Below are 60,948 nucleotides of genomic sequence, written 5' to 3'. Positions count from 1 at the left end.
CTCTAAAACGCCCCGTTGATCCCAGCAGTCTTTTGTTCTTCTGCTACACCAGAACTTAAGCACAGTATTCCTCTCTGTCATCAAGGCTGTAGTGCTGTCCCAAAAACACAGTCACAGAGTGGGCCTTGTGGACATGTTCCTCCATTATCACAAACATGCCCACAAGAGTTTATTTTCCGGCTGCCACTAGAGTACTAAATCTGTATTAGCGCACATATCTGGAAACAGCCTCTGAAAATGAGACTTCTTTCTTGTTTGTGCAAACAGCCGTTTCAGCTGATTACCTAAAACTCAAAATTCAAGAGTTGTTTACTGGACAATTTGAAATAAATAAACACAAGACAGACATCTCATTTATCTCTTTATTACAAAGAGTACAAGAATATAAGAGCCAAAATCAAATCAAATCTCTGCAACCAGGAAAAGTTGTTGGTTTACTGGTGATAGTTTTTTTTTTTCTGCTGCTGGAGACTGATTGTAAGCGTTTACAGCAACTAGCTTGCCAGCAAGAGGTTGAAGGTGTTGCACATCCATGCAAACGCCCACAGATTGGCTAAGGTTAGCAAACAATTGCCATCTAATTTATACACAGAGACAGACGCCTAACAGTCTGTGCTGATGAGTACAAATCACCTGCGGTGCGTCTCTCTGTAATAGGGGACACGACTCAACTGGTTCTATTTGTGGTTCTATTCCTATATGAAAGCAGGGTTGCTGAGCGCTTACGTCATTTTGTGAAAGAATTTCTATTTTTAAGCAACGCAGCTCTGGCTGGACTCTGAATGTAAGTATAATGGATGGGAATTTCCGTTTGTGGAGATGTCAACAGACTTGCAATTTTCTCCGATTTCTCACAGTTCAATTCAACTTAATTTAAATAGCGTCAAATTAAAACAGCTGCATCAAAGTGCTTTATATTGTAAGGTTAAGACCCGACAATAATACAGAGAAACCTGAGAAAACCCCAACAATCACACGACCCCGTTTAAACAACAGTGGAAGGAAAAACTGTGGCAGAGCCACAAAAAGAATGAATTCTTACTTTTATTTAGTGTCACGTTCTGCTTTATGTTAAACACAAGCACGAAGAATTTTCAATTTTGTAAAATGTATAAAAATAAATGTATCACAGTGTTGTAACATTAATACTTACTATATGGACTTTTTCAGGCTGAAAGGTAAGAAGTTAAAAAGCCGTCCTTCGTTCAGCCGTACCTCACTGTTTAGTCAAGCCAAACCATATGTGTTGGAATGTGGGTTTAAACTGCTTGAACTCAAAGCAACATGGAGTTCTCCGAAATGCTAAGAGTTGCATAAATACCCTTCATGTAAACCGTGTGAGGAATTTTCATGTCACAGAACTAAGTTGCTGCAGAGCACACATCACAAGCTTAGCACCAAATCTCTCCTCATCCATTAGCTGCGAGGTAAATGGAATATTATGATGCACCTGAATAATAATAATGATGATTGTAAGAATTCAGAGTTGCGTTAGAAATTAAACTTTACACTTTTTTCCAAATTGGAGCAAAACCTTGAGGCGCTATTAAGAAAACTGAGACTAAGCAGAAAAGTCACTTTGAAAACATAAACGTTTCTACAGCACCAAAATCAATCTTTATTCTTCATCAGGTATTAAATACTTTCCACAATACAACCAGCTCTTTTCTAAAAGGATAGTCTAAGCCCGTTATTATCAAGAAAAAAAACTTCTTGTGATCAAAGTGTTTAAAAAAAAAAAAAAAAGAACAGGAAATTTAAACATGAATGACATCATTTCCTGTAAAGCTCAGAGGATGTCAAACAGCAGGCCCTCCACATATCACTTTAAAATGATAAAAAACTCCCCCAAACAGGACACATCTACACACAGATATTTTGGCTCATTGATGCACATTCTGATATAATCACAGTTCTAACAGCAAGTCTGTGCTGACCGATTCAGCTGAAGGTAAAACAGTGACAGCACATTTCATTTTGTCAAAGGAGGGAACACTAACCTCATTTCACTGGATGGAACTCAAAGCACTGAGGAAAACAACAAAAGACATTAAATAGCTCAATCTGACTGCGCATGCTTTCCTCACGAGGGCATTTATTATTGATTTTAGAAGGAGCCCTACAAACACAGTAAACAGAAGCTCCTGGAGTAAGTGACACGAGATATATACCCCCCACCAGTGTGCACATCACATTATCTGAAACCTCAAAAGTTAGAAGCTGAACTCTGTGTGCTAGTGTTAAATAACATCCCCGCTTTCATTTCAAGGTTAAAGAGTTTCCATGCAGCCAACACAGTTCAAATGCAATCATGCAGAGTTCCTGATGTTTGGCCTGGATGAACGCAGAACTACACACAGGTGAACCCCCCGATTTATGGTGATAGTGTCAGTGTTGGGCTACCACACATGCGGGGGTCCTGCTACATCATGACTGATCGAAGGTTCAGACAATCAGAAATGCTTTCAGAGTTTACTTCACTCCATTTGACCTGGACACCCACACATGTGGCAGTCCAAGATAAATCAAACTACAGACGACAACGTAAAGTGAAGCGAGCTGTGCAAACAAAGGAGTTAGTGACTGAGTAACAGAGCGATTTGACACAAAAGCACAAAAAATAGTTAATCACTTTCCTTCACGGCGCTTGTGAGAGTGAGGACTCCTCATGACTTGACTTGTGTAATTTAGGTTCACTTGTACATCATGTTTCCACTGTTGTGGGTTACAGAGGCACTGCCTTATTAGAACTGTATCACTGTTTAGTGGCCAATTTCTTTTAATGATTCCAGTTACTGCTTCAAGAAACAGTTACAAATGTTCCATCTCCAGAAACAGGAAAATTAACGTGTTTTATAGTATTTAAGTTAGAACTGTCAAAGATCGGAAGCAGTTAATGTTAGGCATATGTTGTTAAATGTGTGAGGTTAAATATGCGTTTCAGTGACACGGTGTTAACAAGTTTGGTAGAGGCACACATGCCCTGCTTCCTTTCAGGCCCACCATAAAGCTACTGGAAAACAAACAGGGCTTTTTACATTGTTAATGCTAAGCAGAAGTACTTCAGCACTGCCTCTAGTAACAGATCTACATATCTGGGAAATGGTGACGATAAGAGGCATCTCCCTGTAATATTTGTGAATTTAACTTAATGTATGATGCTACAGCTGAAGTGACTCTGACACCTTAAGCTGAGCCTTTCTGCTTCCTCTTTCAGTCTCTGTGCCAAGCTAAGCTAACTTCACATGTTCACACAATATGAAGATGACCTTGTGATGTAAATTGAATGTTAGCCAGCTGACGTGTGCTTTTAATCAAAGAAAATCTCCCCGGCATTAATGTTTGTCTGGAATTTTCCGGTTTGGACTGCTGGCGCTCACGGTCTCATATTACGCTGAAACAGGTGGAGAAAAACTTCCGGCTGAGCAAAACCCAATGTTTGTCTTTACTGCAGACTTTCTGCTGCTCCGTGTGGTGTAGAAATCCAAACAGGCACTCCCCGTATCACTCCAGCATTTGAAAAGCCATCTTCTGAGACATGGGCGAGGATGTCTGATACGACCACATCACAGGGAAGCCTTTGAGTTAAGTGCCAGCTATGATGTGATACTTCATATTTTGGGCAGTATGACAAAACTGCTGAGTAAGTCTCTCAGTATAAGGCATAATCCAGGAGCCATGCCAGATCCAAAAATAGTCTGTGGTGAGTAACAATGATTGCTCACCAGACCGCGCCGTGCTATATGTGCACTGCGACTCTTAATTTGGTCTTTTTTGGCAGGAACAGAACAAAAGAAGAGTTTCCTCAACTGAGGTTCAAAGCCTTAAAGAGGAGGTTGGAGGTCAGACCACACAGAAAACTTCATGTCCAGAAAAGACATCCACCACTTCGCCACTTGGGACAGAAAGATTCGATTGGACTCGTGTCACAGACCGGAAGCCTCTGAATGATGGTAGGGTCCGTTCACCTGTTATAGATGAGAATAAAACAAACACCTGGGTTAGCACAGATCGCTTGAGCCAAAGCTGGTAACACTAAAGTGATTATTGCCAACACAAAGAGAATTTGACTTATACTACGGTGGCCCTGAGACGTCAAATGCACTGCAACAAAGAAATAAACAAAGCCTTACAAAACACAACAGAAGTGTTTTGGGGAGACAATAATGTGATGGAGCAGCTGCAGAAAGGACATGCTAACAGGAAGTAAATTATTCATGAATCACAACCCACCCTCGCTTTCATTCAGGTCTATTGTGCTGTTTTCTTGATATAGCAAAGTGTCAGGGAGCTGTATTCCTCGTACCAGGAGGGGCAGGCTGTCCTGTTAGCTGCTGTACGTGTTTTAATAATGCAGAAAAAAATTTGTGGGCAGTAATCTGACTACACCTGTCAGAGCCTTTCACAACTTCAAAGTGTTCTACTGTCAGAAGAGACGGCAGCAGTGTTGGGTGTGGCATGACTGCTTTGTTCTGCTGGTAGAATAATTACACTGATAAGCTAAAGATTATGTCAACACGCTAACATTAAGAAAGATTCAAGTTTTAGTTAAGCAAAAGATCTTCTTACTGAATATACAAGCACAAAAACATGAGTGTGAATCAAGGTGTGAGTGTGCAGCCGAGTTAAGTAAAGGATGCTGGTTTTTCAGAATGTGTCTGCTTTGAAATTTTATATTCGGGCTCCATGTATGACAGTGAAATAGCTGATTGGCTACTGTTTTTAAGTTTTCTATTTTTTTACATTTATGTGTTATTATTAAATGCTGAGCTTGTAAACTTTTCACAAAAACTTTAATTAGAAACATCACATAAAAAGGACAGCACGGTTATTGAACGTTAATGATGATTTAAAAAAAATAATACATTTATTCAGAGTCTAGAATGTCAGACCAAGATGTTGTGTCTACGTGGGGTGTTGTAACAGGGAGAAACATCTGTTTCATTAATTGACCAGAATATTACGCCATGTAGACGTGTTGGTTCATCCCTCGGCTACATGTCGACAGCATATTGAGAAAGAAAATTAAAAGTGGTTTTGAGGCACATTTTGATCCACTTAAAAAAAAAACAAAAAAAACAAAAAAAAAAAAACATGCAGCTTTAGATTTAGGTAGCTCAAGTCCAAGCTCAGAGTAGAGGTCAGCAGATATTCATGTGCAAAAGAAGGTTTTCACAGGACCATGTAGTTCTGTGAAAAACCTTTACTGCTTCCATATGAATTTAGAGGGTAAGCAGCAGCCAGATGGTGCTAATCAGACGCTTGTGATGAGTTGATTTGCAGTAACTGTGAGCACTTTATAAATGAAGACATTCTGGCAGTTTGCTGTTCCGGTGCGTTCAGTTGTGCATCTCAGGAATGAACATCGCAGCATTCGGTCTAAAGTCAAACTGTGCAATGCTCAGAGAAATAACAAAGAGAGCTGCATCTCAGACTCTATAATGTAAAAGTTGGTGATGACGGTACAGTTAGAAAAAGACTAAAAACTACTATAGCTTGTTTGGGGAGATGCTGGGCGACAGCCTCTTCTCTGTAAAAAGACCACGGCAGCACAGCTTAGATTTGCAAAGCTGCATGTAAACAGAGCAAAACACCTGTAGAACAGATGAGACTCAAGTGGAGATGTTTGGCCATAATGGACAGCGAAACATTTGACGAAAACCAAAACCTCTCATACCAACTGTCAAGGATGGTTGTAGACAGGTATCGATTTGGATGATGATTCGGCCCTCAGGACCTGAGCACCTTACAGTCACTGAGTGGATGATGGACTCCTCTGTATATAGAAATATGATAGAGGCCATCTGTCTGACAGCTACAGCGTGGCTGAAAATGGATCATACAACAGGACAATGATCCCAAGTAGAGATGGCACGATACCACTTTTTTATGTCCGATACCGATATCATAAATTTGGATATCTGCCGATACTGATATGAATCCGATATAGTGTTTTTTAATCAACAAAACTGTTTTTTTTAAATATCTTGCTGAATTTTGTATAAGTTCATACTCAAGTTTAAAACAACAACTACACTAAAGCTATTCTGTTATACCTGTATGCAAAAAAAAATGTTTCATAGTTCAGCAATACTGATCAATCTAATAAACTTAAACCTACACCATCCTCCCTATTCTGGTATTTTAAAGAGTACTTAGCGTAAATATTAAGCAACCTAACTAATAGGGTTCCAACTCCCAGCAACAACAAAAATAAATAAATAAAAAATAGGGAACCACCCCTCACGCTCCACCTCATGATGCTTAATCGACGTAATCAACCTTAATTTGATGCAGTGTGAAAAAAATGCACAGAAATCAATTATTTTTCAAGAAATATTAAATAGATTCAACATCTTTCTTCAGCAAAATTGCAGACTGCACAGATAGTACCTTCCCAAAGGAAAAAGTACTATAGCTTACTAGGGTATTGTCAAGGTCTGCGGAGGCAGACCGTGCGGAAAGGTGTGTGGTGGACCCAGGTGCGAACACAAACGAGGCTGCAGGAGTGGATTCCAACCAAAACGAGCCTTTTATTATGGCTGAAAAACTCATGGAAAAGAACAACAAAGTAACTGAGGGAAAACCTGAACATAGACTGGGAAACTATGACTCTAATGAGATTTAGACTGCAAAATACAAACTATGGCTGGGATACTATGACAAGGGGTAGGGGAGATAACACAGACGACGCGAGACAGACTGTATGAAACACAGAGACTAAATACACATGAGGGATGATTAGGGGAAGTGGCCACACATGGGAACACAGCTGACACACATGAACTTAACGACAGGACAGAAGGAGTGAAACTGAATACACTGACCGTGAATACAGACTTTCAAAGTAAAACAGGAAACATGGAGATTAGACAAGACACATGAACCGGGGAGACGTAGTACAGGGGAGATGACATAACCACACGAAGGGCAAGGGAGACTTAATACACGGGTAGTATGTACAAATGGCTGGACTGCCTTAGTGACCCTAAACAAAGAACAAACATCAAAATAGGCTAAAACACAAAACACTGGGTCGCACGACCCAGGACCATGACAATACCCCCCCCTCAAGGGCTGGCTCCCGACAGCCCAAAACCGAGAAACCAAACAAAAACAGAAAAACCCCACCCAGGGCGGGAGGCGGGGGACCAGGACGGAGGGACCAGAACAGGAAACAAAACGAACAACAGAACACACAGGAGCACAAGACCAAAGTCAAAACAAAGTTCAGGGGGCCAACCCAGAGCCCACAGGCACAAGAGTACACGGGTCACATGGTCGGGGGGCCGACCAGGCGGGCGGCACAGGTGACAGAGCCGGTCCGGAGGCCGGCCGCGCAGAAGGCAGTGGCGGCGACGAAGGCGACGGAGCAGTTCAGGAGGCCGGCCGCGCGGAAGGCAGCGGCGGCGACGAAGGCGACGACGGAGCAGTTCAGGGGGCCGACCGCGCGGAAGGCAGCGGCGGCGACGAAGGAGACGGAGCAGTTCAGGGGGCCGGCCGCGCGGAAGGCAGCGGCGGCTCCCAAGTGTCAGGCGTACCGGCCGAGGCTTGGAGGGCACAGGACCAGGCGACGCTGAAGCGGAGGCTGGCCCAGGCGACGCTGAAGCAGAGGCTGGCCCAGGCGACGCTGAAGCAGAGGCTGGACCAGGCGTAGCAGAAGCACCGGCTGGACCAGGCGTAGCAGAAGCACAGGCGGAGGCTGGACCAGGCGTAGCAGAAGCACAGGCGGAGGCTGGACCAGGCGAGGACGAAGACTCGGATGAAGCTGGACCAGACGAAGCACAGGCTGAAGCAGGACCAGGCGACGACGAGGTGGCCGCAGGTGGCGGCTGGACAGGTTCCTCGGGCCCTCCAGCTGACGAGGCATGAGGCTGAACGGGCCCCTCGGACCCTCCAGCGGAGACAGGAGGCTGAACGGGCCCCTCGGGCCCTCCAGCGGAGACAGGAGGCTGAACGGGCCCCTCGGGCCCTCCAGCGGAGACAGGAGGCTGAACGGGCCCCTCGGGCCCTCCAGCGGAGACAGGAGGCTGAACGGGCCCCTCGGCCCTCCAGCGGAGACAGGAGGCTGGATGGGCTCCTCGGGCCCTCCAGCGGAGACAGGAGGCTGAACGGGCCCCTCGGACCCTCCAGCGGAGACGGGAGGCTGAACGGGCCCCTCGGACCCCCCAGCGGAGACGGGTGGCTGAACGGGCCCCTCGGACCCTCCAGCGGAGACGGGTGGCTGGACGGGCCCCTCGGACCCTCCAGCTAACGTGACGTGAAGCGATGGTGTCGCCGCAGGGTGCCGGATAGGCACACCTGGGAGTCCAACAGCAGATGCAGGACAAACGGTTATGTAGGCCCCTGGCTGGACTAGGAGCTGAGGAAACACAGGCTGCTGAGGCACAAACCCAGAGAGAGAGAAAACAGGTAGAAAACAGTCTATAGGGCTTAACATCTTGGCATGAAAAACCGTGAAGTGAACAGTGGTAGGGACCACCAGTTCAGAGCCAGCAATCATTAGGTTCCCAGAGTCTGCATCAGTCCAAGGTGGCTCGCAGGTTACTGGCCCAGTCTCAGTAATCCTAGGAGAGGCCAACATAAGCTGGTTGGACTTAACCGATGGTAGTGTGCGGCTCAGAGGAGCTGGTTCAACCATACGGAAAACAAGAATTGCCACTCGATCCACAAAAACAAGGCTTAGATCATCAGGAGCTAACTCCTGAAAAAACAGTAAACACACAGGTATGGACCTAACCAATGTCACCGTGGTAGCATGACTGTGGTGTGTTGGATGGATGTGTTTGTTGGAACCTGCACCCGCAGTGATCTGTGGCGTCAGAGTGATGACTATATTGAGTGGAGAGACAGATACAGGCAAAACGGTACGTAAACCATTAACTGAAGCAGGTGACACTTCAGGCTGAGAGTGAGTGGTTACAACATTGTTCGAGGCTAAAATCTTATCCAGTGATGAGTTCACAGAGACAGGAGAAAACGGTGTCACATTAACCCTGATCTCAGCCTCCATCTCCTGAGTGGAGGTACTGGTGCTGGAGCAAAACAGTTCAGAATCACCCTGTGTATGACCTTCAGGAAGACAGAATTCATATTGTGACGTTACACAGTCCAGGTTACCATGATCAGCATTTATGTTTTCATCTTGACAGGTTAGAGTGAGTTCATGATCGGCGTTCACCGTTTTCAGTTCATTAAACACAAGAGTAGCAGGGAAAACAGGATCACTAGTCATGTTACACTTTAATCCATGATTTGCCAACTCTGCAATATCCTTGCTTACTGTGGCTTCAGAGGGCCCCGGAGTTGAGAAAACACAGTTCTTGAGGTCAGGCTCAGAAACAGATAGCTCAGACTTGGATGGAACCTCAGACATGGTAAAAGACACAAAAGGAAACACCTTCACCCCACTACTCACACTATTACCCTGAGAATCAGTGGAAGTCTCTTTCAGTCTATGTGTAGATTTTGTGGTCCCTGCAGGATTGAGTGAAGCAGTCATGATCGGCTGAGAAGGACTGTCCCTAGCCTGTGGCTTGGTGAATAGCTCATTGCCAGCCATATCACCGGCTAAGTCTGTAGTTACTTCACATGCCGCCCGCTCAGAGGAAACTTGGCTTGACAGAACAGGTTCACTCACCTCCGAGCATCGGGTGATGCGGTGACGATGCGAACGCCGTTTTTTCTTGGCCGTGGGCCCCGTTAACATGGAAAGTGGAGCCTCCTGCGGTGACGCAGAGGCTGAGGAGGCGAGTGTTGGCGGAGCGTCAGGCGGGAGCTCCTGGCAACTCCGGGGGCCCCCAAAGGCCAGGCGTGTCCCGCGGAAAATCTCACCGTAGTGAGGAGCGAGCCCTGGCTTCCCCCGTTGCTCCTCCTCCAGTTGCGCGCATGCGGCGCTCTGCCGCTCCTCGAGGTCGAAATCCATTACCTCCACAGCCTCCTCGTGTCGTTCAGTGGAGGGCGAGACATGCCGTAGCGATGAGCGACGTGAACGCCGCTTCCGTCTTGAAGTGGACGCGGATGGAACTTGGTTTTCTGTGGTGACTGGCTCCTCGTCCTCCGACCACATCCGCGCCAGAAAGGAAGCGGGAGAAGAGTAGTCCGATCGAGGCAGCGAGGACGGGCGGCCGGTCCGAGGCGGGGCGGCTGGCGGAAGCTCCTCCTCGGAGATAAGCCAGGGCTTCCAGCGTAGCTCATCCTCCCAATACGCTCGCAACACCTGCTGTCGCTCCTCCTCACCGAAGTCAACAGCCTCGGGCATCTCCGTGCAGGCAGGCGGTGGCGAAGATGCGGAAGCTGATGAAGTGTGAGCCAATGGTGTGTCCGTGGTGAGCCTCACCGTTCCGACTCTGACCGCCACTGGCTCATGAGGCGGCGGGGCAACGGCGCGATGGCACGGCTCTGGTGAAGGTGCACGCCCACCGGGCCGCTGCTGCTGCGGACGGAGTCGGAGAGCGGAGACGAGAAGGTCGCTGACGAGGGGGTGCAGCGTCTCCCATAACCAGGGGAACACAGACACGCACACCCCTACCTGGCGGGCGAACTCCTCCCGTTCCTCCTCACTGGAACAGTGCAGCCACTTGTCGCATAGCGACTCCACTGTCTGGACAATCTCCAGTCTTTGTGTCGCTGGGTCCGGCATGGTCGCGTCGTACTGTCAAGGTCTGCGGAGGCAGACCGTGCGGAAAGGTGTGTGGTGGACCCAGGTGCGAACACAAACGAGGATGCAGGAGTGGATTCCAACCAAAACGAGCCTTTTATTATGGCTGAAAAACTCATGGAAAAGAACAACAAAGTAACTGAGGGAAAACCTGAACATAGACTGGGAAACTATGACTCTAATGAGATTTAGACTGCAAAATACAAACTATGGCTGGGATACTATGACAAGGGGTAGGGGAGATAACACAGACGACGCGAGACAGACTGTATGAAACACAGAGACTAAATACACATGAGGGATGATTAGGGGAAGTGGCCACACATGGGAACACAGCTGACACACATGAACTTAACGACAGGACAGAAGGAGTGAAACTGAATACACTGACCGTGAATACAGACTTTCAAAGTAAAACAGGAAACATGGAGATTAGACAAGACACATGAACCGGGGAGACGTAGTACAGGGGAGATGACATAACCACACGAAGGGCAAGGGAGACTTAATACACGGGTAGTATGTACAAATGGCTGGACTGCCTTAGTGACCCTAAACAAAGAATAAACATCAAAATAGGCTAAAACACAAAACACTGGGTCGCACGACCCAGGACCATGACAGGTATATATATTACCGTAGACTTAATAGTTACTATATACAGTAATGGACTTCTATTCCTTTTACATCAAATTAAAACTTTGGGTGTAAGATTCGGATAATTATTTATTAAAAGCTAGACATTTTAAATGAGAATAAAGAAAAGTATGTCTTTGTGCCCCTTTTCCCTGTTCATGCCCTATCGGCCCCCCTGGCTAAACTTTGCTAGATCCGCCCCTGCACAGTTACAGCCGTCAGCTACGTAGAAAAAGATCCTTGAGTAGAAAGTAATATTAAATAAATTCTAACAACAGCTTATCAAGCTTAAACGTGCTGCTGTTGTTCAGCCGCTGGTTTCCTCTTTCTGGTGCAAAGTGGGCCAAAAGCAAACAAGAGAGACGGACTCGCGACAGAAAAGCCGATCAGCTGATCGTTAAGCAGTTTCATGATTGAAGTAGCAGCCGGAGAGCGAGAGGCAGTCGCTCCATATATCGCTTGTTAAGCTTAACGCAGGAATGCTTTACAAACATTCAGAGATGGACTTACACGCTTGCTTTACTTCTCTCGGGGATAACTTTGTCGGAGATGAAATGTCGGGTTGCTAGCGAAGCTCCACATGCTATCCAGACCACCGACAGGTCCCGCATGCCACAGCCGCTCTATCACGTGATGCATACTGCTCCGAGTGCTAACGTTCTGAGGTGAGTTACGGCGTGTTGCAAGTTTTGTGAGGTGCTTTCGTGATATTTAATGGATCGGATTACATTTTTTATTTTTCTCCGATATCCGATCCAGTAATTTAGGTCAGTATCGGACCGATACCGATACGTAATATCGGATCGGTCCATCTCTAATCCCAAGCATATAAAACGAGCACATATCCACATTTGAGCCATTTTTACCAAAGTAGCTGTCTAAGAACTAACAGCACCTCATGACAACAAGAGCCAGAAAACAAATAAAGGCATAAAAAGGCCAAAAATTAATGAAGTTAGATTATGTTTACTCAGAAGGATTTTAGCTGTAGACCAGTGGGGGAAAGACCCCCACCCCACAAATTTCCACACAGATTGTCAAAAAAAGTAATAAAAAATTTTTGAGAGAGAAAAAAAAAAAACAAAACTCCTTTTGGATGTGAAAATACGCCATTTAAACTTGTAATCAAACAAGTTCTGTGCAAGAAGAATATTTACATAATTACATTTACACAACAGCTCATCTATTGTAGGCAGTGTGCCTTGAAAAGGCTTATTAGAGCATTAAAAAGAAATAATAGATTCCACTTTAGTCAAACTCTGACAAGCAAAGCTAAAATAAATGTGGCCAAATGTGAGAAATGTGAAAACAGCCAACAGTACTAAAGACAAGTCGATCCGAGGCCATTTTGAGAGCCAATGGTGAAATGCCAGCAGGTGTTGTGAAATGAAATAAGTCTACCAACAAAGAATGAGGCAAGTTTCACTTTTTTGTTTTCTAATAAAGGAAAATGGACGGCTGGTGAGTGGTTACATGAGCGATACCATCTCAATTTCCCTTTTGAGAAAATCTACAATTATCTAAGCTCAGTGGTAACTGTAGCCAACTTTCTTTCACACGTCATATCATCCTTACCATTCTGGTGTAGGCTCTGGAACACGGCGCACTTTAACCCCCATTAGAAGCTTCAAACCTGCAATACGGGGTTTATTTGACTGCTACGAAAAAAAACTGTGGCATCATCTTATGAGTTTAAGGACACAACCTCTGTAGTTAGTAACAGCGCAAATAGAGTCTTAGTGAAAGCCCTGGTTCCTACTTTTAGGTATAAACGAATGCCAATTCTGTTCTGAGTCTGCTGTGAGAGTTAACGACTGATCAAACTGGCCGAGGATTCCAAAGAGATTCTGTTTAAGAATTTACCTCCTGGTTAGGTTCAATTTCAGCAAACAAACAGAGCAATTACTTCCTGGACTCCATCAGCACTGTAATTAAGCTCAGCAGGACAAGTGTTTCTGGGTAGGTGTCAATATAAACAATGTTCCCCAGGTTGTTGGCTGTGCTGAAAGTGGAAAATACATTGTTGTTCCAAAAAATTGATTCTGTGTCTTGATGCATCAGGACACTGTTGGAGTTACATTCCCTGCAAAATGCTGAATCTGAAACGATGATACTTTATTGTACAGGTAACCTCATGTACAAGTGCATTTTCTCATCTACCAGTAATTATTACAGCTCCGTGACCTCGTGTCTTTATTCATAACTACCCCGAGTAACAAAATATGAAAACAAGCTTGTTACTGCTGCAATCCAACATCAATAAGTGGATATCCACAGTGGTTTACAAACATATCAGCTATTCAAAAAACACAAAGAAAAAGTGAATTATTCTAAAGAAACGGAGGATGCAAGAACGTTTTTTTAAGTTCGAACTGCATCAAACTAACAAACTAGACGTTGTTTTTGATTCTAACTATGCTTCCTCAGGGTTTGACATTTCCTCAGTACTCAAAATAGGGGCAACGCTGACGTTCTACTCTGACAGTCTGTTTTAGCTGATGCCACTAAAGAACATCCAAATGTTTACGTCGTTTCATGGCAACTCAGTGAATGCCAAAAGGAAACACGCTTAAACATGTGCCATCAATCTGTCATGTTTCCCCATATTTTAGCTCCGAGTATAAACAGACACCCACAGTTAATAATAAAAATATTATTAATAACACTTTTTATTTATTACAAGGTAAACAAATAAAAAAACAACTATAAAAGCTAATCAAGGTAAACATCGACAAGACCAAGTCAAAATGAAGGGTATGCAGTTCTGAATAGATGGGTTTTAAAACGCGATTTGAAAGTAGAGAGAGAGATTGTAGTCCCGAAGCAGGATCTGAAATTGACACGTAGGTGAACTGGAAGCCAGTGGAGTTAATAACAGGTGATATACGTTCATTAGATCCAATTCTGGATACAATACAAGCAGCTGGATTTTGAGCTAACTGCAGTTTATGAAGAGATTTATGAGGTAGACCACAGAGAACTGCAGTAATCTAAACGAGATGTGACAAGAGCACTGTATGGCAGTGCTGTTTGGAGTAAGTGAAGGACGAAGGCGGGTAACGTTACCAAGATGAAAACAAGAAGAGCGACTGATATTATTTACTGATATTACACTCTTAACCTGAGGGGAAGGTGTGATGGCAGAGTTATCAGTGGATAATCAAAAACTCCTCACCTGCTTTTCTTCAAACATGCCAGTAAAAAAAATACATCAGCTAACTTTTCTTAAAACGATAAAAATCTTGATTAATCAAAGTTATTGATAATTATTTTGTCCATTTAGTAATCACAAAGCATCCTGGGCATTTTAATTGAGGTTATAGTCAACGGTTTAACAGGTGAAATTAAACCTGGAGATGAAAATAAAAGACAAAGAACAACAGAAATCATTTCCACCATCTCTGGTTTACATCAGGAAGAGGAGAATAGAAAAGGGAAAGTCTAGAGATTTGTCTCGTCTGTTGATCCCTCAAATACAACTGATGAAAAAAAGAACGTGAATAGAAACACACAAAGGTTTGTGTGATTTCAGGTTTATTCGAGACATCAACAGGAACATAGCCTACCTAAATATTTCTACTAAAACACCATCAGCCAGAGAGCTGACGTGAGGCTAAACAGGGTTACGGTCCGTCCTTCGGCATCTGAAAATGCAAAACCGATGCTTACAGGGAGGTGGAGACACACAAACTCTAATTTATCAAAGGAAGTCAGTTACTGGCTCCAAACATCAGCGCTCCAAATGTAGTGACATATTTTCCAAGTTAAGATATATTAACTGGGATAATCTGCTGCAACTTCCAGATGTTTCTGACACATCAAATTATTTTGGCAGGTCGCTTGTAACTTTAAACCACATGCTTCAGCACCTGACCTATATTTTAGTCATCTAGAGAAAGTGGGACCAACTTTCTGGTGTCTACATTAGAATTTCTAGCCACTACTTCAAATGAACCCTAACTCTTACAGAGGAAGGCGGAGGGGTTACCACAGCTGCACCCAACTGACATACTTTGCCTGTCACAGTAAAGTCAGAAAGCTAAAAAAAAAGAAAAACTGGCCCAAATTAGATGTTTTACAAAGTACTTTAGTAATGGTCAGACTATAACCACATATGGCTAAACTATAAAATGTTAAAAAGTTTTTAAAGTGGCAAAAGCTGAACCACTTTCCAGTATTAAAACACTCTGTTCTAATATCACATTAGGTAGGCAGGTAGTAAAAATAAGAATAATTAGGGAAAATAATAACTGAATGTCACTTCTGAACCTCTGCAAATCGTTGAGCTCCTACCGCTGAGTGAATCAGCCTACAACATTATCTGATGTGCTTTCATTTCCTGTCTATTTAATGGTTGACCTTCCGTGCAGTTAGCCACAACAAGGTAGCAGGATGAAAAAACAAAACAAAAAACCTTCAGCATTACTCAGTGGCTGATTTACACCATTCATTTCTACTAGGTTAATGTAGCTCTATCCATCTGCAATAACATACTGTGTGGCAAAGGCAGAACACCTGCTGCTTTATACTTCAGATGCATTGCTGCTGGTGAAGGAGAGCTAATTAGATGAGCAATAATTGGATGGACGTCAGCTTGATTATGTTAAAATAAATAGTTCCAACCTGTGTGGGGTTTTTGGAACAAACGTTTGGGCTAGTTTTGAGAGCTTTATCAAATCCTTTATGTATTTTAGCAGTTACCTTTCCAAAATGATTCAAATCACTTTGAAAGATATCCGTGGATCATGTGCAAACAACATAGGACTGAGTTATGGATCTCTCTGTTATTGTGTTCTTACTCGTGCATCGTACTCCAAGACAAATGGAGGGATATCGAGCTGCTCAGGCTTGATGCAGGTGAAGAGCTGTTGCAGATTGTCGAGGTAGCGGACCTTTTCCTTCATGCCAGATACACTGAAAGTGGTGAAGAACCATGTTGAAACCTTGATTGAGACAAGTGAAGAAAGAGAATGGATGTGTGTAAAGAACCGTTCATCAGTTTTTAAAAACATTCAAGCTTGATTTTACATTGCCAGGACACCAGTCATGCAATAATCAAAGAATAACTGAACACAACAAAAACAGAAAACTGAGCAAGACTGAACTTTAATGAATAAAGAAAAAGCACCCACACAAACACAAGGAGAACACAGAAAGGTGCAGGCAGGGAGAACTGGCAAAAATGACATTATCTTTGAAAGCTTGAAGGGTAAAAACAAAACCTATGATTTTGTTAAACATTTTTCAAGTATTGGATCTTTGTGCAAAACCCAGTTCAAGGGTGTTCCAGTCTCCTGGAGGTGGCTCTGGCCTCCAGAGACCTGTTTGGTGGCTATGAGGAGGACATTAGATCATCAAGAAGACCTAATAAGATCACTTAACAGAGCAGTTACCTAGCACATGAAAAATACATTCAGGTCTGAAATAAACTGTTTAGAATAAAGAAGTGTTTAAAAATTCAAACCTATAAGACTGAGATGTTATTTTTTTCTATGCAAATACATATGTAACATGCATCCTGTTAATCTATCTAATAAACTGATCTGTAGGAGTCTGTAATGGAGCCACATTTTTACTATGTCAGTGACCTACATAGGTTTTACTTATCTCCGGGTCTTCAGACAGTACAAAATATGCACGTGACTCTGAGTTCAACCTCACCGTTTGCAATACACAACTGTCAGACAGACAGCACTGCTGAGCTCGGCCAGCTGTTTTAACAGCACACATTTCAACCTGGCTTACTGAAACACTTACTGAACTCAGGAATCATTATTACAAATAAGCTTTCCCTGCAATGAAAAGTCAAGATGTTTGTCATGAAGCAGGTCTACGGATTAGAGAGTAGAAAACCAGCTGTCGATTCCCATTCCTAATAACGACCTGGAGTAAAGACGGACCTTACAAACTACCTGCACGGCTGCCACCAGTCTGATTCCAGACACACATATCAGACTGTCTCTGATTTACGGCGGCAAACTCAACAAGAAACCCTCATGTAATAACATTATCACCAGATAAAAGCTGGGCGCTTCATTGAATACACGTATGACAGTAGTCCCTTTGTTGACACATGTAACACCATATAAACCCCAGCTCGAGATAAAACCATGTCATGAGCACGACAAAACTCATAAGCCTTAAATAAGTTCGGTGTAACGCAGAAAGTTATTTTTAGTAAGCTGGTCGAGCTGTTTTTGTTTGTAATTGGCTGCTTTTCTTGCTGTTAATTTGTGGCAAATTGGATACTTTTACTTCAGTTTTTAAAAACATTCAAGCTTGATTTTACATTGCCAGGACACCAGTCATGCAATAATCAAAGAATAACTGAACACAACAAAAACAGAAAACTGAGCAAGACTGAACTTTAATGAATAAAGAAAAAGTTATCAAGAAACCAGATAAACCAGAAGTTACCTAAAGAGGAAAATATTTTCTGGATCAGTGTGGTAGGAATGTAAGGACTTAGATTAATAAGAAAAGCAAAACGCTCCTGGTTGTCTGCCTTTTACAGATGTGTGGTTCTGAGGCAGTGACCTCGAGCTTGCACTTTAGTGGTTTGCAGCTGGGATGAAAACTAGCACAAATCTCCAAATCTGAGGCCATGTTTTTTTTGACGGCAAAACGGTGGAGTCCCAACTTTGTGTCAGGATGAGTTGCTGATCCAAGTGGAGGAGTTTAAGCATCTCATGGTGTTGTTTGTGAATGAGGGGTGAGGGGAGCAGGAGACTGACAGGCAGACTGGTGCGTATGTGTCGGTGTGCTGTAGTGAGGAAAGAGCTGAGCATGAAAGCAACGCTATCAATCTACAGGTCAGTCTAGATTCTTACTATCACCTGTGGTCACGAGCTCCGGCTAGTGAACAAAAGAATGAGGCAAGCAGTGGAAATAAGTTTCCACTGAAGGGTGTAAGGCACAGCATTTTAATCTTAAATGTATAAATATGGCTTTTTAAATGTCTTGTGCTCACTCTTTTTCTTACAAAAAAAGGATAAAAACTTGATCAAAATCATCTGAAATACAATAAACAACACAGACAAGGTTTGTTTTCATACATTTATACATTATCAACTGAAATATAAATGTTTTACACAGGCCTGTATATTAAATAAGCTTTGCAGAAACTGTAAATAAAACCATCCCTTACCTTCGAGCGGAATGTTGGATGTACAAAGTAGAAAGCCATCAAATTTTTTTTATACCTGCAAGAAATAAAGCAGAACATTAGTGGAATAATACTTCTCAGCAACCCTATGACTCATTATTCTGGAAATCAAACATAAAATTAAAAAAACCTGTATTATGAAATGAAAATGATTGATGTTCTGAAAGAGGAGACACAATGTTTCTGTGGCTGTTTCCAAAGCCACACATTTACTGTCCCACAAAAACACCACTTTACAATCAGCTCCATCCTGTACATTAGCATGGACACATTTACCACATGGAAGTGCCAAATGTTTTTCCAGTGCTTGGTTATTTATTTGATTGAACAGACAGGTAATTAGACAATTAATCGACAGTGTCAGCTACAGCAGCTGTCATACTACAATGCTGCTTTACGCTGCTTTGATCAGACAACTTTAGCCATAAAACTGTGCCAAACTGTCTACAGAAGGAAGCTAATTTTAGACACTTGTCTCCATCTACTCGTATCTGAAGCTCAGTCAAAGCAGCCAAAACCACAGATGGCTCACCAGTCTGTCAGTCTCACGCAACCAACTCTCCCTGATGGAAGAGGGGCCCGAGAGGCATCTACATTTGGGAGGAACTCAATTTCAATCACCATTATTTAACTACAGACCATGCTCCAATGAAGCAACAGAGCCACATCACTGGCAAAAACATGACATGTAAACTTGAGGTTACCAAACCGGTATAAGCCTGTTATGTCTGCCATTCCTAAGTTGCTGGAGTCAACTCCCGCATCTCTGTTTTCAAGACAGAAGCAAACAAACAGACTGTGAGACTAACAAACAAATCAGGGGTATATCCCAGAGTAAGAGAGCGCCAACTAAAACTGTGGGTCAGTTACTAGTTACATGTGTTTAGAGCCAAATTCCTCGTATTTCTGATATTCACTAATTCAGATGATATTTTAAATTAATGTGCTGCATCTGGAAGTTCTTCTTGATATTGTAGGAATCAACCATCACACACAGATGTTGAGTCTTCAGGGTGAGGTTCAGATTCAGGTTCAGATTTATCCAGAGAGAACACGTTTGTCCACACAGTCCATGCACTTTAACTTTACACTCAACATTTCCACTTTACTCTTAAAATAAAACACATAAATTAAATAATAATAGTAAGCTCTTTCCCTTTAACCCCGGCCCCTCTGGATGCTGCCAAAAAGTTCTTGCATTCTGGAAAACTCTGGAAATAGTGCCGACCTGAACTTCCATCCATACTAAATTTGCTTGTGTTAAGAAAAACCAAAACATTTGTCCATCAGAGGAACACACAGGAACTTTTAGTTATCCAAATAATTCAAACGTACAAAACCGTGACTTGTGGCCTTCTGCACTGGTCCAGAGCCGGACCCGAGGATATTTAAAAATAATCACTCTCGAGTCCATCGGTCTCCTGCTAAATGCAGACAACATATACGCTTCCAAAACTGTGGATATGTTCAATCTGGCGAGAGTCTGTTGGTTAGGTAATTTGAAGCTAACATGCATCTGCAGTCAATCAATAGCCAAATAGCCAGACCAGGGTTCAATATCACGATGCCAAACCAAAAAACCCCAAAACAAAGCAACTGCTTGAGAAATGTTGCAGAGAAAGAAAAATACTCCTAAATGAAAACAGCTAGGACAGAAACTGTAACTGTTTAGAAGTAAAGTGATCCCTGAACGTGATGTGCGTGTGTTCCTCGCCCTGCAGAAGAATGAGGACACAAAGTTCCCTGAAAAAAGGCTTTGATTGTCTCTGTGACTGACAGGCAGCACAGTTCTTGTGCTTTAAACACAGAGCTCTGCCAGACCCACGCCCCTGCTAAATGACAAACTTGTTAGCAGTCATCATTTTCTACTGCAGCCAAAGTACAATATCCAAGTCAGAAAGTGTACAAGCAAACAGATAACCTCAGCGTTTTTTGTTTCACATTAAATGAGCCTTTAGTAGAGGGCAGACTGTTGTCTGGGTTTCGTTAGGTCCAGCTAAAAGTTTGCAGAGGTGGTGGAGCCTAAACATCCTTAACATTTTAAGGCTGCACTGATGAATCAGCAGAACACAAACGTTCGCCCTCGTCACTTATGACTGAATGGGGGTTTCCTGTTCCGATGAAAGGGGAAGCTGAATGAAGGCGTCTTCATTCGCATTTAAAGACTCTGTGAAAGCAAGGTTTGCTTTTTTTTAAATTCCCTTTTCCTGCCTCACTGAAATATATCGCGTAACCTGCATCTGACACCCTTAGGGTAAATTTATCACACAACATAAAGGATAAACATCAGGAATGTGCTACAGTTTCAGTTTTCTTTATGAAGGTTAAGAAAGGTGTTGTGAAACCGACAGAATAGACAGTAAGAAAGCAATGAAACCTGAGAAAGACAAGCGTGGAAAGGTACGTCTTGACTGCATGGAGTTTCCCACTGACACAGGAAGCAAGTTTGGTTTCTAGTAACCAAAACTAAAAAGAGATGACAACTATAAACGCTTCTCCTACCCACCGAGTACCTGAGTTTCTCTAGGTTTTTCCTTTGGTGGCTTCCAGTTAACAAAATTTCAACCCCTTCTTTTTTTCCAGTTACGTTTAGATATTGTGTGGGTTTCATGTGTGTGTTGATGTTTATGGACACTAGAAATTTGTTTAATCTAGTTTCAAGTGCTAGTTTTAAATCAGTAGTAGTAGGATGATTAAGACGTACACTTAAACCTAACTAATAATATCTACTGTATGACCACTCATGTCTGTCTTTATTAATTTTGGACACATAACATTCACAAACAGGGGAGTCTGCGTGGATAGAGGAGTCACTTCAGAACAGTGAAGCTGTAGGTCTACTCTGATCTCTGAATAGAAGTCTAGATCTTTCTGGTTTCCATTTGGAAGATGTGGCTACGATTAAGCACGACGAAAATATTCATAAATGGTGAACTTTTCAGGAGATCTCAAAGAGATCAAACAGCATCTGCCTCCATGTGTATCGAGTTCCAATGTGATGGTACACAATGGACACGTCATTGCTCAACAGAATGACCGATTTAGTATTTAGTATTTATTTATTTATTGTCATTGTCAAGAACAATGAAATTGCGTTTGGGGCTTCCATACAACCCAAAAAAAAAGAAGAAAATAATAAATACCCCTTAAAACCCAAGTGTACATATTTAACCCAGTGTGACTCCAATGCAATAAGACAATCCTTAGCAATAATGTTCGTAGAAATTCAGACAAAGACCTGAGAAACATGACAAAATACAACAATGCAACCCATTCAATATTATTGTACTGTGAGATATGATATCAGATATGATAGTTATCTATTTAAGAAAGAGGGGGGGGGGGGGGGGGGCAGGAGGGGGAAGAGAATAAAGATATGATGCACCAATGCAGACCAGTTCATTGCTATTAAGAAGTTGGATATGGTTATTGTCCGTGAGAGGGGGGCAGAGAGTTCAGGAGCCTCACAGCCTGTGGATACAGGCTGTTGGCCAGTCTGGATGTTCTGGCCTGTATAGACCTGTACCTTCTCCCTGAGGGCAGCAGATGGAAAAGGTGGCGCGCAGGGTGATGTTGGTCCCGCAGGATACTGTGCACCCTCCTCAGACAGCGAGTGGGGAAGATATTACTGATTCAGGTCCAAATCCATTCTGCAACCTCAGTTATCACAAAGTCATGTCTGACAACAACTTTTCAGAGCGCTGTCTTTGAAAGGTTTATCCGGTCTCAGTTTAGAACTCGTTTGAACTCTTTGAGGCCAAGTCAGAGCCAAGTTGCTTGGCCTCAAGTCACCGCGAGACTTCGCGCCAACGCCAACAATGAAACAAATGTGTTTCACAGCTTGTTTGGCTTTTCCAATCATCTAAACACTGTAACCTTGGTGGTATCGTACTGTGGCACGACCAATGTTTCTCAACTTTAATGCAGCTGCAGAGGCTAAGAGCAAGAGCCAACGAACACCAAATAGGTCAAATGAAAGTCAACTCTAAATGTTTGTATGACCTAATATACAAAATGTTAAACACCTTGATTTAGTTCGAAAAGTGGACCCTTTGTCATGTTGATACAAAATGACCGTTAGATTGATTTAAAATCCAGTAAGCACTATGCTGCATGGAAGAAAATATGAAAGCGGCTACTATAATGACTCAATCATAGTATCGTCATGGCCTTTGAGAGAGAAAAGGAGTGAATGAGAGGGGAATTCCCAAAGACCGTCTTTTTTACACAACCTCTCTCTGTCTGATTCTTTTTTAAGTTTTGGTTAGTTAAGACTGGAGAAGTAGTTGGCCAACAATGTCAGCCAAATCTAATTCTACTTTAAACATATATTGTAAACCCAGATGACAACAGTTCTGGATGGAAAGCTGAAGCAGACTGTTCTTACTCAGTGACTCAATGCCAGAGGAATAAGACAAAAACTGGAACTAAGTTAATGCCTTATCTATTCAATGTTCTCTTCCACTTCATATCTGATTTAATGTTGGTTTTCCAATATACTTGACATGTTTTAATTTAAAAGATGGAAGGCAAATACTTAAAAAAATTGCAGTCATGCCTTCAGCTCAAGGTTTAGATTAGCCACAGGCTCAGTGTAATCAGGTGAGTAAAATGTCAGACTGACTTGACGTCAACGATGTCGTAGAGTTTCTTCAGGAAGTCGGTGTCCAGATGGTTATGCTCTCCGGTCAGCGTGTGAAAGTAAACCATAACATACTCCTTCACTGTGATGTGGTCCATTACATGGATGAAGTACAACAGCGCCTACAGCACACGGGCAGAGGAAACAAAGACACAGGATTACTGTGAGTATTTATTTACTTACAGTTCTGTTAAAAACCAGATCACCCACATCTGATACATTTTCTTTTATAGTTGCAGCTTTTCCTATTTAAATCAGAATCAGAATGGGTTTATTGCCAGATGTTGAGGTTTACAACGTTAGGAAATTGCTGCGGTGCTTCAGTGCAGACAATAAGAATTAAAGTGCTATGTAGAAAGAAAGATATGTGCATGAGATATACATGAGAATAAGAATTATGAGTGCTACGTAGAAAGATATATACATGAGTGCAGGTGGTGATCAGTGCCAAACATATATACATGAGAATAAGAATTAAGAGTGCTACGTAGAAAGATATATACATGAGTGCAGGTGGTGATCAGTGCCAGACATGAAATGATGCAGTGACACAGCGTAGGGTCATGTGTTAGTGGCGGGGACAGTCATGTGGTTATTGTTCATGTGTCCAACAGCAGAGGGGAAGAAACTGTTCTTGTGGCGAGAGGTTCTGGTGCGAATGGACCGGAGCCTCCTGCCTGAGGGGAGCAGGTCAAACAGACTGTGTCCAGGGTGAGAAGGGTCAGCTGAGATCCGAGCTGCACGCCCCAGTGTCCTGGAGGTGTACAGGTCCTGCAGAGATGGGAGTCTGCAGCCAATCACCTTCTCAGCAGAGCGCACAACACGCTGCAGTCTCTGTTTGTCCTTGATAGTGGCTCCAGCGTACCACACGGTGATGGAGGAGGTGAGGATGGACTCGATGATTGCAGTGTAGAATTGCATCATCGTCCGTGTTGGCAGGTTGAATTTCTTCAGCTGCCTCAGGAAGTACATCCTCTGCTGGGCTTTCTTGATGACGGAGGTGATGGTGGGCTCCCACTTCAGGTCCTGGGTGATGGTGGTACCCAGGAAGCGGAATGAGTCCACAGAGGTGATGGGGGTGTCAGTCAGGATGATGGGGGGGAGTGGGGCTGTGTGCTTCCTGAAGTCCACAATAATCTCCACTGTCTTCTGGGCATTCAGCACCAGGTTGTTGTGGCTGCACCAAGACACCAGACGTTCAACCTCCCTCCTGTAGGCAGACTCATCCCCGTCAGAGATGAGCCCAATGACGGTGGTGTCATCTGCGAACTTGATTAGCTTGACAGACTGGTGGGTGGAGGTGCAGCAGTTGGTGTACAGGGAGAAGAGCAGAGGAGAAAGAACACAGCCCTGAGGGGAGCCGGTGCTGATGGTCCGGGAGTCCGAGACATTCTTCCCCAGCCTCACGTGCTGCTTCCTGTCCGTCAGGAAGTCAGTGATCCACCGGCAGATGGGATCAGGCACATTCATCTGGGAAAGCTTGCCTCGGAGATGGTCTGGAAGGATGGTGTTGAAGGCAGAGCTGAAGTCCACAAACAGGATCCTGGCGTAGGTTCCTGGGGAGTCCAGATGCTGCAGGATGAAGTGTAGAGCCATGTTGATGGCGTCGTCTACAGACCTGTTGGCTCTATATGCAAACTGCAGGGGGTCCAGGAGGGGGGCCGTGAGGGTCTTGAGATGGGAGAGAACTAGGTGCTCAAATGACTTCATGACCACAGATGTCAGAGCCACGGGTCTGTAGTCATTTAGTCCAGTGATCCTAGGTTTCTTGGGGACAGGGATTATGGTAGAGGACTTGAAGCAGGCAGGCACATGACATGCCTGCAGTGAGGAGTTGAAGATGCCAGAAAACACTGGGGCCAGCTCGTTTGCACAGTGTCTGAGGGTGGCAGGAGACACACCGTCTGGGCCGGGAGCTTTCCGAGCATTCAGACTCCTAAACTGCTTCCTCACATCTGCTTCATGAATATGAAGAGTTGTGGTCGGAGGAGGTGGTGTGAAATCCTCTTTTGTGTGGGGTGAGGAGGGGGGTGTTGCAGGTGAACAGTTTGAAGGTGGTGATGGCTCTATGGAGGGGGGAGAGGTGGGGGAATGAGTGTCCAAAGTGCCTCTATTGTTGGGGTCGTTGGAGGTGTGAAGGCTGCCTGATGGCTCGTCAAAACGGCAGTAAAAGTCGTTGAGGGTGTTGGCCAAGAGCAAGTCGTCAGTGGAGTGGGGGGTTTTAGGCTTGTAGTTTGTAATATTCCTAAAACCTTTCCACACAGAGGCCGAGTCATTCTCTGAGATCTGCTGCTGCATCTTCTCAGAGTGCTGATGTTTAGCAACGTCCACTTCCTTAGTGAACCTGTACTTGGCCTCTCTGTAGCAGCCCCTTTCTCCGCTTCTGAACGCCTTACTCTTTTCCAGCCACAGCTTTTTGAGTTTAGGAGTAAACCAGGGTTTGTCATTGTTATAACTCACCCTGGTGCGTGATGGCACAATGCTGTCCTCACAGAAGTGGATATAGGAGGTGACAGTGTCCGTAAACTCGTCCAAGCTGTTAGAAGCAGCCTTCATTGTGTCCCAGTCTGTGGTCTCCAAACACGTGCGAAGCTCCTCCACAGCCTCGTTGCTCCACAGTTTTTTGGTCCTCACGACAGGTTTGGAGAGCTTCAGCCTCTGTCTGTACGCGGGGATTAGGTGGATCATGACGTGGTCAGAAAGTCCGAGTGAAGCGCGCGGCACCGCGCGATAGGCCCCGCTGATCGTGCTGTAACAGTGGTCTAATGTCCTCTCCTCTCTGGTCGGGCATTTAATATACTGCTTGTATTTCGGAAGCTCATGGCTCAGATTGGCTTTGTTAAAGTCCCCAAGAGCAATGATGAGAGAGTCCAGGTATGTCCGCTCCGTGTGGAGAATCTGCTCTGCGAGTGCGCACTGAGCTGCTTGCGCATCCGCGTCTGGCGGGATGTAAACAGCGGCCAGGATGAATGAAGCAAACTCCCGCGGAGAATAAAACGGTTTGCAGTGAATAAAAAGATATTCCAGAGAGGGAGAGCAGTGCTGAGCAATCACTGTTACATCTGTGCACCAGCCACTATTGATGTAGAAGCAGACACCTCCACCTTTGGTTTTACCGGAGAGAGCGGCCTGCCGGTCCGCGCGCAGCAGATGAAAGCCCTCCAGCTTGAGCGCGCAGTCCGGGATGTCCTCACTGAGCCACGACTCCGTAAAACATAAGACACAGGAGGAGGCAAAGTCTCTGTTCATGCTTCTCATCAGGGCCAGTTCGTCTATCTTATTCCAGAGTGAGCGTACATTAGAAAGGAAGATCCCAGGAAGGGCCGTTCTCAGTCCGCGTTTCCTCAAACGCACGAGTACGCCGGCTCGCTTACCTCTCTTTCGACGTCTCACTTTCCTGATCAGAGTCAGCAGTAAATCTGCCGCAGATGCGACAAATATTGGAAATAAGTCCACAGGCGTTGTAGTCCTGCAGTTAAGGAGCTCTTCTCTGGTGTACGAGTATCCAGAGGAGTTCCCAGACACAGAAGAAATGCACAAAAACAAGACAAAAGTAACGCACTGAAGCACCAGGGCATCCATACGCGGCGCCATCTTGGTTATCAAAAACAGATATATTGCATTTTGCAACAGGTACTGAGGAGTAAAATCAAACGTGCAGTGAACAAGGTTAAAAGCAGATCAATGTGACCTGTGCTTGCTCACACGTATTGCGTTATTACGAGTACACAAAAAAATAAATCTGCACCATCTGTTACGGTGAGGTCCGACATGACTAAGATCACTAAAAGTGCTTCACTTTGACATACTGGCACACGTTACCTTTTCAAGGTCAATGAGGGTCACGGGGATGTTTCGTCCAACCACGACCATCACCGTCCTGCCACATATATCCACGCCTGGACAAATACACAGTAAAGTGTAAAGACACTCAGACCCTGCAATTTTGTATTAATTTAAATATAGTATCACAGTATTGAAACAGAGCTGCAGATGTAGTAAGTGAGAAGTGTGGAGATACAGACTGTGTTTGGCCCTCTGCCTACAGAGGTCATCTGGCCAACACTGAGTAATAGTTTTCCAGCAGTTCAGCCTCTGTGTCTGTGACTATGATCTGGACTTTTCGCTTGTAATCTGCAGTGATTTGGAAAGCTGACTTTTGGATAAAACACTCCAACTGTAATGTGCATTAGTGGCTGTATGACAGCCTTTGTTTCTTACTTGAATGCATACAGACCTTCTACTTGTGTAGCATCACTACAAAATGTAAAATGTTTCTTTTGCATATTTCCCTAAGACAGTCAACAACATAAAGAACATTTTTTTTGGAAAGACTTTTCTTGTGATACAAGTAAAATACATTAAATATATAGTTTTAAATTAAATATTCTTTAATTTAAAACTATATATTTAATGTTAAAGCTTAAATGTACCCACCTCAAAACACGGCCTGAAAGTTCAAATAGGTTCAACCTTTGCCTCACTTGACATCGGCTGAGCTAATTGGTGCTCAACCTCGTCCTGGACTGTGTGCAACAACACTGCCTCCTACTGGTGATGACAGTCAATTGTGCCTTAGAGAGGATGAATTGCCTTCGCTCTTCATGCAGAGGCGAAACAGAAACTCTCAGGCGAGCACCCTTACAATACACATGTCTGAAAACTGTCTTTTGGTTCCTGGTTTTGTTTCAGATCTACATTCAGACGTTGAAAGACTCCTTCAAAGATCTAATATGCACGTCCCATGCTCAAACACCTACCAGTCTGGTACAACGCTTTCAGCGCGGCGATGTCTGACAGGTCCTCTGCTCTCGCTCGACACAGCCAGCGACCGTAGCTGCAGGATTAAAACAGAAAGAGTATCTTAAATATATGGAACAATTAGCGGTTACACACATGCTATAACTACTGCCTCTGTAAATTACTGCCAAAACATCTACTAAAAACCTATAAAAAACCCCCAAAAAAAACTAAAAAGAACTTTAAGTGTGATCATGAAAGCAGCCAAAACGTAGCCGTTCAGAAATGTTTCAGTAAAATTTTAAGTGACAAACACTTACAGTGCAAACTGAAACAGCATTAGATAGAAATACTTCATAAATAGAGTAATTCAAATTGTACTTATTTACAGTTTAGTAACTGAAGAAAATACTGCACTTGATTTTGCACGTGAAAACTTTAATACAGGCAACGTCAATGTTAATACAAGTGGAAAACACTTGAAGTATTATGTTATTACATTTATTTAAAGAAAAACATTTGAAAGCATCATCGAGTTATCTCACAGTTTGCTTGGACTCTTACTTTCTCTGGTGTTGCTTCTGCATGGCTGCCTCAGACATCTGTCCCTGTAAAATCAGTTTCCGCTGTTTGTCTACGTCGCCCTCCATCCGGGCGAAGGCGTGAGTCCCAACCTGACCCAGATCCAACTCCAGGCTGTCCTCTTCACATTCATCTAGACAAGCCAACAGATAAGACATCGTAATGAAATGCTGAACTTGTATCCGATACTACTTACAAAAAATAATTAATCCAGTTAACTCTGGCTTTTTTAAACGATCGTTTCCCCTCAAAACACTATCTGTGTACAAGTTTTAGCAAATTATAAATGCAGCAACATTCTCATGGGTTTGCTTGTTTGTCCGTATTTATTTTATTACACAGATTCCAATTCATCTGCAAGGATGCTGTTACACGTGTGTGAAAGCGCTGCTATGAAGTCATAAACTCAGCTGACAGATTCCAGGCTCGGGTTCAAGTCTGTTTCATTCCTTGTTTCTCCAAGACCACATGCACTGCTGCATGCATGTCTGTGCATTTTATCAACATCCAAACGGACATGTGCATCTGTCAGTGTGTATACATCAGCCTGTTGTTATTGGGTTTCACTCGCAGGCAGCCTGCTTGCTTTGGATCAACACCCCAAAGCCACATGTCGATGCTTTGAAGCATCAGGCCAGCAGGCACCACACTTGAGGTCAATGGAGGCAAGAGGCTCAAAATGGAAACCACAAACACTCACTAACACATGGGCTGGTGTTACTTTCACAGGCCTCTTCACCAAAACCTAACATTTAGGGTGCAAGCAAAGGCTTAGCTGAGGTAAACTAAAGAGGTCATACAAAATCCAGTTTATGTGGAGGGTTTAAAAACTCAAAATTTCTGTTTGTCCTTTGTGTTTTTATTATTTTGCTATTTCTACAGAACTGTTGGGCCTCGATTACTTTCAATAAAGACTACTTGGTCTGCATTTAGCTAGAGGACAAATACAAATGTTGGGAGACTAGAAAAGCTTTGATGTGCTTCAAAACAGTTTCCCTATTTAGAATTCTGAAAGTTTCTCGAATCTTCCTTTGTTTGATAGTCGTGTGCTGATCACATCAAACTCTTTCTTTTAGGAGAACACTTTTGTTCAAGGGCTTTGAGACAATCATTGTGACGAGGCATTATGTTGGTTAAAATCTGTCTGCGATACTTCTCATGTCCTGTCAGTGCTTTACTACAAATAAAACAATCATGTCCTGACACTTCAGGAGCCTGAAGGCAGATGCAGTCTGACTGACTCACAAAAACAACCTGAGCTCTAAGTTAATCATTATCCAGTGTCATCTTCACACTGTATTTAATGATTGAGCTCAGATGTTTTATGGTTCCGTTGGTGAGTGAGTGACAAACAGCATGAATGGCTGACAGCCTAAAAAGCCAAACGGCTGACTGCTCGGTCAGACTATTTCAACTTGACAATTAAGTCTTTCAAGTGAAAAGAAAAGCTTTTATTCTACAAATTCAAACTACAGGGAAGAAATGTTTTGTTTCTTTTTGACTGAAATGAAAGTGAAGCATGTTGTGTGTCCCTTTCCGATTTCAGGAAATTGTTCATCACATTATTGAGAAAAAAAAAAAAGAAGAAGAAGAAGGCTGCACCTTCAATGCTTCCTGGTTTCTCTGTGATGCGGATCCGTCTTTCTGGAACCACTGGTTCACCCTCAGAATTGCCGATGTCAGCTGGGATGAGAGGTAGGCAAGCCTTTTCTTCTCCCTCAGAGCGTGGGTAGTACAGAGGGAGTAACTTCTTGAACACAGACTGAAAGAGCACAAATATGAATATATATCTATTAGTGATTAATATGCACATGGCTAACTTAATACAGCTGGTTTTAAATAAGAGGAACATGCAGGTTCAGTGTTTCCTGTTGGTCTAAACTAAAGACAAGAAGTCACACAAACCTCCTCTGTGTCTGAAACCGCAAACACCACCGTTTCTATGCTGTTTCCATGATTCTCCAAGAACCGCCGCACTGTCCCTGCAAACACATTTGTTTTGGTTTGTTACAAGATAACACAGACAAATAACAGCAAATCTGTAGTTTACAGAGAACTGCAATTATTCTAAGACTAAGAAGAGGATGAAACCAACTGAGATGCGTCCTTTTCTGTGGTGTGGACCTGTAGTCGTGTATTTAAGTGAACAAACCTGAGCAAACATTTTGCAAACAAGCAGAATATTTGCCACATATGGTTCTCTTTGGGTGTTCACTGAACTAATACACTCAACTATGCCCCGTGTATATCCAGTCTTACATTCAGTTCAGGTTTTGTGGTTATTTTACAGCCAGTAGTAGCTTTAACTCCAGAGGTGAGTAAGACTTCTGTTTGAGTGGATCTGAGTGATTTCAGGGTGGCAATCTAACCTCTTAGATTAAATTCCACTGTTTTGAATTTGGGCCGATTACAAGCTTGGGGAGTTCAATTTTCCAAAGGGGTCACATGAGAAATCGGGATTTTGGTGGAGGGCTGCACCAATAAACTTACAAAGAGAGATAAAAAAATAAGAAAATATGACTAAAGTGTCACTCCAATAAAAACCTGTGTGTGTCTGTGTGTCTTACTCAAAGCAATGTGTGTTGCATCCTCCAGAGGATAACCTCTTTTGATTGTGGTCACCACACAGAAGCCAACTGATGCCATTGACTGCTCTCTGTGGTGAAAAATGAAGAAATACAGTCTCACATACTGCACATCACATCTACAGTACACACTGACTATACAATGTCAAATGTGACATACATCATTCCCAATATGTCTACATGTTGTCAATACAAACAATGGTTCAATATAGCACCTTCAGATCCCTCTATTGACCTTGAAGAAAGGTCAGAGGTCAAATGTGACATGATATTTTAAACCTTCATATGGCACTTTCTATATGCTGACAATACACACCAACTTGTAACAATCGTAGTTTTGAAGTTCTCAGGCTTTTCATCAGTTTTTGACTAATAAGTCATTGAGTTGACCTTGAAGATCTTGGTGGAGACAAATTTAAGACAAATTTGAAGGGATTATTATGGACCCCACTCTACACACCTACAAAGTTTTCAGAGTTCATCCAGAACTTACTGAGCTGTTGTGTTTATAAACAGAATGACACTACCAAAAACATAACATCCTTGATGGAGGTAAAAATGTAATTCCATGTAAAGAAAATGCTGGCAGCCGTCAGTGCTTCCCCTCAGTTTTCTAGATTCAAATTTCCCCAAGATTCTTAGTACATACATGTATGGTATTCATTTAAAACTCCTGCCATGTTCTGGATTTATCGCATTCACAAACTCAGGTGTCCATGCTGCCTGCCCACCTGAGGGAGGCGTGACAACAATCTCTGACCAGCCTTTTTACAGCTGAGGGGTAAAAACAAAACACTAAATACCTCCAGTACTACGTCTGTGAAGGTTCTCAGTCATCCAGGTCATTGTAGTCAAAGGAGCTTGCAAAGAAAAGCGTCTGGACTTCTTTAAGTTACTTGAAGATGTTTCACCTCTCTTCCGAGAAGCTTCTTCAGTTCTAAGGTCAAATGGTGGGGAGTCCCAGATATAAACCTAGTGGGAGTTTCCCCCCACAGAGGGACAAAAGGACCCCCTGATGATCCTCTAATCGCCTGAGCCAAGGTGTGAAACTGGGTGTGGGTCCCAATCAGCCAGTTTCACACTTTGCAAGCTCCTTTGACCTCGAGTACTACTATTTAAATTTTGCCAGTCTGACTTTTTCCTTTCTTTTTTATGTCTTAGTGGGTTCAGCCTTCTCCCTTAAATCATCATCACTGCTCTCTCCACTTCATCATATACTGCAAACATCTATATCACCAAGTAGATCAGGACAGAAACGGCACAATCTGGTCTGTGAAATATTGATTAGGAAATTGTGGATTTTAATCTGAAACACTGTTTTTTGGGGGGGTTGATTTTAATTTATCCAATGAGTTCATATTTTACAGATGGATTTAATGTTTTTCCATCAACTTTTAAAACAGATCCAACTTTTCTAAAATCAGTGTTTCTGTAATCTGAAAAGCTGGAAAGCTCAGTCACTTTCATTCAGTGACTGTTTGCTGGTGCTTTCTGACAGAGAATGAAACAGATGAAATTTGTGAAAGTCCGATTACTGCCAAGTTTAGCACGTGGGCTGAATTATAAGTTGCTGATTCTTACGCAGCCAGCTGCATGATGTTTCTGTAGCAGCTGTATAGTGAACTCTCTGCTGCCGTCCTGTATTTGGCTTTGTACTTTGGCCCCACGGTGTGGATGATGAACCGCGCTGCTAGGTTGAAGCCCTTGGTCAGCTTTGCCTCCCCGGTGCGACATCCTGGACACAAACACACAAAAAGATTATTATATTTATTATTACATGTTAAAAATAAACTCATGACTGTTGATCCAGCAAATACACATGTGAATCAGAGAGCTGACAACTGAGTTCATGAAAGGGAAAACTGTTTTCTTTTGACAATTAAATTTGCTGATTAAATTTTCTGGTATGCTAACCACACAGAGGTTTTTATTTTGAGCACCAGCTTCTTCAAATACTGCATCTTAAAGCATCAATATATATATAATAATGTAGATATTTTTAGGTGACGTTTTTTGATGAAAAGACACTTCCAGTGTGTCGGGGTAAAAACCAGTAACTAGACCTTTTTTTGTACTTGGGACGTCTGAAAAGCCAATCTCAAAAACACTGTCACACATCCACAGTGATGCAGATGATTGAATAACAAACCCAGACATCTTTGCAGGGTTCAAGAACATCTGTATTTGTTCCTTGAAATTGGAGCTCAAAGCATATTACTGGAAGCAATTCTGCAGAAAGTAGTTCCAGTGAAAACTGGGCTCCTGCCAGAACAGACGCCAGAAGCCAGAACATACTTATTTGTGTGTTATCAGTACTTTCAGCAGCTGTAGAGACTTGATAAAAGTTACTCTGTATTAAAGTGCCAGCGGTAGTGCCAGCGTGATATCAGGTGACTGGTTATATTTAACACTCCCAGTGATATCTCTGAGAAGACCAAAGTGAAATCAAGCTCATTTCAGCAGTTTAACCTTCCATGTCTACCTTTGAGTTTAAGCAGCTCGTCTCGGAGCTCGGGTCCTGCCAGCTGATGGATGCTGTCAGACGTGGGGTTCTTGTCGTTTAGCGACTCGTTGCTGGTGTTCACGACGGCGGTGCAATTCAGCAGAGCAATGTCACCAACACTGTGGGGAAAGAAAAACAATCTATTAAAACTATACAGAGTAAATACGAATGATATGGCGTATAAAAAAACCGTTGTGATGTCATTTTGCCAAAGATGTTGTAAAGGTTTTTTTTGCCATAAAACAATGTTTTGTATGAGTTTGTTATTCTGTATTTTCTAGGTGTGGAAATGTTTTGGACAAGGACGCAATTTTTGAATAGTTTGATGCTGTATGCAGCTACAGCAGATTTACAATGAAACAATAAAGATGCAATCTAAATGCAAACTTTGAGCTTCAATTCATGCGGCTGAAGAAAACTTTTATAACGTAACGCATTTTCAGTCAAAGTGTTTAATGTGCCCACATTCACTGAAGGGTTTCTTTTATGAATATCGGATAAAAGCACCGTACAGTATGTATGTCCTACACATACACATTAACTGGAGCAGGTATACTGGACTATAGCATGCATTATATTTTTAATCTCATCTCTCTCTAACAATATTTTGTATGGACAATCATGTTTGAGTCATCATACGTTTCCAACATCACCCCTTTTGGGAACACCGTTGTAGCTACATGGTTAAACAGAAGGCTAGTCTATCGTTGTTTTTGGTCTGAATTAGTATAAGTGAAACAAAGATATCCTGGGTATGTTGAAAGTGTTTCACGCTACAGGCTCCAGAGGTGCCAACATCAAAGGATCAGAAAGAGGAAATCTGCTATTTGGTAATGTCTGTGGGTTTGAAACTTTTTACAAAGAACAAAAAGAAAAAACTAATTCACTGGGTTTTTTAAAAAGTATTATTTGGGTAACTCATCCATTTGAGTACTGTGAGAATGATGTTTTTGCACAGTCACTTGGAAATAGAAGCTAAAAATCTGCACTTTATTGTTGCATTTTAAAAACTATTGTGTTGACACAGAGAGTTAAAATTATGAAAACTGTGCCACTGTCCGAACATTTCAACACCCAATTGAACTTCTACTGATGTTCATTATCCAAGTTGCTTTTTGTGACTTTTATTGACAGTCATCACCAGGCCCCAGTCACAGCACAGTGGTAACCAAAGACTTTTTCTTTACCTCTAACAGTAACAGTGACCGACGGATCAAACATACTGCAAACATTTAGACCTTGAAGACATTTGGCGAAACTTTAATGCTTATTTTAATACCTGAAGTCAACTCTTTGTTCAGAAGCCCTTCAGGTTGTGTTAGGAAAAAACAATGAGGAAATGCATGTGTTGACAGTGTTTGATCACAAGACATATTCAGCAACCAGGACCACGGAGGAAGAGTTGTGTATTTTTTTTGTTCAGCTCATTCCTCCTAGCTCAATTACAGATGAGTCACCAAATCAAGTCAAGCAGGATGCCTGCAAACAACAGTGAAACAGATCTCGTGCAAATCCCCTGTTCCTGTTTTGTCAAATGCTAGCTTCTGTATTAAGTCGTAGAGCAGATATATCCCAAACTAATGAAACGTCCTCTCCCCATTTATGAACAAAGTCATTTAACAACATATAGTACCAGGTGTGCGCTATCAGAGTATCCACGAAAAGCACAAGTTCATTTTAAAACAATAAAAATAGCAACACATTGACAGAGTTATATCATGACTATCACATAAATCAACAAACATTACTTACAGGAAGAGTAACATTGCTACAAGATTCTGTGAAGAACTTCAGTGTGATGATGCTTTGAGGTCCAATGACATTGACTCTGACATTTAAAACAACCATAAAGTAAATAAAATAGAATAATTTTTTCTTAATTACTCTATAAATGACTTTCTGTCAAAAGAAATGAGCCAACAGCTCTTTATCTATTTAATGAGACACTATTAAGACTTTCAATACCTTCAGATACCTTGCTTGGACTTTACTTTTTAACCACCATGGGTTTAAAAGTAAGTTTGAAAAAGTAGTGAAAGAATGAAAATCTAAGCTGTAGTCATATGGAACCTCTGATATTAGCTCAAAAATAGACCCCTTTGTAATTCTAGCTGCTGGAAGGTTTAAAAGCACCACTGCTCGAGGGTCAATTGCGCTCAAATCCTGGTCATGCTATTGTGGCAGGAATGTGCGTGCTCTTGATGACTGCTCAGGGGAAGGCTGGCACCACAACAAGGCTCCTAAAGAAAAACTGCTGCCAAGTCGGGCTCCACATAGTCATGCGTTTCTCTACAAAGAAGATTTACGAGGTTATGGACTCTGAACAGGTTTGTATGAGCACATGGACACACAAGCAGCATTTACTACTACTACTATATGATACTGCTAATATCAATACATTAATATTACTGCCCTTTTTTAGGATGTATCTAGGATCACACACTTTGCTTAAATGACAGATGATTGATAGCGATTACCAGAATACACAGATATGCATCCAAAAGTGTGTTTAGATTAAGCAGCCAAGTGCTCAAAGTCAGCCACTGTGAGTTGGGTTCTCTTTGGTTAAGGTGGGCGGGAATACACACTCTGACAGGTAAAAAGTGAAACTTTTGTGGGCATTGATCTGATTTACTGATAGTTTCGGTATGATTGGTCACTTTCACAAAAGCAATGACACACACAGCAGCTGTATCTTACTGCAAAGAGCAGATGTTAAAAAAAGAAGAAATTTAGTATGACATAGTTACAAAAAATACATCATATAGACCACCAAAACCAGTTAAAGCTACAAGTTAAATATACTTTCAAACTTTAGTTATTTCATTGTGACATTTTTGCTTGAATGACTATATGATTCTGTGTCTAAATGTGTAGGAAGAAACCGTGGCTGACGTTGTGACCTCTTATGAAAAAGACAGATTTCTACAGAGCAGCAACAATGTGAAGAAACAGCGTGACTCACAAGAGGATGATCTTGCGGTTGATATCTGGTCTGTAGGGGAAGGGTGAGGGGAAACTCTGGCTGAGCATGCTGTGGCTCCGGACCAGCCGTTTCTCCTCGCCATCATTGTCCAGCTGCTGCTGCCATGTGGGAAGAGTCTGGATATCCACAAACTGGGAGCGAGCACCCAGAGGATCCATCCCCATCTGGCACTACAAGCCTCGAGAGGATCACCAACTAGCTGGGCTGCAAGTACAAGATAAAGTCATTTGCCTATTTCCAGTGTCTCCCTGTGGCTTTGACAGACAAAAAAATAAAATAAAAATCTAGATGATTGTGGAAATGAACAGTGCTCGTTTGCTGTGCTTTTGAGAAGATCTGCATTTTGGTTTATTTTCACAGGTAATCAGTCTATCCTAGCTGTGATCGGGCCACAGGTCACCAGTATGTTGCAAGGCTAACACAGAAAACCTGACAACCCATTTATGTTCACATTTATGGCCACGTTAGGATCACTGATTGGCCTTAACCCCATAAATGACTCGGGGAGGAAGCTGGAGCACCCACACAAACACAAGGAGAACACAGAAAGGTGCAGGCAGGGAGAACTGGCAAAAATGACATTATCTTTGAAAGCTTGAAGGGTAAAAACAAAACCTATGATTTTGTTAAACATTTTTCAAGTATTGGATCTTTGTGCAAAACCCAGTTCAAGGGTGTTCCAGTCTCCTGGAGGTGGCTCTGGCCTCCAGAGACCTGTTTGGTGGCTATGAGGAGGACATTAGATCATCAAGAAGACCTAATAAGATCACTTAACAGAGCAGTTACCTAGCACATGAAAAATACATTCAGGTCTGAAATAAACTGTTTAGAATAAAGAAGTGTTTAAAAATTCAAACCTATAAGACTGAGATGTTATTTTTTTCTATGCAAATACATATGTAACATGCATCCTGTTAATCTATCTAATAAACTGATCTGTAGGAGTCTGTAATGGAGCCACATTTTTACTATGTCAGTGACCTACATAGGTTTTACTTATCTCCGGGTCTTCAGACAGTACAAAATATGCACGTGACTCTGAGTTCAACCTCACCGTTTGCAATACACAACTGTCAGACAGACAGCACTGCTGAGCTCGGCCAGCTGTTTTAACAGCACACATTTCAACCTGGCTTACTGAAACACTTACTGAACTCAGGAATCATTATTACAAATAAGCTTTCCCTGCAATGAAAAGTCAAGATGTTTGTCATGAAGCAGGTCTACGGATTAGAGAGTAGAAAACCAGCTGTCGATTCCCATTCCTAATAACGACCTGGAGTAAAGACGGACCTTACAAACTACCTGCACGGCTGCCACCAGTCTGATTCCAGACACACATATCAGACTGTCTCTGATTTACGGCGCCAAACTCAACAAGAAACCCTCATGTAATAACATTATCACCAGATAAAAGCTGGGCGCTTCATTGAATACACGTGTGACAGTAGTCCCTTTGTTCACACATGTAACACCATATAAACCCCAGCTCGAGATAAAACCATGTCATGAGCACGACAAAACTCGTAAGCCTTAAATAAGTTCGGTGTAACGCAGAAAGTTATTTTTAGTAAGCTGGTCGAGCTGTTTTTGTTTGTAATTGGCTGCTTTTCTTGCTGTTAATTTGTGGCAAATTGGATACTTTTACTTACTTTTTGTAAATTAAATAAGCAGTTTGAAGACATGGCATTTGGCATGTTACTACTCCATTAGCTCTTTAACAGCTGCATTTCATTAAAATAATCAAACACATGTGTGATAAGCATCCGTCACAAGAAATTAATCGTCTGTCTCTTACTAGGTAAACTTCTTTCTCTTCCGAAGCATTTCTATGTCAGGCCAGAAAAGCAATAGTCTCTTTATAAATCGATAAATAGTGCACTTTGGTCAGAGTGTTTCAGAAACCAAACAGACAGTTACCCACCTAGCAATGTATTTCCTTTACAGGGGTGATGTCACGCCAAAATTATAAAAGGAACAATTAATAAATCTTGACACGACACCATATAAAATCAAGACGTGATGTTCATCCTCAGGGTCCTCATACTAACAAGCACAAATACTGCAAATGCAGTCAAAAAGTAAGTTTCAAAGTGCCAATTACAAGGATTTGCACATTTAGCAACCATGCTAAGAGCTGATTGTTGCGGCGTAAAGTCTGGAGTATTAAAAGAAATCAACATCCCGTTAGGCATTTCAAAATAAACTTCTAGAAATGTTTTCATTTAACTACATTTCAAAAACTACATTTCATATAAGCATGACAACTACATTTTCCCATTTTCTTTGACCTAATTCGTTAATTTCTGAACATAAACGTGTCTGCTTGCATGTTTTGATCTCACTTATTACATTTATTTCTCAAGTTTCATTAATAAAGTGCTGTGGATGATTAAAAAACGTTTCTGCTAGGTGCTTGGATTAAACAAATCGAGTGACCTCCTGCATTTAAAAAAACCACCCAAAACATATACATATACCTTTCCTTTAATAGTGTACAAATGCACCTTGTTAAAGAATTTCTTCTGTTTTAGTCCCTCCTTTAGAAAAAGCCAGTTAGGACTCCATTAATTATGTGTTTCATTAATTTTATCATTATCAAGTAGTTAGTGAAAGTCTGTTCTCCCTCTCTCTATAGTGGCGGTCCCATGTATGTGTTACATGTTGGAATTACAAACGAAATACAATGCCATGTGACTATGATTATTCTGACCTTTCAACTATTTTTTAGAGTATGTTTAATGTACTTTTACTCTGTTCTTTATAGTTTTCTGTCATGTCTATACTCTCCTATTAAAATAGCACACGCTTTTGTTTTGTATAGGTTAGACAAACACTTTTCCGGTGCTATTCACGAGATCATTTTATTTTTCCGGTGCTAGTCAGCTGACTTAAAAAAACACTTCCGGTATGGTTGCTTAGGGATCACTGTGGAGTCACTTTATTGATGTAAACCGCAAAAATCATTGGCTCTAAGCCAGACGTCTCTGTCCAAAAATTAAACAAACAAAAACGAGTATCTGTAAAGAGCTAATATATTATTTTATTTTGGACTGTACATTCAAAAATGTATAAAATGTCTTTTTTTGGTATTGCAGTCAAAAGCAATAGAAAGAGCGCAATCGAGAAAACAGAGAAACAGAAAGGTTTCTTTGACTCGCAGTTCACTGCTAAAATCCTATCTAAATATTTTTAAAAAATATATATTTCCAATAGACTGTATCTGTGTGCATAGTTTTATAGGCAAACTAGCACTGCATGGTATTGTTTTAGTAACGATTTGTGATAGATTGGTTGGGTCTGAAACAGCAGCCGAAGTCAGGCACTTCAAGGTAGTTGCTAGTTGTCACACTTCAAAGGTAAGAGGACCAACATAGACGCTTTACATTGACGAAACAAACGCAAATGTTGTATATAACGTTTAGAGATATACATTTATGTCATGGTTACTTTTATTAAGTACAATTATCCAAGAATTGTTTTACCACGTGGGTCTAGTAACTGAGTATCATGCTTAGGCACACTCGATTTGGGTCAAATTTGTCTCCGGGCGGGCGGAGGTTGACGTTGTCGTGTTGAGTCAAATGCCAGAAGCGTAAACCGGCAACTCTGCCTGCAGTTTTGTGTACTAAAACGAACGTACCCGTATCTGCGAGGACTGATGTGCTATACCTTGCTACACGTTTACTAAGTAGTACGTATTTTTGGTGTATTATTTTAAAGCAGGATTTGCAAATTATGAGGAAAGGACATAAAACGAAGGAATAGACCAACAACACTGAATCGACACTGCAGAAATAAAGGCCGTAGTTCGACACATTATAAACAATACGAAAATACTTTACACCTCATTAATACGGAATAGCATACTAAGATCAGACATGTATTAAGTATGTAGTGTCTTATGCTGGTATAAAACAGAAAACCTTATTTTTGAAAACTGTGATATATTTAATACGCATACGTGGTAGATTATATATTCTAGATAGCAGGGACAAATTACAGCACAAATTAAACTATGCTATATAGATAAAGATTCGTCATTTTATTTCTGTAAATATCTATTAATATGTGGACTCTTGGGTACATTTGATATACAATGTATTTCGTCTTTGTTGTCATGATGGAAAGCATGCATTGTCAACGATGTTTCCATTTTTGTGGCAACATTTGCCAACAGTTGCACAAACAGAAAGCCAGGTCCTTAAAAAAGAGAGGGGTGCCCTGATTGTGCAAATGTGGTTTAGTACCAAAGTTTAAAATGGTTCATGTTTACAGCAGTGTTTATGTGTTTATGCCTCCTGTTGTATCTGGAAACTGGTTTTTCATATAAAAACTATTCACGATCTTCCCCACACTATATTGGAACATTTAGCACAGGAGGCGTCAAAGCCACTTTAGGATGACATGATAACTAATAACATGTGGGTGTAATGTTCAACTTTTCAAACAGTGTTATAAAGATAATAAAACAGTTTTCTGTATTATCTTCATGAAAATGTAGACTTCAATATCTAGCAGAACATGCTGAACTCTGAACTTGTCTTAAATTTATTCAGACATTATGTAGAATCAGGTGGAGCCAATCAAGCACTGAGTCTCTGTTTTTCTTCCGTAAAAGGTGTGCACAGTAAATTTTTCTCCTGTGCTCTGGTGTGAAACAGGATTCAGCATCACCTTAGCTGCTGGTCATGGGTTTGACCAAGCAGTACCTGCGCTATGTTGCCAGCGCCGTTTTTGGGGTCATTGGCAGCCAAAAAGCCAACATCACGTATGTGACCCTTCGAGGAGGGGAGAAGGGGCGCTATGTGGCTGTGGCTGCATGTGAACATGTTTTCATCTGGGATGTTCGAAAAGGAGAGAAGGTGAGGTTCAAGTGTGATTATAGCAATGCGACAACTCATATCCAGGTACACTTCCCTTCAGATTTTATCTGTTCTTATCTTTATTCTTGTCATCTCTGTGTGTGTAGGTCCTGATCCTGCAGGGTCAGAAACATGAGGTGACCTTTCTCTGCCCTTCACCTGATGGAGTTCATATTGCCGTGGGTTACGAAGATGGTGCAGTAAGAATCTTCAGCCTGCTGAACGGTGAGAGCAACGTCTCCTTCAACGGCCACAAGTCTGCAGTCAGCGTCATACACTATGATGCACTCGGGGCGAGACTTGTTACTGGCTCAAAGGTGAGTGTGGCAGGTTGTTCCTTGGTTTTGTTAAGTGTTGACGTGTTTCTAAACTCAACATCAAAGTGACAACAGTTACACGAAAATAAAGGTGTTAATATAAATGGAAGATAAATTGGAGGTTTGTTTGTTGAGTGGTTTACTTTGCCTTTAAAAATGCTTTTTTATTTTACAAGACGGACTGTGAGTTGCAAGGAATCACCTCAGTTAACTGTTTACTCCTCTCTTAGGACACAGATGTGATCGTGTGGGACATCATCAATGAGTGTGGGCTGTACAGGCTGAGAGGCCATAAAGATGTCATCACGCAGGCCCTGTTCCTGAGAGACAAGAACCTCCTCGTCACATGGTAGGACACCGTGATGTTTACATTGTGTCTCGTCTACTGGATTGTATATTTGAAATGGAGGTTTGAAAAGCTAATTGTGTGCTCTGCCCACCGTATAGCTCCAAAGACAGTTTTGTCAAGTGGTGGGACTTGGACACACAGCACTGCTTTAAGACTATGGTGGGCCATCGCAGTGAGGTGAGGTGCTTCTTTCTCTGCATTTAGTCCAAGTCCGTTTGTGGAATTTCTTCCCTTCTACATATTCCACACATGTATGACTAGGGCTGGGCCAGATATTGTTCACAATAAAACCCCAACAATCAGACAACCTCCTCTGAACTTGCCAAGAATGGAAAGAAAAAAACTCCCTTTTAATAGGAAGAAGGTTGCAGCAGAATCATATTCTAGCCTTCTGCCACGATTAAGATTTTGTAAAAGGGAGCTACTTCAGCAACCTCTAACAAAGTGTGATGCTTTACAAAATGTGCAAGAAAACGCTTCCTGGTGACGATGGAAACAACAAACTTGAGGCAAAAACACACCATCAAGTACAACCAGGCTATGAAGGAGGAGATGCTAACAGCTGATGATGTGCAACCCAACATTAAACAAATGACTCACCTGAGCAACACTGGAGCACTTGCTACTTACACTCCATATAACAAGAAGCACAAACAGTGGATGGAAATTACTGATGCAATCTCCTGGTGCTAAAGGAGGAATTTAAGTAACTGGTTAAAAAGGTCGACCACATAGTACCAGAGAAAATACTAGCTGGCCTGCTTTTGTGCTTACATTGGACTTATGCTGCGTCACTGCATGTAATGCTGTGTCACTGCTATTGGGCTATAATGTGGCTGCTGCTGGCAGTAGATTCACATTTTGAATTGGGTAGTCTATCTCTAATGACAGTAACTCATCACAAGAACAGCATGTTTAATACCTTTTCTTTTGTTTGCACTAATAAACACTGCTGGCTGCAAGCTGCACTCATTGATACAGCATTTATTGAGTATTTTTTGTTCTTTAGTGTCAGAAATATCATTATTGCACATTTCCTTGACATCTTGTGATAGCATTTTGAGGTAATATCACCCACACTGAAGCTGCAGCGCACAGTGTGGTTCCAAACCTGCTCTGGCATTAACCTCAGGACAAAAACTGTGAACTGGGAGCTTCATGGCAGGATTTTCCATGGCCAAGCAGTTCCTGTAGGTGTACTGTGCAGTACTTTGGTCCATATAGTGGAGCTCTTGTGACTAGCTGCTTTCACTGGAAGGAAATGGGGATTATAAGAGACTTTCCACTGGAATTTTAATGTTTTTCCTAGATTATTAAGATGACTCGATGTTTTTGTTTTAAATGTGTGTGTGTATGTTAGGTTTGGGGTATGGTGTTGCTGAGCCAGGAGAGTAGGCTGTTGACGGGCTCTGCAGACAGTGAGCTTCGAGCCTGGGACATCAACTACCTGGAGGAGGTGAGAAAGGACTCAGCTGAGCACTTTTTTCTCTTCCTCCCCCAACTGCCCTTTACTGAAAAAAGACAATCAGAGAGAAAGCAAACAGTTTTTCTTGAGATCCTGGAGTCTCTCCCCTAATGTGCGATGCTTTACTTTCTATGAAGATGTCATGTTTTGCTTTTAGTAGTCTTTCATTTCCCTTTTGTATTATTTTGCCTGTAATTTTACACAACACGGGCACTTTTTTTTTCAATTACATTAAATTTGTTATTGAAGTTAATCAGATCCTTATTAACTGTAGGTTTTGGCTCTAAAAACGATATTAATGGAGTTGTTGTAAGGTCGTAAAACTCTGTCTGGTCGCGTCCTGCGCAGGCAAAAGCTGAGGGTGAGCCTACGGTGAAGAAGGGAAAAACTCTGTTGGTTGATGATGATGAAGAAGACAATAAAGAAGACGTGGATGAAAGCCTTGAAGAGGTAAAGTAGCATTCATTACAGTGAGGGTAAAATGATTCAAATGCTCTGCATGCATCTACTTTGTAGTGGAACGTCATTCTTTATTAAGCAGTGTAGGTCTCAGAAGGATAAAGTCAGTGCACTGCCACATTTTTGTGCTGTTGATTCTTTTTTTTCTAATGTTTCACAGTTGTTAATAGTTCCAATTATTCAACACCATCTTCAACTAGAGTATTTTTGTAAATTAAACCAAATTCTCTCTTTAACATTTATTCTTTCTTTTTCTTTTTGGGCAGCGCATCCTATCTTGTGAAAAGGCCGGCTCCATCCTGAGAGAAGCTAGAGATCGCGTCGTCTCACTGACAGCAGACCGCCACGCCAGAGTCATCGCCTGCCACGTTAGTACTGAAGCATCTTACAGCTCCTTGTGACTCTGCATGATGTCTGGAATACACAGTATTTATATGTGGGTTGAATGTAATGCTTGCTCGGTGCAGTTTGAGCCCACTGAGACCTGCTGTAGTCATGCTGTAGTATGTGTTTCTTCTTTCACTGGTAGCTTTTAGGCACTCATCAGTAGTAAGGTCGTCTTGTGGCTTTTAGTCAGTGTCGCTAATGTAATGTGAAAGAGATCATTCTGACATCACTAATGTATGTCAGTTCACAACCTGCTGTAATTGTCTGTATATTCATTTGTTTTCTGATCACATGACCTGATGGTTAAATGCGATTAAGAATAGTTTCAATGGTTTTGTTTTGTTGGTCAGACTGATTGCTGAGTTATTTCCTCCTATACAGTCACACTGCCCGTCAGCATTTGCCTGACAATCAGCTGTAATTTAAACATTGCACATACTAGTTTAAATGCCTTTGTGTTTGTAAACTAATTTTCTAGCTAAAAGCGATTGATGACACACATTATGCCGTCTATGTCTTTCAGGGCAACGACTCAGTCCTGGAGCTCTTCACTGTGCTGTCAGAGGAAGAAGTGCAGAAAAAAATGACAAAGAAGCTGAAGAAAGCCAAAAAGAAGGCCACCAAGTAAGCGCACATGTATTCTGTTCTTTGGAATATTTGCACATTGACTGTTACTGTTACCACCGCACAACCAGCGCTAGTTTTATCAGCCAGACATTCAGATACTGAGGTGGACAAATTTACCAAAGACAATTAAACGCGTGTATTTCTGCTCTCTTCTGAGAAAGCTTCATATGAATGTCGCTAATATAACTCCAGTACTGACACCACCTATCTTGACTACTTCTAACACACTGATGTCAGTGGAGGTGGAAGGACAAGTGCTAGTGCTGCTGCCTAAATGATTAGTTTCAGCTTTTTTGTTATTGTTGATCTCCCTTTGAACTGATGATTATTATCCCTGCTCTCTGCAGAGCTCAGGAAGCTTCAGGTGAGGAGACAGAGGAGCCCGTGGTGAAGAGGATGCTGAAGGACGAGATCATCAGACTAACAAACATCAAGGCATCTTCCAAGATCAGGTCAGTGCAGCGAATTATGCTCTCTCTAAGATTTTGAAACTTAGGTCCAGATAGCATCCGAATAAATGTTAAAATGAATTTTCTTGTTTCAAATCTAACTTTTCAAACATTTTGAATTCACTTTGCTGCCGCTGTTTGTCTCTTTATCTGTGTTGATCCAGTGACCCTATTTCTAAACATTAAGCCACAGTTACCTGTAGGAGATCATGAATTTCCTCTGATCATGGTTGTTGTGTGCATTGCCACCACCTGCTGGACATTGAAGTAAAAGCGGAGCATGCAGGAATGAAGTATTATAAACTGCTCTAATCGGCCTTACATTGCAGTACAATTCCAGACAACTAACAGTATTTAGTTCCTTGAATAATTTCATAGGATGAAATAAGGCTAATTCATGTAGAAAAATAACAAAATGAAGATTCATGTCATTTAAAAGCACAAGTTCTTACCACCTGACAATAGTGGTGCTGCACAAGATTTACAAATAGAAATAAATATAAAATATAAATTTTGCAAAGTGGAAAAAAAAACATTTAGACTTCTTATTCAAGTAAGTACAGATCAGGACACAATTATTAACCCTCCTATGAAAACAGCAAGTTTTTAAGTTAAACAGGGCAAAGAGTATTTAAGATAGCTTTTTCAAACATCAACATAATTTTGTCCTTATATGTAAATAGCTCAAATTGTGTACAAGTTGTTGATCTAAATATATCTGAAGTACCTGAATTATGTAGGATGGCACTTTCCAGAATTAGAAAGGTTGTGTCTGGCTCCTCTCTTATTTACACAAGGGGGCGCCACAATAAATGGAACCACATATTTGACCTGATGCATCCCTCCCAGGTACTTGTGTCACAAGTCAGGGATCTTCGCTAGCCACGCTCTTCGGAATCAGGGGTCTGTTCACATGTACACACCATCCATGTCCTCTGTCCCCTCTCAGGTGGGTGGACTGCCTGTCATGTGCAGGTGGTGAGCTGAAGGTGGCTCTGCTGCTCCAGAATAACACAGTTGAGACCTACAGCCTGAAGACCTCACACAAGACCCCCGTAGCCGATAAAACGGCTCGCCTCACACTCGGGGGACACCGCACAGATGTGCGCACACTGGCCTTCAGCTCAGACAACCTGGCTGTCCTCTCCGCCTCCGGAGACACCGTCAAAGTTTGGAACAGGTAACACCAGTTTAGATGCAGCACGTCCTGAAAGGGTCTTATAATTAGATTCATTTTGCTGCATTCAGTGAAAAAGCTCTTGCTTCATTGGTCATTGTCTTCTAACTGTCCTGCCCACTGTGACAGATCCACTCTGCAGGTGATTCGCACCATGGCCTGCGAATACGCCCTCTGCTCCCTCTTTGTGCCTGGAGACCGACAGATAATCCTGGGAACGAAGGTATGTGGACACACTGAGTCATTCAGACACTCTGTCCAAGGCTTACAGTCAGTTTCAACCACTGTTCTCTATAAGTTATTGATGTGTCGGTGATTTAGTGGATTTGAGCGTGTAGATGTATTTCTTTCTGAATCCTGTAATCTAATGGCAACCATTTGGAAGAGAGAATATTGCTCCTTACAAAGTTGTAGACTTTCTTGTAGTCAAGATTGTGTTTTGTTCTTATTAGAGTGGGAAGCTGCAGATCTTTGAGCTGGGTTCAGGAAGCCTTCTGGAAACTGTAGATGCCCATGATGGAGCTGTGTGGTCAATTTGCCTGGCCCCAGATCAGGTAAACCTCACTGTACTCAGCTTGTGTGTCTGAGTGTTTTTCACACCCAACTTATCCTTTCCATAAACTGATTTTTTTTTTTAAAAATCGAAGTCCGAAGACTGATTTGATTTGTTTTTTATTTGTGTGTGTTTCCTTTAGAGGGGGATTATCTCAGGAAGTGCAGATAAGACTGTGAAGTTCTGGGAGTTTGAGCTGGTAAAGGACAAGGAGACGAGCCAGAAGTGAGTTTATTTTGTTCAATGTTCAGGATCGATGTGGTAGATTTTCAATGATCTCATAGGACCCTTAACACCTGGAATAAAGTGGTCAGGTTCAGCATAAGCTTGAAACTACTGAGGAGCTACATGTGTGTATATATAGGATCGATTAACATAATAAATAAAATGCTTATTTTTAATATTTTTTAAGCGTTTGCAGACAGTGACTGCCTGATGGCCAAAACTCACCAAACAAATCCTCTCTAAATACTTTGTCAGCGCTATTAACACAACTGCCTGTGGTTGTGGTTCCAGTCATCTTTGTAGAAATAGACCAAGTCTGAGCAGACCTGACATTCCCATACATTACATGGCCTCTGTTTCAATCAACTCTCCATATTGTCAATCTGGTTGATCTTAATATTTAAATAGACTTTGCAGTGAATCTGCTGTGTGTGCGTTTTTTTTTTTGTTGTTGGTTTTTTCCATGAAGTCTTCTCTTTAACATAATCTCACAGCAGTTTGTAGCCACAGCCTTCATGCTACTGCTTAATGTTACTGGACACAAGTTTTACATTTTTTTCTTGTCTCTGAACACGACTTCTCGTCATGTCCACTCTTATCAGTTCTGATTTGTGTTCATGTACATTAAATTAATATTTTCAGCCTTTAAAAGGGGGGGAAAGGTCCACATTTGGATGCTGAAGAGGAGATGGATGAGTGAATGTGTAGTTTTGCAGACTCAGGAGGTCCCTGAGACTGTGTCAGAAAAGGCGTCCTGTCTAAATCAGTCCCAATTAGAGTACGCAGATCCATCTGCTGCGTTGAGCCCTTGGAAAGTAAGGGAAGAGCCCAAAGTATTGTGTGTCATTATTGTGTGTCAACATAGCTGACACACAGTTAATGCAATAGTTTTCTTCAACTCAAGACTCCTGCTATAACCTGGAGATGCTGGAGATGCTCTTTTGGACGGTGTGCATGTAAAACAATAAGAATGTGTCCAGTAATATCTGGCCCTAACTGCCTAATTTACTATTCCTGTTATTTGCAGTAGGTGCAATATGAAACATTGCTATATATGGTGAAAGCAGTGATGTTGAAAACTGTGTTATTGCATCACGACTTACCTGCAGAGTTGTTGTGTGTGTGTGTTTGTGACTCAGACGGCTGACAGTGAAGCACAAACGCACTCTGCAGTTGGAGGAAGACGTTCTCTGTGTGAAGTTTTCTCCTGACCACAGACTGCTGGCTGTCTCTTTGTTAGACTGCACAGTCAAGATCTTCTACACAGACACACTTAAGGTAGGCTCGACATACAAGATTCGACTTAAATTTATATTTACCGCACACTGGCTTCATGTCACTGTTTACATCATATCTACACATTCTTCCTTTTGCTGCTCCAGTTCTTCTTGTCTCTGTATGGACATAAGCTGCCTGTACTTTGTCTGGACATCTCACACGTGAGTACTGTTGAGATATTAAAATTATTAGCTGCAAGACTCACTTCAGCCCAGAGTCTTCCTGACTCTGACCTTGTGTGTCTCTTAACCAGGATAGCACAATTATTGCCACTGGCTCCGCCGACAGAAACGTGAAGATCTGGGGTTTGGATTTTGGCGACTGTCACCGCTCCATGTTTGCTCATGACGACAGGTACTGGCCAGCACAGACCCAAACCAAACAGTCAGAGGTTCAACTGGAAATAAAAGAGATTTTTACTCAGTGATGAAGTCATCTACGGGGCAGTTTAGCTTCCAACCGTGACTTCATCTCTGTGGTTAGAGACTCTGATCTGTGTCCTGTTAACTTCACACCAGCTGCTCTTTCATCTGCACGCTCCTCTGGTTTCTCATGGACCATCTCAGTTTCTGTGCTTGATGATTTCTTTTCGTTTGTTAATTAATTTTTGATTAAATGTGATTTTTCTTTCACTTTTTTTCTAATTTCCTTTGAAATGTGTTGTTGTGTAATATTCTTTCCTGTCTCCTTGTTTGAAATTGATCTAAATCTGCTTTGTCTCATAATTTCTTTCCTCTGTTTTCTCTTTGCAGTGTCATGTTCCTTCAGTTTGTTCCCAAGACTCATTTGTTCTTCACAGCAGGGAAGGACAAGAAGATCAAACAGTGGGACGCAGACAAGTTTGAGAACATCCAGACACTTGAGGTAACAGCTTTCCCCACGCCCACCGCTCGAAAAATGAAAAGAACATTTTTTTATTCAGAGTGAAGTCAGTTAAACTTCTACGATATTAATCTGGTCGGTTAATTTAATTGTTAATTAGTTTCAGCTCCTTTGGTGTTAATGAAATTGACAGAAGATGCACTAGAGGGGTAACAATGAGACAATCCCCAAAACAGGAATGGTTTGGCAGGTGGAGGCCGCTCACATCTTTCCCTTTTCATCTTTTCTGACTGTTTCTTTTCACTAGTTTTGCATTTGGCTGGTTGTCAGTGTCACTGCCGGTAGCATGAGGTGATACCTGGACCCTATCAGATCCTCCAGGATGCCACATCAATACGTTTGTGATGCGCAAATGAAGCAGTGTTTAACCATGTCATCAGCTGTTTTAAAAATAGGTTAATTCATTCAAAGCTTTGTTTCATTGACATCTGGTGGTGAAATAGGAGACAGCAAAACAATGTCTCAGTCGTGCAGCTGAGTAACGAGGGTTTGTATGAATGATAGAAATACAATTTGGGGAAGATGGATTGATTGGGAAGATGATTCTGTAAACTGATGTAGGAGTTGGAAGTAGGTGTGCCTGTGTAACTAGGGTAACTAATCCAAACTACACCTCATTCATGAGCTACGCAGAAATGGCATTGGATTTATTCCTCACAGAAACACACAGATCAATTCTGAGTGATCAATTTTCTACTTAGATTAAGTTCACACTTCTTATTTATTTATTTTTTACTTTTCAAATACCAGACTGTCATAGAACACATAGGTACACAGAAATGATAATCTTTTCTTTTTTCTGTTTTATAGCATACAAAAACATAGATGGCATGAATACATGAATACCCCCCACTCCCCCCCAATAATGTTACAGAAAAATGAATTAACCCATCCAAAAAATAAATAAATAAATTAAAATAAATAAATAAATTTATATAGACTTCAGCTGGAAATCTAATTTGTAACCTACGATGTAACCGGAAACGGGTTATAACCCTACGCCATAACCAGACAACGAGTGTTATGCCGTAGGGTTCAAAGGGGTTTTATCTTAAATCAGGAATTAATTCATAATCTAATTTTTATAGCACTCCACCCAGTAGCTGTTGATACTTGGTCTTTCCTATTTGATTTTGTTTTTGTAGCTGCCCCACATTTCTTACTGCTCAGCTTCATCATTTTACATTTTGAACGTTGCCACTACGCTACGTTGTAACACTGAACGTCCTCTTTGAATCACAGGGCCACCATCGGGAGGTTTGGTGTCTGGCCATCAGCCCAAACGGAGACCACCTCGTGTCGTCATCTCACGACAAGTCCCTGCGTCTCTGGGAGAGGACGAGGGAGCCCATCATCCTGGAGGAAGAAAGGGAGATGGTGAGGTGGAGGACAGGGCCCACAAAGATGATGTTACAGTGGTTGACATAAACACCTAAACACCGCCTCCTTTTTGTGTCGATAGGAGCGAGAGGCAGAGTTTGAGGAGAGCTTGGCTAAAGGAGATGCACCTGTGGTGAGTGCTTAGTTTTCAGCTTCTACACTTAGTTGCTGTTATGTTGGATGAGTGATGCATTTATACGTTCTGCTTCTCAGGTACCGGGAGAAACGCAAGGAGAGGCAGCACCTGCTGGCAAGAAGACTGTGGAGACAGTCAAAGCTGTGAGTTCTCTTCAGTAATTAGCTGAGTTATTATCTGCACTCAAAAAGTATTTATGGCCAAAATGAAAACTTTAAGTAATCTGATTACATGTAAATTTTCTGTGTAATTGTATTCCATAAGTAGGATTGTAAAGTGTTCAATTTAACGGACTTTGGTCAAATGAAATTTACTTGATTGGTACACATTCAGTTTTTATCAAGCATATTTTCTTTAATAATTAATTAATTGAATAAATCCTTGATGATTTTCTATATTTCAGTTGCCTTTTACTAAGAATTATTCTTCATATTTATGAGGGTCAAAAATCAGAAGCCTTCTTTGTTGATCTTTTCCCTGTTTGTGCGATTTTTTTTTTTCGATTTTTTTTGCAGGCTGAGCGAATCATGGAGGCTCTGGAGCTTTATAAAGGGGAAACAAGGAAGATGGAAGAGCACAGATATGCCTGTGAGAGCGCAGGCAAAGAGGTTGAGTCATGATTTCAGTTATTCTACTTTTGCTGTGGGGTAGTGCAGTAAAAAGGCATTTTTTTGTTTTATCAATGCTCAGCTGATTCTGAGCAGAAATCATTTTTCCAGCAGCTGCAAATGCAGTGATGTGAGGAAGAGGTCAAACACCATTACCTTAGTTTTTAAGTTCCTCCCTTCAAGGTCATCTTCCTGTGCACTTCTGGACCACCCTGAGTGGTGATGCTGTTTTTGGAAGGCTCCACTGGAAGTCCTGCTCTGTCCACTTACAATAGGGCATTTGAAAAATCACCATGGAAACTACCCTACTTGCTAAATTTAGCTCTGTGCGCTTACCAGAGTGTAGTTTAAATTGATGAGTCACATAGTTGTGACCGGGCACCTGTGGCAGATCCACAATGACTTTCAGGGAGTCATGTAAATACTGGCAGAAGCACAGACTTGGGTCCAGATGTGCAGGAGAAGATCAAAGGGCACATCAGAGAAGTTTAAATCAGGTTTTTTGTTTTTTAAAAAGCATCACAGGTCACATTAAACAGTTCATCCTCTTTTGCAGCTTCCTCCACCGCAACCCAACCCTATCCTCGTGGCCTTTGGAAATGTTTCGGTAAGAGAAACAGAGTTATGAACAATAAATGTCTTCATACTGAGATCACAAATAAACCTTGTTTTCAGCTCAAGCTATAAACTCAATCTGTCTCTGCCCCTCTTTAAGCCCTCCCGCTACGTTTTAGATGTGATAAAGAAGGTCAGATCGAGGTAAGATTCAAGCGAATGATGTGAAGCTGATTACCATCTGCCTACACTGTCCTGTGCATTTAAATACACTCAGATTTTTTTCTTTTTTACGTTTTTTTGTGATCATCAGTGAGCTGGAGGTTTCTCTGCTGGTGCTGCCTTTTCCTTATGTCCCCGAGCTCCTGAAACTCTTCAACAGTTACATCCAGCAGGGCCTGGAGGTGGAGCTGGTCTGCCGCTGCCTGTTTTTCCTTCTCAAGTGAGACGTGCTTTATTATGGTTGTCTGTTTTATAGTCAGATTTAATCTTTGGGCAGTTGAGTGGTGACTCAGGAGTCTGGGATCTGCATGAAAATTTTAAACAACAAAAGATTTAAAACATAAATTTAAAAAACGAATTAACATAAGAATGGTGGGTTTTTTAGGTGTTATGAAGCTCATTTCAATGATCAAACGTTTTAACGAAACTAAAATGTTGAGAAAATGCAGATTATTCAAAGGCGCTATAAGAACAGGAAGCCGAGGCTACAAATTTGAATGGGCTCAACAAAAATGAATAATTAAAGATTGGAAAACATCGCCCGATGAGATGAGGATCAGGTTCTTCTGTGACACATGGATGAAACGGACATGAAAACGTGGATCCATATGTCCTTCTTTCAACAGTTCAGGTTGCAGGTAGTGGATGGAGGATATTTTCATGGCACACTTAAAAGCACAGCCTACCTGAGTATTGTTGCTCACCGTTAACATCACTTTATAACTGCAAGTGATGATCTTCTGATGGCTGCTTCCAGCAGGATAACACACCATGAATAACACTCGCAAGGTGCACCTAATAAAAGTGTTTTGTTTATTTCTAGGATCCATTTTGGTCAGATCTCCAGTAACCAGATGCTGCTGTCTGTCATCGATGAACTACGGACCAATACACTCTCAAAAGTGCGGGAAATCAGAGTAAGTGACATCTGAGTGGAAGGGAGCGGGACCGAGCAAAGCTTTTTGGCGTTTAACCGATTGTTGCTTCTATTCTCTCTCCACTTTCCTTCTTTCAGGATGTGATGGGTTTTAACAGTGCAGCCCTGCAGTTCCTCCAGCGGGAGATCGAGAGCAAAGAGGACGTCATGTTCTTTGCCGACGCTACAGGTCGCCTGGAGGAGAAGAAGAAAAAGAGGAGGAAGAGGGAGAGGGCCGTCTTGACCATTGCTTGAATTATAATGAACATTTTGGATTGTTTTCGTATAAACGTCCACTCTCCACCCCATTCTGCTTTATTCCAGGAGTGGACTAGATGCCTCACACTGTTGCTTTTTATATGTTATTAAATCCTGAACTAATGTAACAAAGTGTTATTCAGTGGCAAGCTTCTTTTCCCAAATAAACTACGAGGTTTTCTCACAGTACTTGGAAGTTTTATGGGCGGGGGGGCTTTCAAAACAAATAAATCCTTGGTGGCAAAGAGAAACGTAGCGTGGATTCTCAGCATTTCCTTGTGTTTCCTCAGGTTTCTATAAAATTCATTCAAATATAGTTAAACTTTAAATAGATTCAGGTTTAAAGTAGCACTAGTACTCCATTCATGCTCGCCACAAACACAAAAGGACATGTATGATTTAAGCTGGTTTCTGATCTACAAGCCCAAGGGGAGCAATTCAGGCCCGGAGCCAAAACAAGGCCAAAGATTGTCTGGACGTGGCAGTCGTTTTGAAAGATGTCAGAGACTACCTGAGCTCCAGACCACCTGGGTGTTACCACCCTGCCCCACAGAGCAAGTCCCCTGATTCCAGTTGGCCTCAGTGCAGCCAGCCACTACAGAAATTAGGGAGATGTGGCTTGACTTTATAGCCCCAGTAACCTATCCTTGATTTATTACCCCAAGGCCTGGTAGATGGGGTAAGTATAATTCATAGCATGGGAGAAAAATCTTGGTTTCCAGTTCTGTGAGCTGCACAAATGTGAACAGCGTAGGTTTGTTGAATGCTTTCTAATCTTCTGGCCTTTAGAAAAGTTTCACACCCACATCAGACACTTCATTTTCCACAAGTGTGTTTATTTCCTGACGGTAGGGTGCTTTTTGGAATAATGAAATGAACCCTTTAAAACACCTCACACTCACTGTTCATGTACTAATGTCACAGAGGACAAAAAAAGCAAATTAACTCTGTATTTAGAGGCATGTAAAAAAAAAAAGTGTGTGTGTTTTTATGGGTCTGGATTTGGTCTCAAAGCTGTAAATATCTCACCTACCAAAATTAAAAATTCTTCAGGAAAATCCCAGGCTGCACTCTCACACACACTCAAACGACACCGGCAGCGCATTAGCACCCAACTGTGGTTTAGATTAATCATCGCAGACTGATTAAAATGGGAAAAATTCAAAGGCCTTAAATCTACAAGCATCTTTCGCCTCAAACTGAGCCAAAGTGTGTGACATTTCACTGAACCTACAGTGAGGTAACAGCATAAAATAGAGTTTTAATGGTCTGTGCAGAATATGAAACCCCAAAGCACCATTTTTCAGGGTATTTTCCTTTTTTTCTTCCTCAGTAACAGAATGTTCTGCTGACTTTCTCCCTCTTTCTTCACTCATCCTCACTGTTCCTGCAAGCAAGCCTGGCTTTATTGTTTATTAGAGCCTTTATTACAGCACCTTGCATCCCCGTGTACCTGCAAGCCGATTATTCCAAAGCTCATGTTCAGTGTTTGCAGGAGGATCCAAAAAATTAATCCAAAGATTTATTTGGGTCCTGCCCTCACGATAATCTGTAAGTTTATTGTCATTAGCGTGGAACAAGAAGGTACATCAATCTTTTTTGCCACTATGATGTCACTTTTGTATTCTTTTTGCCTTACGACCTTGAATATTCCTTAAAAAGGCAGCAGTGACTCCTTTTTTAATGGATGAAAGCCCAGGGAACAGAATGACATGTTTCATTCACTAGATGGCAGTCTTGGCTTTGCTTAAACCGGCTTTAGCGCGCCCGTTTTGGTGTCTGATCTAATGCATTAGTCCATGTTAGGATATCTCACAACTCCTGTTGCAGCTCAGGCCATAATAGTAGATAGCGGAATAAAACTAAAGCAGTGGCCCCAGATCTGAGATATTCAGGCTAAGCAGCTTCATTGGTGCTCGTACACATTTGCGACACCCATCTGTTAGTGAAAGAAGCACAAAAAACTCTGGATTAGTGTTGGATGATGCTGAGCTTTAGTTGTCGCAGGTGATCCACTTCTCTACTTAGTTCTTCTGTAATCTAAAGTGATGTCTAAACAACGTTTCTTCTCTGTAACTTATTATTTTTCCTTTCTTCCAGGCAGTGAGTATTAGCTCTCTAACACTATGTGTTCTTTAACAGTCTGTATTTACATTAGAAATTGATGGACAGGAGATTGTGTTACTTTATGCGGTCTACATTGCTATAGTCTGTTATTGTATACTCTGCATGAAATTATGTACAGCAGGATACGATCTACTCACAAATGCTGACTTGATCTGCTGCTGTCTATAGCCAGTGAATGTGATACGAGCTATAAATGTGTATGACCCATAGTTGAGATAGGTGCTGTCGGCAGTGACAGGCCTCCTGTTACAGCAGCGCTGCTCCTCTGTTGAACAGTTCACACAGCAACTCTTGAGCAGTGTGACTGAAGAAGAGCATAACAAGCTTGAGATGTTGGCACTTGAATATCTTTGTGTCCATTCTTTGTTAATGTATTTAATTTGATCAGTTAATGCTTTTAAAGTGAAACATATCCAGCAAAGGAAATGACATTTTTGTCTGGTGTAATTACATGCTGTGCTACAGTAAAGTGTAAATGAGTGTGACTCTGTAAAATTTAAATGAACAAAAAAGCAGAACAAATAATTTACAAAGGATTTTCTCCCTGAATTTAATTAAAATAAATTGTTAAAATATAGATAAAAATAAAGTGTGCCTACATTTTAAAAAAAATGTATGATTTTTGCAAATCTTAAGCCACAAATGCACTGAAAACAAAACCCTGGTGCAACGTCACTGACAGCTAATCAGGTAAATTAGTAACACAACATCCAGAACACACAGTCACAATCTAACATTCTTATTAGAAAACCTGACAATGATACACTGGTGAATGTGGTGTGGATGGCATGACGTATGAAGGACACTCAGATGACATCTTTTTCAGGAAAGACCTTTTTCAGCAAGATGTTGCTAAAATATATTTTGCATGTATTACAAAGTCTTCTATAGATATTAAAGGAGAAGTGTATTTTTCATTCTAAGTACTCACAAGGTACCAAGTACATAATGATCCACTGCTGAAAGTAATCCAAACTACAAGCTAGAATTCAAAGACTGCAGTAGGAAATTCCTGAGATTTCAATTTATTTATTTTTTTACATTTGTAATCTGTTTGCAAATATTTTTTAGAGTAATTTTTGTTATTTTTTGGCATAAACGATTTCCACAGATATAGCAGATATCCACCTCCAGGTTCTGCTCGAGGTTTCTTCCTGTTAAAAGGAAGTTTTTCCTCCCCACTGTCTCCAAGTCCTTGCTCATAGAGGATTGTCTAATTGTAGGATTTTGAGCACTTTGAGGGGACTGTTGTTGTGATATGGTGCTATATAAATAAAACTGAATAGTTGTTTCACTGGCCTTTTTATCCTTTAGATGATTATTATTGAGCATGTTTATAGCAGATTTTTGAGTCTCTAACTAATGTACTTCTGGAGATATGAGACCTGACAAGAGTAGATAACATTTAAAAAAATAACATAGGTTGGAAAAAGTTTATTGTTTTATTAAAAATATTTACAGTCTGAAGCCTCTTTAAAGGTTAATCACATTGCATTGCCCTCTGCTGTGTTAGGTGTGTGTGTGAAGCACTCCAGGCATTTTGTGGAACCACTGAGGTATAGAGCAGTTACTGACCTGCAGACCATGTAACGTTTACACAAACTTTGCAACTCCAAATGTGATTTCATTTTGTTTTGTTTCTAATTAAACAAGTCAGCCAGCTCATTATTATAATATCTGATGTCTAAAACGATTCACCCGCAGCCTGTTTTGGTTCATCCGTCTGCAATGACCTCAGCACAGTCATCGTGGCGTCCAGTCAGACAGCAGCACAACTTCAACCATACAGACAGGCCATCCATCAGCCTGCCAGGCCACCAGTCATCCCAGCGACTGGCCTCGTGTTAAATCTGTGTCCAGCACTCATGAATGAGCCCATACCTGCACTGAGATATGAGGTGACGGCTCATTCTGCTGGGACGCAGTTGTAATGTGGCTGCTTCAGCAGCAGCAGCAGGACGGGAGGACTGGGCGGCGGCCGCTGAGCGTCCAGGCAGGTTGCTGAGTGATGAGGTGATGGTGCACGCAGAGGCGGCCAACGGGGCCGACTGGCCACTAACTGCATAGCTGTGCACATACAGCCATGAATGTTTCCTTTCTTTGCATCCTCTCGGCTCTCCCCCTCATCCCTCAGCTGTCCTCAGACTCTCTACACTTCTTTCCTTGATGCTTGCATGTCTGGGTGTCTCTTCTCTTGCAGCAGATCTTTTAATATGTGCAGCACAACTGTAATATGTAGCAAAAAATGCATTAAGTAATTGATATATTGTTAATAATTATTATTAATAACAAGAAAGTTAAAAATAGAAAAAATGCAACTGTAGGATTTAAAAAACTACTTCTAATCAAACCCACGAAGTGGGATCAATAATAAATCCATCAAGTTATCAAAAAATGGCTTTATCCATTCCTGTTTCAGCGTGCTCTCGTTACTGCCTCCAGGTTTTAATGGTGCTGCACATGTTGATGGGGTCGGCAGCTCACCTTCCTTCATTTCAGCGGAAGGGGGAAACATGTTTTAATAACCAGAGTCTGCAGAGATCAGGGGAAAGGAAACCGTTTTTTCCCTCCCGCCCTGCATCGAGGTCAGCCCCCCGAATGCCCTTACCAAACCACACACAAACGCACAACCTTCTGTAGAACACACGTAACAAGCTCGTAATACTGGAGCGCACACACAGGCACAGAGCCGAAACTCAACAAACGGATCTATGTCTTTTAGAAAAGGCCAGAGTTTTCACTAAAGGCACGAGGCCGCCATCGGCCCACAAAACTCATTGGACTTAATTTTAAAAGCCTCCTCCACACACACACACACACACACACACACACACACACACACACACACACACACACACACACACATGTGCATAGCCGCTCTTTAAGAACTCTCCCCAGAAATCCACATAGCTGATGTAATTAGTGATTTTAGAGCTCTGCACTTCATATTACAAGTCATAAACAGACATTCAATACTGGGCTTTGAGAGTGCTGTTTATTCTGGAGTTTTATAGTCCACACAGGACCCCTCTGTGTTTATTCTCAGAGAACAATAATGCTACTATGCTCTTAGGCTGGAATGCTATTCATTTGTCCAATTAAACACAGAAAATAAATAATAAGAAAAATAAAAGGTCCAGCCAACCCGTTCTACCCCGATTCCGCTCCAAAAGTAGTTTAACAATACTTTCACTCTGCTGGGGGATTTACGGGGTGGTGCTGGCTGATCGATGGAATGACACGGAGCAGAGTGTTTGCAGAAGGCTTAATCTGCGTTATTATCTTAGTATACGGTGGCATGAATGTGGATAAAGCAAAGCACAACACAGATTGTCTGCTGAATCGGAAAGGCCTAGAGGAATTTTGTTGTTCAATTTCACACGAAAAGCCTAAATCCAGTGAAAATCTAACATGTCCTATTCCTATAAACAGCAGGTAAGCTAAGCTAAGCAGCTCGGGCTAACCGTGAATGTTGCTGGAAATAAGTTCAGAGAGTTTTTAAATCAAATATGGCACCATTTACCGAAAATGAGAGTTTAGGTACAAATTGAGGGCAGCAGAGTGATTTTGTGTAACATGAAGTTAGTATGTGGTCACTGTTAGAGAGATGATTTATGAAGAGGACGCTGACCCACAATCCTCCCGACAGACATGCAATTTCCTGTGTGAGAAAACACTAACTTAATCCATAAGGTAAAAAGAAAAAAAAAGCCACGGACAGAAACTATTTGTACATGAAAAACAGTCAAACCGCTAGCAGGGAATGCTAGACGAGACAGTGTGGGACTGTCGCTGGGCACTTAAGAGCTTCAGCTCATATTTTCCTATGAAAACTCTGACTATATTCTTTTACTGTATTTCCTGAGAAAAATCCATAAACACCAACAGCACAATTAGCCCACAAACTTCACTCAATTTATGTAATTCCACAAATCTGGTGGCACGCATCATAAATACTCTTCCAGAGCTCTTCCAGAAAGTCATTTTACAAAATACTTTATGAGTTTTGAAGCAGTACGGTTTAAATCGCATGAGCCAAGATGCGAGCGGCTGCTCTGAGCCATTAGCATCTCAGAAAACCACAATGGTGTTTTGAGTGCAAACAAACACGGGCAACATTTTCTTTCTTATTCTTCCCGAGGGAAAACTGGCAATAAATCTTTTTTTAGCTTCCTGTATAACACAAGCAAGAGTCATCTGCCGTTTGAACAACTCACTGAAGTGCATCCATTTCAAACAACCAGTTTGAGCGTGTGCATACACACAACCGCAGGCTAAAAATACAAAATGAAAAACGATTTAATGGCGGGGAGGATAAACGGCCTGTCGGCGCTGTTGCCGTTGTGTGCAAGCATTCTTTCAGCGCTTGGTACACCTGTTTTAAAAATCCCACCTGTCCACAAAAATCACTCTTTGTTTCACTGAGCGGACCACATGTTGTATTCCTTGGTAATTCAGCAGAAACCCAAACACACAGCCAATTATAAAGTCCGTTCACATGACTGACCCAAACATCCACTGAGGTATTAAGACAGACGCGATCAGTGGTCCATACTTGCTGCCGTGTCTTAAGCTCTGTTTGGTCTAGCATTGGATCAAGGTGTCAAAACTTTGGCAGACTCGGGGGAAACGAGGAATAATCGGCCAAAATGAGAAGAAATCTGAAGAATGCCTGTGAAGTGTGGTCGGTGGTAAAGCCCTTACATCTGGATAAGGTATGACACTCAAAGGGCAAAGGGCAAATGGCTGCTTGGAGCCTGTAGTGAGGATATGATAATTAGCCCAGAGCAGGAAGCAAGCTTGTTAAAAATCAACAATGGAGTCATAAAATATGAAGAGAAAGCATCATATCCTCCTCTTTGAACAGCTGCAGATGAGGTGAATGTGCACAAGTGTAAAGTTTCAGTGACAATGAAAAAAGTGAAGATGCTCCTTACATGGCTGATGATCTGCAGGTACTTCCTGTGAATATAAACACTGTATTTTAGTGTAAATGAGAAAAGTTAAAAAAAAAAGCTTTTTTAATGAGGATTTCATTTCGATATGACAATGTCAAGCACCTTGAGGCAGCTGTTGTTGTGATTTGGCGCAATATAAATAAAACTGAATTGAAAACATTGAAACCAAGTGGAAAAAGTTATTCAAACCTACCTGTTTTTGTGTAAATTCATTTTCTAAGACTTTCTAAGACTGCGTTCACGCTTTAAAAATCAT

At 41.8% G+C, this 60,948-nt stretch overlaps 2 protein-coding genes across 7 annotated transcripts; one reads left to right on the top strand and one right to left on the bottom strand.

Moving 5' to 3' along the window:
* Positions 1 to 1,594: 1,594 nt before the first annotated feature.
* gdap2 (ganglioside induced differentiation associated protein 2) lies at positions 1,595 to 38,668 on the bottom strand. Of its 4 annotated transcripts, none has more exons than XM_085249636.1 (14): positions 38,424 to 38,668; positions 36,479 to 36,703; positions 33,493 to 33,632; positions 32,592 to 32,745; positions 30,993 to 31,081; positions 30,331 to 30,407; positions 30,028 to 30,187; positions 28,408 to 28,558; positions 27,864 to 27,940; positions 26,926 to 27,002; positions 23,086 to 23,225; positions 18,444 to 18,498; positions 16,096 to 16,239; positions 1,595 to 3,968 (listed from the first exon to the last, which is right to left on the bottom strand). In XM_085249636.1, the coding sequence occupies exons 2-14, from the start codon at positions 36,661 to 36,663 to the stop codon at positions 3,927 to 3,929; spliced, it is 1,491 nt and encodes a 496-aa protein (XP_085105762.1). In that variant the 5' UTR covers positions 36,664 to 36,703; positions 38,424 to 38,668; the 3' UTR covers positions 1,595 to 3,926. The 4 variants fall into 4 exon arrangements, with proteins under 4 accessions (XP_085105762.1, XP_085105764.1, XP_085105763.1 ...); XM_085249638.1 differs by lacking the exon at positions 38,424 to 38,668 and adding an exon at positions 38,298 to 38,386; XM_085249637.1 differs by lacking the exon at positions 38,424 to 38,668 and adding an exon at positions 38,152 to 38,290.
* An 814-nt stretch (positions 38,669 to 39,482) lies between these two features.
* wdr3 (WD repeat domain 3) lies at positions 39,483 to 53,793 on the top strand. 3 transcript variants are annotated; one of them, XM_085249953.1, is made up of 27 exons: positions 39,483 to 39,858; positions 41,121 to 41,364; positions 41,472 to 41,681; positions 41,912 to 42,030; positions 42,129 to 42,207; positions 43,391 to 43,486; positions 43,844 to 43,945; positions 44,221 to 44,322; positions 44,865 to 44,965; positions 45,316 to 45,420; positions 46,367 to 46,597; positions 46,724 to 46,817; positions 47,047 to 47,148; positions 47,290 to 47,372; positions 48,512 to 48,650; positions 48,755 to 48,811; positions 48,904 to 49,004; positions 49,403 to 49,514; positions 50,775 to 50,909; positions 50,995 to 51,045; positions 51,126 to 51,191; positions 51,564 to 51,656; positions 52,213 to 52,263; positions 52,372 to 52,415; positions 52,525 to 52,653; positions 53,257 to 53,350; positions 53,449 to 53,793. In XM_085249953.1, the coding sequence occupies exons 2-27, from the start codon at positions 41,191 to 41,193 to the stop codon at positions 53,602 to 53,604; spliced, it is 2,826 nt and encodes a 941-aa protein (XP_085106079.1). In that variant the 5' UTR covers positions 39,483 to 39,858; positions 41,121 to 41,190; the 3' UTR covers positions 53,605 to 53,793. The 3 variants fall into 3 exon arrangements, with proteins under 3 accessions (XP_085106079.1, XP_085106078.1, XP_085106080.1); XM_085249952.1 differs by having other exon boundaries at positions 39,484 to 39,858; positions 41,164 to 41,364; XM_085249954.1 differs by lacking the exon at positions 39,483 to 39,858 and adding an exon at positions 40,102 to 40,193 and having other exon boundaries at positions 41,164 to 41,364.
* The last annotated feature ends 7,155 nt before the right edge of the window (positions 53,794 to 60,948 follow it).

This window comes from Mchenga conophoros, linkage group LG16, assembly GCF_057382185.1.
Source record: "Mchenga conophoros isolate Kocher_MC1m ecotype Shallow Benthic linkage group LG16, M_conophoros_male_GT1.1, whole genome shotgun sequence".
NCBI classification, from domain to species: Eukaryota; Metazoa; Chordata; class Actinopteri; order Cichliformes; family Cichlidae; genus Mchenga; species Mchenga conophoros.
Note: the sequence above shows the minus strand (reverse complement) of the source record. Positions and strands in the feature narration are given on the sequence as shown.

Bases quoted from the DNA above. Each gene is read 5' to 3' on its own strand.
- gdap2 (XM_085249636.1), bottom strand. From the start codon at position 36,663: ATGGGGATGGATCCTCTGGGTGCTCGCTCCCAGTTTGTGGATATCCAG. The intron at 30,188-30,330 runs GTTTGTGTGACT...GTGCTCTTTCAG, and splicing joins CGGTTTCAGACACAGAGGAG to TCTGTGTTCAAGAAGTTACT. The intron at 28,559-30,027 runs GTGCAGCCTTCT...TGGCTTGTCTAG, and splicing joins GAAACCAGGAAGCATTGAAG to ATGAATGTGAAGAGGACAGC.
- wdr3 (XM_085249953.1), top strand. From the start codon at position 41,191: ATGGGTTTGACCAAGCAGTACCTGCGCTATGTTGCCAGCGCCGTTTTT. The intron at 46,598-46,723 runs GTAACACCAGTT...CCACTGTGACAG, and splicing joins ACCGTCAAAGTTTGGAACAG to ATCCACTCTGCAGGTGATTC. The intron at 52,416-52,524 runs GTAAGATTCAAG...TGTGATCATCAG, and splicing joins ATAAAGAAGGTCAGATCGAG to TGAGCTGGAGGTTTCTCTGC.